The sequence below is a fragment of the Oncorhynchus clarkii genome, chromosome 2 (assembly GCF_045791955.1).
Source record: "Oncorhynchus clarkii lewisi isolate Uvic-CL-2024 chromosome 2, UVic_Ocla_1.0, whole genome shotgun sequence".
Taxonomy (NCBI): Eukaryota; Metazoa; Chordata; class Actinopteri; order Salmoniformes; family Salmonidae; genus Oncorhynchus; species Oncorhynchus clarkii.
This window is the reverse complement of record NC_092148.1, coordinates 31,671,143-31,743,231: the sequence shown is the minus strand read 5'-3', so window position 1 is coordinate 31,743,231 and position 72,089 is coordinate 31,671,143. Positions and strand designations below refer to the sequence as shown.

At 41.3% G+C, this 72,089-nt stretch overlaps 2 protein-coding genes across 5 annotated transcripts; one reads left to right on the top strand and one right to left on the bottom strand.

The window, feature by feature from the left end:
• Window positions 1-21,178: 21,178 nt before the first annotated feature.
• Window positions 21,179-27,880, top strand: LOC139377226 (tubulin-folding cofactor B-like). The gene is made up of 3 exons (XM_071120232.1): window positions 21,179-21,183; window positions 21,381-21,620; window positions 26,236-27,880. Exons 1-3 carry the CDS (start codon window positions 21,179-21,181, stop codon window positions 26,291-26,293), a joined length of 303 nt encoding a protein of 100 aa, XP_070976333.1. The 3' UTR covers window positions 26,294-27,880.
• Window positions 27,881-30,166: 2,286 nt separating this feature from the next.
• On the bottom strand, window positions 30,167-48,524 carry LOC139366550 (endoribonuclease ZC3H12A-like). 4 transcript variants are annotated; one of them, XM_071104172.1, is made up of 6 exons: window positions 48,402-48,524; window positions 44,243-44,698; window positions 40,885-41,024; window positions 37,751-37,985; window positions 34,902-35,008; window positions 30,167-34,608 (listed from the first exon to the last, which is right to left on the bottom strand). In XM_071104172.1, the coding sequence occupies exons 2-6, from the start codon at window positions 44,611-44,613 to the stop codon at window positions 33,488-33,490; spliced, it is 1,974 nt and encodes a 657-aa protein (XP_070960273.1). In that variant the 5' UTR covers window positions 44,614-44,698; window positions 48,402-48,524; the 3' UTR covers window positions 30,167-33,487. The 4 variants fall into 4 exon arrangements, with proteins under 4 accessions (XP_070960273.1, XP_070960292.1, XP_070960302.1 ...); XM_071104191.1 differs by lacking the exon at window positions 48,402-48,524 and adding an exon at window positions 44,818-45,639 and having other exon boundaries at window positions 32,516-34,608; XM_071104201.1 differs by lacking the exon at window positions 48,402-48,524 and adding an exon at window positions 44,900-45,639 and having other exon boundaries at window positions 32,516-34,608.
• Window positions 48,525-72,089: the final 23,565 nt, after the last annotated feature.

The window sequence follows — 72,089 nt, the reverse complement described above, 5'->3', positions numbered from 1 at the left end:
ACAGGTATCAAAGACCAACGGACATGGGAACAATAACTGACAAGACATTGATGAACAGAGGGCACATATATACAATTACTAATCAAGGGGAATTGGAATCATGTGTGCGTAATGAGATAGTTCAGTGACGACCTATAGGCTGGTGACGTAGACCTCTGGAACTGGTGCACGGAATGAGCAGCAGTACCGGGGGAATCTGTGACAAATAGCCCACTTTTAAAAAAAGTAGGTCCAGTTACAGGTGTTTGTGTAATGGAAAAATGTTATATTGCTTAAAGTTTATGAAATATAATATATTAAAATATAGTATGTACTGTATATATATACAGTGCATTTGGAAACTATTCAGACCCCTTAACTTTTTCCACATTTTATTATGTTACAGCCTTAATCTAAAATGTATGAAATAAAAAATACCTCATATTGACAAAGTGAAAACAGGATTTGTTAACAATCAATTAAATACAGAAATACCTTATTTACATAAGTATTCAGACTCTTTTCTATGAGACTCGAAATTGAGCTCAGGTGCATCCTGTTTCCATTGATCATCCTTAAGATGTTTCTACAACTTGATTGGAGTCCACCTGTGGTAAATTGTTTGGACATGATTTGGAAAGGCAGACACTTGTCTGTATAAGGTCCTACAGTTGACAGTGCATGTCAGAGCAAAAACCAAGTCATGAGGTTAAAGGAATTGTCAATAGAGCGCCGAGACAGGATTGTGTTGTGGCACAGATCTGGGGAAGGGTACCAAAACATTTCTGCAGTATTGAAGGTCCCCAAGAACACAGTGGCCTCCATCATTCTTAAATGGAAGAAGTTTGGAAACACCAAGACTCTTCCTAGAGCTGGCCGCCCGGCCAAACATGGAATTGGGGGAGAAGGGCCTTGGTCTGGGAGGTGACCAAGAACCTGATGGTCACTATGACTCTGTGAAGATGGGAGAATCTTTGAGAAAGACAACTATCTCTGCAGTACTCCACCTATCAGGCCTTTATTGTAGAGTGGCCAGACGGAAGCCACTCCTCGGTAAAAGGCACTTGACAGCCCGCTTGGAGTTTGCCAAAAGGCACCTAAAGACTCTCAGACCATGAGAAACAAGATTCTCTAGTCTGATGAAACCAAGATTGAACTCTTAGCCTGAATGCCAAGCGTCATGTCTGGAGGAAACCTGGCACCATCCCTATGGTGTAACGGGTCCTATGTGTAGCTAGTGTAGAGAGTCAGGCGCAGGACAGCAGATATGAGTAATCAACGTACTTTTACTCAAAATGTCAAAGATACAAAGTAACAAATAAACGCACAACATGACAGACCAAAAATACAATAAACAACCACTCACAAAAAACATGGGGAAACAGAGGATTAAATAATGAAACAATAATTGTGGGATTGAAATCAGGTGTGTAAAACAAAGACAAAACAAATGGAAAATGGTGGCTAGAAGGCCAGTGACATTGACCGCCGAACACCGCCCGAACAAGGAGAGGGACCAACTTCGGCGGAAGTCGTGACATACGGTGAAGCATGGTGGTGGCAGAATCATGCTGTGGGGCTGTTTCAGTGGTAGGGACTGGGAGGCTAGTCAGGATCGAGGGAAAGATGAATGGAGAAAAGTACAGAAAGATCCTTGATGAAAACCTGCTCCAGAACTTTCAGGACCTCAGACTAGGGTGAAGGTTCACCTTCCAACAGGACAACAACCCTAAGCACACAGCCAAGACAACGCAGGGGTGGCATCGGGACAAGTCTCTGAATTTCATTGAATGGCCTAGCCAGAGACGGACTTGATTGAAAATCTCTGGAGAGACCTGAAAATAGCTCTGCAGCAACGCTCCCCATCCATCCTGACAGAGCTGGAGAGGATCTACAGAAAATAATGGGATAAACTCCCCAAAGACTGCTGTGCCAAGCTTGTAGCTGGCAAAAGTGCTTCAACAAAATACAAAGTAAAGGGTGAATACTTATGTAAATGTATATTACTTTTTTTTCTTGTATATATTAACTTTTTTTTTTATAAACAGTTTTTGCTTTGTCATTATGGGGTATTGTGTGTAGATTGATGAGGGGGGGAAGTATTTAATCCGTTTTAGAATAAGGTTGTAACCTAACAAAATGTGGAAAAAGTCAAGGGGTCTGAATACTTTCCAAAGGCACTGAATTGTGTATTCGAGGTTGTGTAGTCAGGTGCCACATCCTTGTGCAGTAACTCATACGGCTAACTATCGCATTGAGTCAGCATTAGCTGCTGACTTGGAGGATGCCATGTAAGTTACTACACAGTACTGTAACTGTAGGAACCTGTCAAGAGTTATATTAAATCACGGCATATTTGAATGCCACTGGTTTCTAGATACTGTATGTCTGTACAAAGGCTTATATTTAAAAAAAATATGTTGTGATTTTAACCTACACACAGTCCAATTAAAATAATAAATAATGTAGTGAGGGTTTTAGATAAAACCACTGTCAAATGTTATATTAATTGTGACACAAGCATACTATAGATGCACAGTGCCTTCAGAAAGTATTCACAGTGCTTCACTTTTTAAAAAACAATTTGTTGTTTTACAAAGTAGGAATTAAATGGATTTAATTGTAATTTTTTGTCGATGATCTGTACTCTGTAATGTCAAAGTGAAAGACAAATTATAAAATTGGTTAAATATTATTATTTTTTTAAACACACTAATATACAGTATCTTGATTAGATAAGTATTCAACCCCATGAGTCAAAACATGTTAGAATCACCTTTGGCACATTTCAAGCTCTGTCAAGTTTGTTGTTGATCATTGCTAAACAGCCGTGTTTCATCTCTTGCTATAGATTTTCAATCCAATTGAAGACAAAACTGTAACTAGGCCACTAGAACTAGAACTTTCTGCTGAAAGGTACATTTGTTTCCCAGTATCTGTTGGAAAATCCTCTAGGATTTTGCCTGTGCTTAGCTCTATTCCGTTTCTTTTTATCGTAAAAAACTCCCTTTTCCTTGCCGATGGCAAGCATACCCATAACATGATGGGGCACCACCATGCTTGAAAATATGAAGAGTGGTACTCAGCAGAGGTGGGACCAAGTCACTATTTTTTGAGTCACAAGCAAGTCTCAAGTCACAAGGTCCGAGTCGCAAGTGGAGTCCCAAGTAGAACGGCTCGAGTCTCGAGTCAAGTCCAACTTGTGCATTCTAAGAGCAAGTCAAGTCGAGTAGTCACAAGTTTTTTCAAGTCAAGTCTCAAGTCAAGTAAAACAAATCTATACATGCAATGACTTGTTCAACTACAAATATTTGCCTATTTATTGAGTCTACCAGGCAGCCCTTTTCATTATTTTGAATTTTGTAATTGTAAAATAGGCACCTTGTAGCAGTCTTAAGGGTATGAAATCAGCAGAAGGCAAGGCAGGTTGACGTGCTCAAAGTGTAGATTTATTTACAGGTCCTAGTAATCCAATAGTGAAAGTGCCTTATCATACAAAATATACAATCGGATTGACCAAATACACAACGGCAATAGCCCAAAAGACCATAGGACCATACAATTAACCAATTTGCAATTACAACCCATAAACTGGGTTCTACGATGTAAATGACAATTTCCACATCCATTGTTACATAGGTACATTCGTGTTAATGAGACTTAATGATTATTGATGACATATTCATCTAAACGTGTGAAAGCAACAGCAAACATTTCAACAAGAGAACAAAGTGCTCTCCACTGGGGGAGTTTGGAGAGCACAAGTGGAAAGATGCGCCTATGGTGCATATTCTCTGCAGTAGACTAATAATACACTTTAACAACACATTTCAAATACAAGCTTCATAAGTAAATGATCAATTTCATGCAATTTTGACTTCATGAAAGACCAGTAGGAGAAAACTGAGGATGGACAAACAATATTGTAGTTACTCCACAATACTAACCTAATTGACAGAGTGAAAAGAAGGAAACTTGTACAGAATAAAAAATATTCCAAAACATGAATACTGTTTGCAATAAGGCACTGAAGTAAAACTTAATGCCCAATTACTGGTGAGCTTGCAAAGTAAACTGTTAATATTCTTGATCACCAAACAATTTTGGACCTGCATATTTATTTATTATGGCAATCCTCTCTCCCTTCAATATGACGTTTGCGCTGTACCTGATCATATGGCTGTACAGCAAATCAGCAATCTGTTCGCTAGCTCACCCGACTTGTGTCAATTGACAGTTCGCTGGTCCAATCAGAAGGCAGAGTGTACATTTCACTAGCCAATCTGTTGCATGTTTTTTTTGCAAGGGAGATGCTGCGGCTACTGTCTCTGGCTGTGTGGACATGACAAAACCTGGCCAGATCATTTCAAGTCATCATTCTCAAGTCAAAGTCGAATATAGAGTCTTAAAGCTCCAAGTCCAAGTCAAGCCTCAAGTTATTTAATTTTCTGTCAAGTCAAGTCTCAAGTGATCAAATGTGTGACTCAAGTCAGACTCCAGTCCAAGTCATGTGACTCGAGTCCACAACTCTGCTACTTGGTGATGTGTTGGACTTGCCCCAATCACAAGGCTTTGTATTCAATACATAAAGTTAATTTCTTTACCACATTTGTTGCAGTTTTACTTTAGTGCCTTATTGCAAACAGGATGCATATTTTGGAATATTTGTATTCTGTACAAGCATCCTTCTTTTCACTCTGTCAATTAGGTTAGTATTGTGGAGCAACTACAATGTTGTTTCTCCTATCATAGCCATTAAACTCTGTAACTGTTTTAAAGTCAAAATGTTGAAATCCATGAAGATTTTTCTTCCTCTCCCCGGCAACTGAGTTAGAAAGGACGCCTATAGTGACTGGTTGTATTGATTCATCATCCAAAGTGTAATTAAAAACTTCACCATGCTCAAAGGGATATTCCATGTCTGCTTTTTTTTACCCATTTTCCAATAGGTCCCCTTCTTTGCGAGGCATTGGGAATCCTTCCTGGACTTTGTGGTTGAATCTGTGTTCGAAATTCGAAGCTCGACAGAGTCCATCCAATTTACTTTGTGACTTGTTAAGCACATTTTTACTCCTGAACTTATTTAGGTTTGTCATAACAAAAGGGTTGAATACTTATTGACTAAAGACATTTTTGCTTTTCATTTTTTATGAACTTGTAAAATTGTCAAAAAACATAATTCCACTTTGACATCATGGGGTATTGCGTGTAGGCCAGGGACAAAAACATCTCAGTTGAATACTTTCAGAAGGCACTGTACTATGTGAAAATATGGAAGCATTCACTGCCAGTAACATAACCTTATATTTATTGTTGTGAAGTTAACCTAAGCAACATTATTCTCTATAATCTTTAAGCAACCATGGCAACCCTCCTTGCTGAACTTAATCAGTCTGAGATAAGCAGGTAATGGAAACAATGTAACGAAAACAAATGTTTAACTAAATGTTTTCAGAAAAAAAGAACAACAAGCGCTTACCCGTGTGTAGTGTTGAGCAAAAGTCTGAGGATGAAACTGTCTGTATCAGCTGCAGATGATGTGTAGAGCCTCTCTCTCTCCGTCTCGCCGCTCTCCTTTTCTCCCAGTGTCACTACCCTCTGTTCTTCCTAGTGACAGCACAGGAGAGGCAACCTATTAAGTGGAAACTCTCACCTGCACACCCACTCAATTACTAGTCACAACTAGCAGAGAGGAGGAGACTACATGCAGAGAGCTGGCTGGGAGGGTTAAAACTACCATACAAGCGCCCAGAGATCAAATTAGGGTAAACTTCCAGCTCGCTAACTCAATCCACACCTATAATCTCAGGAACCAGGACCAAATCTTGAGTGCGCTGGTCAGTTGACAGATGGTCATGTGAGACTAATTAATAGAATTATGTTATCAGACACATTTATGATAAAACGTCATTAGAGCAAAGTGATACAACAGGTCATAGTCACATCTTTAACATCTGCAACCCAAAACAATCGGATAAATATTATACATCTCCTCTCTTTATTTACCTATCACCTAATTTTCCTTTTCTTTTCCAAACAAAATGGTCCTACAGTCTCCTACAACTTTGCTGCCTCATGGGTTTATTGTGAGATAATTCCTATGCCGGGGAGGTGATTTTGGGGAACATTATGGTTTCTGTTCAACACAATGTGAATCACTCCCCCTCCCCTCTGTCAGGAATAAACCCCCTTGACAACAATTACCTCTTTGTGGCATTGTGGCTCTTGGAATGTGGAATACCTAACCTGGGAACCACACAAAGGCACCTGGGCCACTCAGGTGACAAAAAAATCCCTCCTTCTAATAAACCTGACCGTTTTATGAGAAGAAGAACCCCTAAAAGAAAAGACACACAAAGGCTGGTTTATCTTTTAGTTCTCTTATGGAATTGTACACACTACATCCAAAGATAATTCTTTGCATACACACTACATCCAAAGATAATTCTTTGCATACACACTACATCCAAAGATAATTCTTTGCATACACACTACAACCAAATATATACTTCTTTGCGTACACACTACAACCAAATATAATTCTTTACACAAATCCATTCCATGTTAGTTTTCATGGTCAAAGCTATAGTTGGCACAAAGCTATTACTCATGAAAGTGTCTATCGTAGTGAAATTGTACGAATTTAAAATATTAAGTGACCTACTGTATTTGTATTTCAAATGCATTATTTCACATTAGTTTAAACTTATTTTATAATTGAACCCTACAGACGAAGAACCATATATGTGACAATTTTTCCATTTTAAGATAATCAGTTATTTTTATATTATTAATTGTGTGTACCACATTAGGTGTTTTATGGTTGAGAAATAATTCACCATACCCATATCTTCCAACAACAATTTATATTTATGTTATTTCAAATAATACTTTTTTTATTGCCGTTTTAATTTTTAGAATGTGGAAGAACAGTATATCTCCAGTGATGATTTCAGTTTGTGGAAGAAACAGTATATGTGACATTTTGCATGACTCTTGTAAGATGTCCTTTTTTAACACCTGATATGATGTTTTAAGTACTTTCAAGTACAGATGCCCTTCATGTAAATAACTTAAATGCAATATGCAGTTCATTCATTTGTATGGAGGTTCATTTAAAGGTGGTCTATCAACTTTAGCAATGATGACTTTTCTTAAAAGTTGAGTCATGAAATCTTAGTCTCATTTAAAATGAAGCCCTCAATGTGAACATACCATAGAACTACCAAAATAGAATACAATTAAATTAATTAAATCAAAACAAGCACAACTTGTAAATATCAAATATGGATCAATGTGATGTACCAATATGCATGTCCATTATGCAGGTCCCTAAGGTCAATATTACAAAACGTTCAGAAAACCATTCTCTTTGTGTTTAACACTATGATCAGCAATTAAGTTGTGAATTGCGTTAAACCCATGCTAAAGGCAAGAAATGTCCTTCTGCACTGAGGTGACAGCAGTAAATAAGTATTAACTGCTTAGAGTTAATGCTAAATGTGGTGACAGAGAGACAGTGTATATTGTAATGAATAAAAAAAGGGAATCAAGATCAAATGAATACTCACATACTGTATGTGATGACTTATTTGTTTTTCATTCATTCAGATTAAAAAAGGTTCAAATGATCACACACAAAATAATTATCAACAGAACACATTGTACATAACATTTTCTACACTAGGAACAACATCTTAAAATTAAATTAATTCAATATGTTGTGCTGGTTCAAATCATACACAAATTGATTCACATAGAAAACACCTACGATACATTTAATTTCCTACAATAGGGGTGACATGTCTTCTGAAATGTATACAGATTCAACATACTACAGTATACAGGTTCAGGGGATCATAAACTCACAGAAAAAAACGTTTAATTATGTAGCTTGGTTTAACAACAAATTATTCACTCTGCAGTGATTCATAAAAAGAGCGTGCAGCAGCTGGCAAGTAGTTGAGCATGGTCATCAGATCTTGGTACTTGTTTTTTTTGATGGGCAGAGGACTCTCATACGCTCTAGGGTAGTGGCTTGCAAAACAGGGAGGTTGAGGTGTAGCTCCTTGTTTTGGTTTGGAGATCAGCCACGACTTCCATCCCTCAAATAGACTGTGGCTCTGTTTGGCGTACAGATTCCAAGGATCCTCAACTGAAATTAGAACAGAAACATTTTAAGTTCCTGACATCAATAAACAACTTTCACAGTCAAGCATTAGGATATTTTATTGTTAGAACAACATGTTGCATGTTGATGGGATGTTAGTAAACTATTCTCTGTGCAATACCTGTGACTTTTAACCACCTCACTGAGGTGATCTGTAGTCCAGCTGGTCACTTGAGGACAGAATCTGGGAGGTGCCTGAAGTCTTCACATTGCATCCTCATCACATTGAATGGTTTTGCTGGTTGTGCTTCAAGTATCATCTTTGAAACATCATCAGGTGTATGAAGGACTGACACCTTGCGCCTCTTCTCGATGGTGGCAAAAGATCGATCACAAGGAAGAAAAGAATGACCAGAGACCATGAACTTCTGCTCAACTTGGGTAAAGTAACCCATAGAGACGAGCATCGACATCAGATTGAGCATCCGCCAGTTGTTATTCTGCCCACAGCATCTGTCACTGAATATGATCAACTTGCGCACCTCTGGTTTGGTGAGTGGCGTGAATTTTGTCTTCACCCACTTCATTATGCAGCTTGCCACCTCAATGGACCCTCGGTGTGCAATCCCCTCATGCCAAACACACATGTATGCAGGATCTTCTTTTCCAAGTTCCTGGATGCAAAAGTTAAAATTTGACAGCTGCCGCTGGTAGTAGACATTGGAGTGGGTCAGATTAGGGGTGTACATCACCCCCTGTAGATCCACAGAAATGACATGGCAGTCAGCATTGGCTTTAGCCCACTCAGTGTCACTTTGAAGCTGTGTGTAGGCCTTTTCGGCTTTTCGATGGTGTAACTCACTTTCAACTGCAATCTTCCTCTTCATATGTTGCTGCTGACATCTTAGTGAAGAATGCGTCACATTTGCCACAGGTGTCACTCCTGGGTTGGCCGAAATTGAGACTCTGCTGTTTGAAAATGTCCCTATAAACCCAGAATTTTGCAGATGATGTGGTATTATTCTCTTTGTAGAGTCGGTACATTCGCAACAAATTCAGATCATGGCTGAGGTATTCTCTGTGTACATCCCCCTTCATCCGTGAGTAGTGGTTCTGGGTTCTTGGGAAAGATAGAATGTGCTCCTTGATGCCCTCTTTCACTGTAGCATGTATCCGATGTGGCCTGTAAGGAGACAACAAGGTGTTGTTAAACTTGTATTCTCTCAATGGTCTAGGGACCTGCCTTAGAGTGCAACTGTGTCGCTATAACCGGGGTACAAATCCCGGTCACGCCATTGCCGTTTGTGGCCAGGGGGTCCTGTAGGGCGGCGAGAATTAGGCCAGTGCTGTCCGGTGGGAGGGGGAAGGTAATCGGCACTCAGTCCTCAATGCTCAGGTGGTAGTTGGACAGCTTAGTTACCATCATTTTGTTTAAAAGTAATAAACATTTTTATATTTTTGTTTCAGAATTAGCTATTCATCCATTCGATACTCTTTGTTAATGTTTAGAAGATTGTTTAGAGCACTGCTATAGTGAAATAATCCAGGCTGGAATCCATAGCGCATTACCTATTGCTATGCTTCCCTCTTCCATCTTCTAAAGGAGACCTAGCCTCAGTAGCCTGATCTGGATACCCTGCAACCTCACTTGCCTCAGCTAACTTTTCCTGAATAACCTGACCAAAACAATTACATTTCAATTAGCAGGTTATTAAAAACTAGTACAGAGAATACAATATGTTTGTAATTGATATTCATATAGACATTAATTCATATTTTCACTTGCCTGAAGACGGCTGTTGGTTAGCTGGAACACAGACATGAAAGTAACCTTGCACGCATTCAATCTCTGGCCTGCTTGCTGTACATGGTATTTGAAGGTTTGTCTCCGTCGTTTGTTCTCCTTTGTATCCTCAGGTTTACGTCTCCGTTAAACCTCATGCTGCAATAAAAATTGACAATGATGAATTCAGAATTTAATATACTGTAGCACATTCAGGATATTGCTTGATCAGGACCTCCATCTTTCACACACTCCCAATCTATACACATAATGAGTTTGTATTGCACCATTGTGTAACACAGCACTTTTAGAGTTAACGTTAATGTACGTATCATTACTGTCAAAGTTAAACTATGCAAGTGTTCAATATAGCTATTATAATAATAGGCGTTTTGTCTTATTTCTAACCTGTTCTAAGCCGGAGAGAATCAACGCTTGTTGTTTCTCGTATGGGACAGTATAGAACCTGTTGAACAGATGCAGCTTGCGTTCATCAGTCAACTTTCCACAATCCTTTCTGCACGTCGTGGAACACGCTCTTTCCCTGCAGGATACAGTGTAACTAGCTACTGTAGCCATGTCGAATCATTCGGTGGACGGATAAAAAGTAGCTAGCTATGTTTCTTCTATAATCTAGCAATAACTTTTGTAACGATAATGTATGAGTTAGTAGCCAACGAACTTTAGCTAATATGTTTTCTCTATAGTTACAAATTAGACAACCCAGAACATACATGTTAGTTACTGTACTCTATAGCTAGCTAGCTTGATTGTTTGATATACGGTTCTTCCACATACCTCTTTTGGACAGCTTTTCCCAGTTTTTTCTTGACCCTTACGATTTGTATAGGGTTTTCCCGCATCCCGTAAGATCTTCCTTTGCCTGTCTTTCCATTCTTTTAGTTTTGTTTTAAGTTTCTTTCCCACATTTCTGCGATTTTCATCAGCAACAGAAAGGTTGTGTGCTTGTCCGTCCATTCTGAGTGGTGCACATAAACGGTTATTCCACGAGAGCCTATCTTTAAATTTAAAATTATTGTTAATTAGCGCGTGGAAAGCTTGTGAAACCGGTTCACTATAGAAAAATGGTGTCCAATAATGATTTTTCATGTATATCTCTTTTTTTTTTTTAAATGTCACATATATGGTTCTTCGTCTGTAGGATTCAATTGAAAAACGTCAAGTAAAATCCCCCCACCAACCTACCGAAACTACAAGGATATGTGACATAAACATACTTTACAATTGATTCCATCACACTCGATGTGTTGTTTTCTTTACTTTTGTTATACGTTTGTTATATATGTTTCCTTTACATTTGTTTTATGTTTGTTATATATGTTTATGTCACGCCCTGGTTTTAGTATTCTGTGTTTTCTTTATTAAGTTGGTTAGGCCAGGGTGTGACATGGGTGATTTATGTGTCTTGTTTTGTCTAGGGGTTTTGTAGTCTATGGGGTTGTGTTCAGTTGAGTGTTCTAGGTAAGTCTATGGTTGCCTGGAGTGGTTCTCAATCAGAGGCAGGTGTTTATCGTTGTCTCTGATTGGGAACCATATTTAGGCAGCCATATTCTTTAGGTATCTTGTGGGTGATTGTTCCTGTCTCTGTGTTTTGCACCAGTTAGGACTGTTTTGGTTTTTCCACGGTTTCTTATTTTGTATAGTGTTCACGTTTTCGTCTTTCATTAAAGATGTTTATAAATAACCACGCTGCATTTTGGTACTCCTCTCCTTCACAGGAAGAAAACCGTTAGTTTACTTTACATTTGTTATATATATTTCCTTTATATTTGTAATATGTTTGTTATATATGTTTCCTTTTACATTTGTTATGTTTGTTTTATATGTTTCCTGTACATTTATCACCAAGTATCATCATGCAAAATGTTTCCTTGGTGTAAAAGACAACAATAATAAGAGTTTACCAACAAGCGAACAGCCAGATGAGGTCGGCATACTGTGCTTCAGCACATCCTCCCATTTGTCCAGCTATTGACAGAAAAGGACATGCCTTGGAAAATAGTTGAGTGTACCTTTTAATTTTTATTTCACAGTTATTTATTTAATATCTTTTTTATTTATTTTACCCCCTTATTCTCCCCAATTTCGTGGTATCCAATTGTTAGTAGCTACTATCTTGTCTCATCGCTACATCTCCCGTACGGGCTCGGGAGAGACGAAGGTTGAAAGTCATGCGTCCTCCGATACACAACCCAACCAAGCCGCACTGCTTCTTAACACAGCGCGCATCCAACCCAGAAGCCAGCCGTACCAATGTGTCGGAGGAAACACTGTGCACCTGGCAACCTTGGTTAGCGTGCACTGCGCTCGGCCCGCCACAGGAGTCGCTGGTGCGTGACGAGACAAGGATATCCCTAATAATTTTGCACCCCCAATTTTTCAGTTTTTGATTTGTTAAAAAAGTTTGAAATATCCAATAAATGTCGTTCCACTTCATGATTGTGTCCCACTTGTTGTTGATTCTTCACAAAAAAATACAGTTTTATATCTTTATGTTTGAAGCCTGAAATGTGGCAAAAGGTCGCAAAGTTCAAGGGGATAATACCTACAGGCTCACATTTCATTTGAATGCTGTTTTACTATGAAACCAGACAATTCTTCTCCACAATGGAGAGAAGAACAGGAAACCAGGAGATAATAATGCTGTCATGCTCAATGCCCCAAAAGTATGACGAGTGATGAAAGTTGACATGGGCTGAATTTACAGGCCACTTGTAAATAAATCTCTTGTTCCAAGTAATGAAAGCATGATTTACTTATTTCAGTGGGGATTTATTGTAAATAATGTTCAGGTAATGAATGCGTATGAAACAGGTAAAACCAGTCACATCCGTCACTAAATAATATTTCTCCACAACAGCAACCCAGCAATAATTTGGCTACACCGTTAGTAACGGTAATGACCTGTGACCTATCACTTTTTCCAGGCGAGACCTGTTCAATGCAAAACCAGTTTGAGCTATTCAAGGGAGACAAGTTTACATGTTTGTGTTTACTGGTTTTCCTAGCAGTCATTGACAACGGAAGCAAAGTGAAAAAATAAAGTATGATGGTCAGTGTCATAACAGTATGATGGTCAGTGTATGTTTGTTGGACAAAATGTGCATAATTTCTAATGCAGATGGGTGAAATTAGTATACAGTATATGTTATTATCTAATGCTTTTCTAATGTTACACAGTAGCCATTCAAATCAGCAGTGTATACAGTATCCGGTGCCTATGAAATGTACTGTATTGTAAATACTGTATGTGTAAGTGGTGTTGTACATACAGAGAAAGTGTAAAAACATACAAAAGATCACACATGTAGATAGCAGGGATGAAGAGCATTATATCAGAATTCCTATCACTTTAATTTCTCCTTGACGGATAGAAAATGTGACCATCGAACTGAGATTCAATCATATTGCAAAGTCAAGTGAAAATGTGAATGTTGCCAAAACTATAAAGTGTGTATTGTAATAGTTTTGATTATGATTGGGTATTATCGCTCATGTAAAAGTGCCACAATATGACATTCACTCTTCAGAAGCAAACAAATTAGGATGGAAAACAGATATATCCTGCACAAGGTAAGCAAAATGCCAATATGTTGAATCAAAGAAAACAGCTCGTTTTGCATGGCCTTTCAGAGCCATGACCATTCATTTATTTATTGCATAAACAAAGACCATCAATGCAAAATGATATGCAAACAAAGGGCTGTGTTTGAAACACATGCCGTTGTCCTTTGGGTCATTATTTTGTACGGTGTCCATATTAGGACAACCTAAGCATGTCTTGGCTGTCTGAATATTGATACCATAAATATGATATAACCCTATATAATACAGTGTGTTGTGCATGACTATCAAATATTACAGAAAATATCAGCCAGTAGATACAATTCAGGACTGTCTACTCGAATATGCCATTGAAAGGAAGACACTTAATTTTCCTCCGGCTCATCAAGATAGGCCTACAGTAGTTTGTAAAATTATTGGAATTGACAGTGGCCAGCATTAAACTGCATCAATAACACCACCCACCTTACTGTGTTTTTATGAGGAGGCTCGGGAGGCAAAATTAAGCTGCTGTCTGGAAGAACATGGCCCGGGACACAGCATGACTAAGAAGATTAGATTAGATTTACTCGTGAGCAACACTGCTCTCACAGCACTGGACACAGCAACAGGTCAGTGGGTACTACATGGTGTTCTAGCATTCACCATGGAGTGTGACGGCATTGACCTGAAAAGAGCAGAGCTATTTTCATTCTGACATTCTGACTTTCATTCTCTTCACCTTCTGGCTGTTGGGAAAGGTCTGTATTTAGCCTCCTATCTGTCTGTATAGAAGGTAGCGCTATTACATGTTTGCTTGTGCTATTACATGTTTGTTTGTAATGGTTTGTTGAAGCTCTCAGTGAACGAATCTCCAGAATTAGCTGTATTACAGAGACATCATCCGAATGGAGGTGGTAGAATTGTGGATGCAGTGTCGATTGCATATAGCCTGGTCCCAGATCTGTTTGTGCTGTCTCGTCAATTTACAGTGCCTTGCGAAAGTATTCGGCCCCCTTGAACTTTGCGACCTTTTGCCACATTTCAGGCTTCAAACATAAAGATATAAAACTGTATTGTTTTGTGAAGAATCAACAACAAGTGGGACACAATCATGAAGTGGAACGACATTTATTGGATATTTCAAACTTTAACAAATCAAAAACTGAAAAATTGGGCGTGCAAAATTATTCAGCCCCCTTAAGTTAATACTTTGTAGCGCCACCTTTTGCTGCGATTACAGCTGTAAGTCGCTTGGGGTATGTCTCTATCAGTTTTGCACATCGAGAGACTGACATTTTTTCCCATTCCTCCTTGCAAAACAGCTCGAGCTCAGTGAGGTTGGATGGAGAGCATTTGTGAACAGCAGTTTTCAGTTCTTTCCACAGATTCTCGATTGGATTCAGGTCTGGACTTTGACTTGGCCATTCTAACACTTGGATATGTTTATTTTTGAACCATTCCATTGTAGATTTTGCTTTATGTTTTGGATCATTGTCTTGTTGGAAGACAAATCTCTGTCCCAGTTTCAGGTCTTTTGCAGACTCCATCAGGTTCTTCCAGAATGGTCCTGTATTTGGCTCCATCAATCCTCCCATCAATTTTAACCATCTTCCCTGTCCCTGCTGAAGAAAAGCAGGCCCAAACCATGATGCTGCCACCACCATGTTTGACAGTGGGCATGGTGTGTTCAGGGTGATGAGCTGTGTTGCTTTTACGCCAAACATAACGTTTTGCATTGTTGCCAAAAAGTTCAATTTTGGTTTCATCTGACCAGAGCACCTTCTTCCACATGTTTGGTGTGTCTCCCAGGTGGCTTGTGGCAAACTTTAAACAACACTTTTTATGGATATCTTTAAGAAATGGCTTTCTTCTTGCCACTCTTCCATAAAGGCCAGATTTGTGCAATATACGACTGATTGTTGTCCTATGGACAGAGTCTCCCACCTCAGCTGTAGATCTCTGCAGTTCATCCAGAGTGATCATGGGCCTCTTGGCTGCATCTCTGATCAGTCTTCTCCTTGTATGAGCTGAAAGTTTAGAGGGACGGCCAGGTCTTGGTAGATTTGCAGTGGTCTGATACTCCTTCCATTTCAATATTATCGCTTGCACAGTGCTCCTTGGGATGTTTAAAGCTTGGGAAATCTTTTTGTATCCAAATCCGGCTTTAAACTTCTTTACAACAGTATCTCGGACCTGCCTGGTGTGTTCCTTGTTCTTCATGATGCTCTCTGAGCATTTAAAGGACCTCTGAGACTATCACAGTGCAGGTGCATTTATACGGAGACTTGATTACACACAGGTGGATTGTATTTATCATCATTAGTCATTTAGGTCAACATTGGATCATTCAGAGATCCTCACTGAACTTCTGGAGAGAGCTTGCTGCACTGAAAGTAAAGGGGCTGAATAATTTTGCACGCCCAATTTTTCAGTTTTTGATTTGTTAAAAAAGTTTGAAATATCCAATAAATGTCGTTCCACTTCATGATTGTGTCCCACTTGTTGTTGATTCTTCACAAAAAAATACAGTTTTATATCTTTATGTTTGAACCCTGAAATGTGGCAAAAGGTCGCAAAGTTCAAGGGGGCCGAATACTTTCGCAAGGCACTGTATATAGTCATTACACCAAAAAAAAAGCAGTAGGAGTTGGTAAGACAGCCCAAACAGATCAGGGACCAGGCTTGATTTTATATTTCATGGAATTATGAACACGCCGTACACACACGTCACCAACAACTTAATAGAGAACTTCTATTATTAAATAGTACTGCTGTATCATAAGTCTCGGAGCCTCACATTCTAAATGCTGGGTTGAAATCTCAAACACGAACCATTAAATAATCAAACTGGTGTCACTGGGGACAACACTGTCCACTCTATAGCATAAACCAGTCAGTATATTAACATTTATGTACTTATGTAACCCACAATAGAGATAGAGACACACAAAACGGTTTGAGTGACACAGTAAAAGAATGTCCTATGGGCACACCTCAACAACAGCTTTCTTTTCTCAGGCAGGATAGGAGAATGTGAGGTGATACTACAACAGCATGTCCTGTGGCGTGCGTTTGCATGGACATTCAAGGGTCTGCTATGTACCTGCAGGTTCTTCTGGGTGAGTGTGTGTCCTATAGCCTGGTCACAGATCTGTTTGTGCAACTCTTAGCCAAGAATGACAATGACCATAGGAGTTAACTATACAGCACAAACTGATCTAGGACCATGGGCTATGTGTCCTATCTGACAATTATATCTTTGACAACCCTCGTGCTCTTGAAATACTGTTTGATTGTCATTGATTTTTGATGCAGGTGAGCCCATACTACTCAATCAAATACATGCCCAATGAACCTCACAGAACAGGAAAGGATCACAACCATCAAGTAAAACAAAAAACAGGTAACAATGAGGGTTGTCCTCAGTAAATAATGAAAACAGAACAAAATGTAGACTACTGTGATACAGACTGGCATAGGATTGGTGTTCTAAAGGATTACTCTAATTATCTCATCTATGTGTGTTGTAGAATACAATAGAATAGCATGCTCTAATTCTGGTCTCTGTATGTGTTGGATGATGGATTTTCAGCCTCTGCAGAAATACCAGGAAGTCATTGTAGCAGTGCCATGCAGAGGAGACTGTCCAAAGCTGAGAGGGAGATCCAGGCCCTCAAGACCCAGATTACCTTTGAGAGGGCTACATGGGAGAGGAAGTTTGTGGAAACGCAGAGGAAACAACAGGACCTCCGTTATCAGGTGTGTGTGTACCAAGCTTGAGAAAGCTACAGTAAGGGAAGAGTTCTGTCGCTCTATCGCTGAAAGGCTGAGGGAGACTGAGCCTCTTCTGAGCGCAGAGGACCCAGGGACCAGAAGTGGGCATCTATTAGCTCAGTGTTCTATCAGGCAGCAGCCCACGCCATTGGCTACAGAGGTAGGAAACATCAGGACTGGTTCGGTGAGAAATCTGAGACCACATCAACCTTACTGGACATTATGCACAAAGCACACAGGGCTACTCTCAACAGCCCCACATGTGCTACCCTCTGCAAGCAATGGCGTGCATCACTCAAGGAAGTACAAACGACCTTGAGTGCTCTGCAGAATGAATGATAGACGATTAAGGCACAGGAAATCCAAATTTATGCCGACAAAAACGACATTCACCATTTCTCACCTAAATCTATCTATGTCCCTAGAAGTCGCTCCATCACCCCCCTGAAACAGCTGATGGTCTGACTCTCTTGAAGGACCAAAACCAGATCCTGATGATCTCCTATAGACCACTCCATCCTGGGAGAACTGCCTGTCCGTCCACTCATTCAATACGTCAACCAATCACCAACCATCCAAAAGGTGTTATTAGCTCTCCGTTCCCTCAAGAACAACAAGGCTCCTGTCACTGACAGCATCCCAGCAGAGCTATTTAAGAAGGGAGATTACTCTGCACCAGAACGCTCCACCAGTACATCACTGAGGTTGGGACCGGGAGATTGTCCCCCAACAGTGGTGGGATGCAAACATTGTCACCATCTATAAGAACAAGGGTGACAAGTTAATCTGCAGCAACAGCCGAGGGATATCCCTTCTGGCTGTTACCGGCATGGTCCTGGCCAAGGTGATGCTGCACAGGCTGATGAACAACATCGCAGAGGAACTGTTGCCAGAGTCACAATGCGGCTTCAGAAAGAACAGGAGTACGGTCGACATGATTTTCACGGCACGGCAACTCCAGGAGAAGTGCCGTGAAAAACATCAGGACCTTTTCATGGCCCTTGTCGACCTCTTCAAGGCCTTCGACACTGTGAGCAAGGAACTACTATGGGGCATTCAACTCAAGTTTGGCTGTCCAGACAAATTTGTCAACATCCTTTGCCAGTTCCATGATAGGATGATGTCTTGGGTTGCCATAGGAGGGCAGGAGTAAGTGCCCTTTTGAGTAAGCATCGGTGTGAGGCAGGGGTGTGTGCTGGCACCTGTACTCTTTAACATCTTCCTCCTATGTGTCACCCAGCTTCTCCACAAGGAGCTTGAGGACAGCAGCGCGGTTGCTGTGGACTTCAGGCTGGATGGAAACCTATTCAACATCAAATCAAATCAAATCAAAAGTATTTATAAAGCCTTTCTTACATCAGCTGATATCTCAAAGTGCTGTACAGAAACCCAGCCTAAAACCCAAACAGCAAGCAATGCAGGTGTAGAAGCATAGTGGCTAGGAAAAACTCCCTAGAAAGGCCAGAACCTAGGAAGAAACCTAGAGAGGAACCAGACTATGAGGGGCGGTCAGTCCTCTTCTGGCTGTGCCAGGTGGAGATTATAACAGAACATGGCCAAGATGTTCAAATGTTCATAGATGACCAGGAGGGTCAAATAATAATAATCACAGTGGTTGTCGAGGGTGCAACAGGTCAGCACCTTAGGAGTAAATGTCAGTTGGCTTTTCATGGCCGATCATTCAGAGTATCTATACTGCTCCTGCTGTCTCTAGAGCGTTGCAAACAGCAGGTCTGGGACTGGTAGCATGTCCGGTGAAAAGGTCAGTTTTCCATAGCCGCAGGCAGAACAGTTGAAATTGGAGCAGCAGCACGGCCAGGTGGACTGGGGACAGCAAGGAGTCATCAGGCCAGGTAGTCCTGAGGCATGGTCCTAGGGCTCAGGTCCTCCAAAACAGGGGTCTCCACCTCCACATCAAAGTTGCCGTCTGTCAAGCCTTCTGCATCACCACACTTCTTTACAGCTGTGAAGCCTGGGGTCACTTACAGTCGTCACCACAAGCAGCTCGAGCGATTCCACATAAGATGCCTGCAGCGCATCATGAGAATCACCTGGTGCGACGTGTTTCCCCCGTACAGAAATACTTGCTAAGACCAACTGCAAGAGTATGGAGGCCATGGTCACCCAACACCAACTGCGCTGGCTTGGGCATGTCAATAGAATGTCTCGGGAGCACTTGCAGCGGAAGATCCTGTACGGCCAGCTACACCTTGGCCGGCGGTCTGCAAGGGGGACAGATGAAGCCCTATCAGGACCAGCTGAAAATGTTGCTGAAGAAGTGCAACATCAAACCCACGACCTGGAGGATGCTGCTGCTGACCGTTCCACCTGGCGGCAGCTCTGCCAGAGCGGTGTACAGAGGTGGGAAGAGAAGAGCACAAAGAGACAGCAAAAACAGTTCAGGAGACATACTACCATGTCTGCATATGCCAAACAGACTGCATATTCCCCACCTGCAATAAAGTTTGTGGATCTCGGATTGGACTCTATAGTCACCAAAGAATTCACCGTTAACTCAGAAGTGGAAGTCGTCATCGGATACGATGGACTAACGTAACGTAACGTGTGTCTGTGTGTGTGCGTTTTTGCGCGCCTGTATGTTTATGTGTGTGTGTTTCATCATTTAGTCATAATAATAACTTGATGACAACTTTGTTTTATTTTCATCAGCTGATATCTGAGACTGTAGCCAGGCCTGGAAGTCTACTTCAGGTGGGCAGCTTCGAGGACCTTGGCGATTCAGAGGTGAAGAACAGACATCCTTACGATGAAAAGGACCAGGACACCTCAAGTAAATCACATGATCAACAGTACTTGATTTGCTGTAATCATCATATCGGATTTAAAGGGACATTGCACTCCAGCATAAAAGTTAGTCAGATGTTTCCATACCTCAAAAGTAGACTAATGTTCAGATAGGTCCACGCCACAGGCCATTTGTTGCGTAGATCAAGCTATATGCTTTAATCCCAAATTAATGGAAAAGATAAGCGTTTTCCTCTTTCCAGATTTTATTTGGTGCTTATCTTTTCCATTCATTTGTGGTTAAGGCATATACCTAGATCTACTCACTCAAAGTCTTGGAACATGTATTCATCTTACCATTGGACTAGTTTTGAGGTCTGAAAACATCGGACAAATGTTTATTCTGAAGTGTAATCTCCCTTTAATATCTGTGTTTTGAATAGGAAATAATAATCTTATCCATGACTTAAAATAACAGGCAGCTTGAGCCATTCCAACCAAAGCAGAGGGTCTGAGACGATGTCATCAACAGGCGACACATGCCAAAGCAGCTTGTCTGGCAGCCAGGTCTCATTGAACTCAGCATTTGGCTCCAGACCCATTTCTGCTCTACAGCCACCAGGTAGAGCCATTTCTCTTCACCTGCACCCAGCTGTGTCAAAAGGCCATTACACTTAAAAATGTTTGGCACTTGTTTTCAGACCTAAAATGGGTCCATGGAATGCAGCATGTACTTTCCAGATTTGCAGTGCTTACCTTTTCCATTAATTTGGAGTTGAGGCATGTAGCTGTATCTACACAAACAATGACTACTTTTGAGGTCTGTAAGGCTGTGTCTACACAGGCAGCCCAATTCTGATATGTTTTCCACTAATTGGTGTTTTGACCAATCACATGAGATCTTTTTCAGAACTGATCTGATAGATAAAAAGACCAATTGGTGAAACAAAGATCAGAATTGGGCTGCCTGTGTAAACATAGCCAAACAGACCTGGGTTAAAATACATGCGTGGTTAACTATTTGTAATTTAATTTTTATTTTTATTTATTTGAGTATTTTAAAATAATGTGTCTAAAATCAACCACTTTGAAGTATTTGAAAGTATTATTTTTGAAATAATCCTATAAATAGCCTACGATTTCAAACAATTTTCTAATATTTGTTTCCAAATACATAACTTCAAACACCCCTAGGACCAAACAGACCTGGGTTCAAATGCATGGAGTATTTAAATATGTCTATTTGAAAATACACTGCTGTATATTATTCAAAAGAAAAATGTCTTTGAAAGTAATTGAAAAAACCCTAAATAGTATTTGAACCCAGGTCTGATCTGAAAACTTTGTTTTTAGAGTGTAATGTCCCTTGAAATCCTATTCATTTTAAGCCATCTAAAAAGAGCAAACCTTCCATCCCCCCAGTGGGAGCTCCTGGAGGAGCTACATCGGTCCACACCGGGTCTTTGTGCCTCACTCCCCCCTAGACCTGCAGACGGGACACCGGGTTCGAGTCCTGCTGCCCTCGGGACAGATCAGCACAGGCACGATTCGTTACCTGGGCTACCTGGACGGGGAGCCAGACTTCCATATGGGAGTGGAGCTGGAATCACTTGAACACGGGCAGCAAGATGGCACACACAGGGGACAGTGCTACATTGAATGGTAAGTGCTCTCTTTATTTACCATGAATTTGTAGTCTTAAATCAGTTATTCTGTGAGTAAGGGATGTTTCATCCTTGCATTTTTACATTGGTAGAATTGCTAGAGTTATACTGTGGAGTATAAATATATCTCTATTTTTAGAGGTGACAGGAAAAGGTTCAACAGTGCTTTTAGTTATAACTGAAGGGTTTATTTACTTTAAATAAGTTATCCACTGAATCCTGTTGTTTACAGTAGTAGGGCCTCCAGGCCCCTCACACACACAAGTAACAATTATGAACTTGAAACAATTGTTTACTGAAAAATATATTTATTTTATAAATTACATTGTGGACGTGGAAAGATGGAAAGTTGTTTGATTTTGGAACGGTGTTTAGAGCCTATGGGGATGTTTGTACAAATCATATGTATGCACAATTGCTGTCTCCTATATCCCCCTAAAGCTAAGATGAAGAAAGTAAGGCATCATTTAACTGTACGCAATCCTACTATAAAAAAACAAAAAATGGACACAAAAATCTAAAATCAACTCACTTTGAATTTCCATCACCTATCTGCAATTCCAAACAAATGTCAAATGTATTGGGAAGATGTCTTTGAAAACCCAATACCATGGAAGCAAGTCCTTACACATACATACATACAAAACACCAATAGGTACTCAAGAGCCTTTCAGTTAGGGATTCTCTGGGACTTTTGGGTTATTTTTAGCCAGTAGTTCTGAAAGTAGTGCCCACAAGCAAAAAGTGGTCCCCGAAAATTGTGTACAACATCACATATGTGCAGATATTTTCTCTCTCGCTCTGCTGTGTGTGATTCTTTTTAGCTGTCAACAAAGAAAATGCTGTCCATTTGGTGTATTGAGCAAGACTCTAAATGAAGGTTCTGTAATGAAGAGGAGGAGGACATAATGCATCTGTTTTGGTACTGTCAGACAGTGAGCTTGTTTTGGCTACAGGTTCAAGGCTGGCTTTCCCATCACTCCATCAAACTACTTATTAACCCCCAACTCATCATCTTGGGTGACCTCAATGTCCATATCCCCTCAATTAATGACACAATACTTCTGCTAGGTAAAATATTAATATTCAAAACACAAAGTTCTACATCTTTAACACCTAACCTGTTTAAACAATTAATTAGCAATTCCCGGGGCCACCCACACATAAAATGAATGCACACAGGTCTGTAATGTGTTGTATCATGTGTGTTTATTGGTTTGAGTATCGTCATGTATTGTACATCGTCCTTCGTTTTTATCATTGTCTTGTCACTGTCATTATCGACTTGTTTGTATTTTGTTTAAAAAAAAAAGAATATAGCAAATATGGTTCCGTGCTCAAGACACACTTCAACTTGTGCTGCTGACATTGTCATTGGTTGACTTAACATGCAAATATCAACCTGAAATCAAACGTGAGTAGCACGTGTTTGTCAAAAGAGGAGAACAAAATGATATGAAATGCTATTTACAGTAGTATATACACTGTACATGCATACAATGGTATATGTGGGATGAGCACTAACACTGTTTTCTTTGTGTTCTGAAATACAATTATTACCAGCCTGTTCAACCTCTCTTTCATATCGTCTGAGATCCCCAAGGATTGGAAAGCTGCCGCAGTCATCCCCCTCTTCAAAGGGGGCGACACCCTGGACCCAAACTGTTACAGACCAATATCCATCCTGCCCTGCCTATCTAAGGTCTTCGAAAGCCAAGTCAACAAACAGATCACTGACCATCTTGAATCCCACCGTACCTTCTCCGCTGTGCAATCTGGTTTCCGAGCTGGTCACGGGTGTACCTCAGCCACGCTCAAGGTGCTAAACGATATCATAACCGCCATCGATAAAAGACAGTACTGTGCAGCCGTCTTCATAGACCTTGCCAAGGCTTTCGACTCTGTCAATCACCGTATTCTTATTGGCAGACTCAGTAGCCTCGGTTTTTCGGATGACTGCCTTGCCTGGTTCACCAATTACTTTGCAGACAGAGTTCAGTGTGTCAAATCGGAGGGCATGCTGTCCGGTCCTCTGGCAGTCTCTATGGGGGTGCCACAGGGTTCAATTCTCGGGCCGACTCTTTTCTCTGTATATATCAATGATGTTTCTCATGCTGCGGGCGATTCCCTGATCCACCTCTACGCAGACGACACCATTCTATATACTTCCGGCCCGTCCTTGGACACTGTGCTATCTAACCTCCAAACGAGCTTCAATGCCATACAGCACTCCTTCCGTGGCCTCCAACTGCTCTTAAACGCTAGTAAAACCAAATGCATGCTTTTCAACCGTTCGCTGCCTGCACCCGCACGCCTGACCAGCATCACCACCCTGGATGGTTCCGACCTTGAATATGTGGACATCTATAAGTACCTAGGTGTCTGGCTAGACTCTAAACTCTCCTTCCAGACCCATATCAAACATCTCCAATCGAAAATCAAATCAAGAGTCGGCTTTCTATTCCGCAACAAAGCCTCCTTCACTCACGCCGCCAAACTTACCCTAGTAAAACTGACTATCCTACCGATCCTCGACTTCGGCGATGTCATCTACAAAATTGCTTCCAACACTCTACTCAGCAAACTGGATGCAGTTTATCACAGTGCCATCCGTTTTGTCACTAAAGCACCTTATACCACCCACCACTGCGACTTGTATGCTCTAATCGGCTGGCCCTCGCTACATATTCGTCGCCAGACCCACTGGCTCCAGCTCATCTACAAGTCCATGCTAGGTAAAGCTCCGCCTTATCTCAGTTCACTGGTTACGATGGCAACACCCATCCGTAGCACGCGCTCCAGCAGGTGTATCTCACTGATCATCCCTAAAGCCAACACCTCATTTGGCCGCCTTTCGTTCCAGTTCTCTGCTGCCTGTGATTGGAACGAATTGCAAAAATCATTGAAGTTGGAGACTTTTATCTCCCTCACCAACTTCAAACATCTGCTATCTGAGCAGCTAACCGATCGCTGCAGCTGTACATAGTCTATTGGTAAATAGCCCACCCATTTTCACCTACCTCATCCCCATACTGTTTTTATTTATTTATTTTTCTGCTCTTTTGCACACCAATATCTCTACCTTTACATCTGCATAATTGTAATTATTTGCCTACCTTCTCATGCCTTTTGCACACAATGTATATATAGACTCCCCTTTTTTCTACTGTGTTATTGACTTGTTAATTGTTTACTCCATGTGTAACTCTGTGTTGTCTGTTCACACTGCTATGCCTTATCTTGGCCAGGTCGCAGTTGCAAATGAGAACTTGTTCTCAACTAGCCTACCTGGTTAAATAAAGGTGAAATAAAAAAAAAAAAAAAAAAAAACAATAACAGTCTTGTAGCATCAAATAGTAATGGCTCATTATGCATTTCGATAAAAGTACACTATATATACAAACGTATGTGGACAGCCCTTCAAATGAGTGGATTCAGCAATTTCAACCACTGAGAGGAAAATAAAATTGAGCACACAGCAATGCAATCTCCATAGACAAACATTGGCACTGGAGTGGCCTTACTGAAGAGTTTAGTGACTTTCAACGTGGCAATGTCATAGGATGCCACCTTCCAACAAGACAGTTCATCAAATTTCTGCCCTGCCCTTCCCTGGTGGAAACGTCTAGGGAGCAACAACGGCTCGGCCGCCAAGTGGTAACCCACACAAGCTCACAGAACGGGACCGCCGAGTGCTGAAGCACGTAGCGTCTAAGAATCGTCTGTCCTCGGATGCAATACTCACTACCGAGTTCCAAACTGCCATTGGAAGCAACTGTTCATCGGGAACTGTGCAATGCCAAGCGTCGGCTGGAGTGGTGTGAAGCTCACTGCCATTGGACTCTGGAGCAGTGGAAATGCATTCTCTGGAGTAATTGAAAACACTGGGTTTGGTGGATTCCAGGAGAACTCTACCTGCCGCAATGCATAGTGCCAAATGTAAAGATTGGTGGAGGAGGAATAATGGTCTGGGGCTGTTTTTCATGGCTCGGTCTAGGCCCTTTAGTTCCAGTGAATGGAAAACATAACGCTACATCATACAATGACATTCTAAACGATTCTGTAGTTTGTGGCAACAGTTTGGGGAAGGCCCTTTCTTGTTTCAGCATGACAATGCCCCTGTGCAAAAATTGAGATCCATACATAAATGGTTTGTTGAGATCTGTGTGGAAGAACTTGACTGGCCTGCACAGAGCCCTGACCTCAACCCCATCGAACACCTTTGAGATGAATTGGAATGCCGACTGCGAGCCAGGCCTAATCACCCAACATCAGTGCCCAACCTCACTAATGCTCTTGTGGCTGAAAGGAAGCAAGTCCCTATAGCAATGTTCCAACATGAAAAGCCTTCCCAGAAGAGTGGAGGCTGTTATAGCAGCACATGGGGAGACCACTCCATACTAATGCCCATGATTTAGGAATGAGATTTTCAACGAGCAGGTGTCCACATACTTTTGGTCATGTAGTGTATTTATTTTCTTTATCTGGAAAGTGATATTTTGTAGGGATATTTTTATAACACTGTGTTGTATTACCCAATGGTCTGCCTAGTTTTTACAAGGTACTGAAATCTAACTGCCATGTGGTGACTGTCTGTTTCCCTTCACTTGCAGCGAGGCTGGCCATGGTGCCTTTGTGCCATTCACCAAGCTGTTGATGGCCTGGGAGTGATGACACCACAGTCTCTATGGTGGAGGGTCACATCTGGATGAATCATTTGAACTCTTTGGCATCAATCACGAATGGTCTCTGAAAGCAAACTTACACTACCGGTTAAAAGTTTTAGGACACCTACTCATTCAAGGGTTTTTATTTATGTTTTACTATTTTCTACATTGTAGAATGATAGTGAAGACAACGTGCTTCGAAGATCATAGAATTGTCAATATCGGCCCTGTATTAAAGACCAACATTGGCTAAAGAAAAAGAGAACAAAATGATAAGAAATACTATATACAGTAGTATATACTGTACATGTATACAATGGTGTATGTGGGATGAGCACTAACACTGTTTTCTTTGTGTTCAGAAATAAAATAACACTCTTGTAGCCTCGAATAGTAATAGCTTATTATGCATTTCGATTAAAGTACACTAGACAGTATATCTTGTTCATGACATGGCCGGTAGAAACATTTGGTATTATGGATATGCAATGCACATTTAGAGTCTCTCAATGACTACTAGAACATACAGTGCTGTGAAAAAGTCTTTGCCCCCTTTCTGATTTGATCTGTTTTTGCATATTATCAGATCTTCAACCAAAAGCTAATGTTAAAGGGAACCTGAGTTTACAAATAACAGAACAAATGTATTCTTATTTGAGTAATTATGGAACACCCAATTCCAATGTGCGAAAAAGTAATTTCACTCAATAACTGGTTGTGCCACCTTTAGCTGCAATGACTGCAACCAAATGCTTCCTGTAGTTGTTGATCAGTCTCTCACATCGCCAAAATGTCAAATGTGTTGCTTTTTAGCCATTTTCATGTTGACTTGATTGTGTGTTTTGGATCATTGTCTTGCTGCATAACCCAGCTGCACTTCAGCTTCAGCTCACAGACTGATGGCCTGACATTTACCTGTAGAATTCTTTGATACAGAGCAGCATTCATGGTTCCTTCTAATAAGGCAAGTCGTCCAGGTCCTGAGGCAGCAAACCATCCCCAAACCATCACACTACCACCCCCATGCTTGACCGTTAGTATAAGGTTCTTACTGTGGAATGCATTGTTTGGTTTTTGCCAGACATAATGGGTATCAGTTGACCTGTGAATGCTGTACAATGAGAGAATTATACTCTTATATTAAAAATCATGATTTATGATACTGTCAAAACTGCTGTATCATGTGATTTGCATTTCTAATTCAGGACTCCAAAATAAAAGCTCACACTCATGAGGTGTCATAACATACATAGATTCTGGAGAAATCCAAGCACTCTCCTTAAAGGGATAATTTACTTTTTTGTTGAAGTTTTCGTTTATTTTCGTGAACTATCCCTTTATCTATCACTTTAATGCTGATGACAATGTGAGGACTTATTGAATGACCAAGATGAGTTTCATCAAGCTGTTGTTATTACTGGATTATTGGTTATTGTACGGTGCATTGTGCAAATGTTTGATAATAGGGATCTCCAAACAGAGTTCCCATGAAGTGTTTACACATGGAACTATAATGAAGTGTCTCAGAACTAAGTTATGTGGTATACTATGCATAATGCTCCATCTATTCATACCCAGCTTCCAATTAACTCATTCAACCCTTCTTCCCTGCAACTCTTCCCCAGGTTGTTGCTGCAAACGAGAACCTGGTAAAATAAGGGTAAAATATATATATTTTTCAAAATGTGGTTGTATTTGGATGAATGATTGATCATTGCGAAATAAATCCTACCCATTTCCTCAAGCAGAGCATCGTTATGAAAAATAGCTATCCCAATTTCCTGCAACTTGGTTGTGCAACTATTTATGAACTATCTTTATGAGTCACACCGTACCTTATCAGTACTTATCTGTTCATCTTTAGAACCTCCATAGGAGCATCGTTAAAGCTGTTTCCCAAAACCATCATTTCCAAACCTGCTCTTAAAAACAATTGTTATTTAATATTTGCCTCAGACCACACTTAGCTGTTCTAAGTGCATCTCCAGAGGCTTTTTTTGCCCTTCTGCGTCACTGTATTCACAGATCTACACTAAAAAACAAAATCCAGATGTTAATCCGTCTTTCTGTGACCGCCGATAACTTCAAAACGAATGTGATTCCTACCATTAAAAGTTTCGAATTTCTTTGTAATCGTTACTAACAAGCGAAGATTATGACGATGCTTCAAATGAGATGACTGTATTAAAAGATAAATACAGTAAAGGCTTTTAAGTTAATTTAATGTTAATTTAATCAAGTTTTATTTGACTATTTGTATGCTACTGCCTGTTATTTTTGCCACAATATATTTCATGATATGTAACCCTAACCCTAGACCCCAACTCTAACACTAATTCTAACCTTAACCCTTAACCTCCTACAAATAGCCTGTTGGTCACATTTTTGTTTGTTTACTATTCTTGTGGGGACCTCTGCTCCCCACAAGTAAAGTTAAACACGACCCCCCCCTCTAATGTTTGTAAATTAAGTCAATGTAAACAAACACTATATAGCCTAAAAACATGGTTGAAGCTATCATTTTGATATCATGGATGGTCAGTCCTTGCATCCATAGCTCTTTCTCTGAATTTGAGTGGGGTTATATTTCTCCAGCCCCATTGCTCAGCTTTTTATCGAAACAGGGGCTGGGAGGATGCTTTGTTATTGTTTCAACTGCTGATTGCCCCTTCAAATGACCCTTAAGGCTCTATTCAATCAGATCTGCTTTAGCCGACATCTGCATAGCGGTTGTTTTGGCGGTGTCAAAGGTGGAACTGTGTTAGAGCTGTAAAGTCCACAAGCGGCTTCTGGCATTATACCTAAAGCGGACATTGCCATTGGTTGCACTGAGTCGCATTAAGAGAAATCCCATGCAGCCTTGTTTACAAGTTCGAACACTGGAATGTGATATGTAATCTGCGCCTCGATTAGGCTGATAGAAAATCATTAAACTAAATAATGAGGATTTCTATTTAGCCTACACTTTCTCATTCTGAACTTCTAACGTGAGTGGAACATGTGTGGCTTCCTGACAATGACCAAGAGCAGCTGCTCACTGATTTGACAGCTCTGATACCTCCAAAATGTCAGCTATGCAGGCGGATGTCGGCTGTTGCCGGTTAATGCTTGATCTGATTGAATCTAGGTCTCACACCACATTTTAACCTCCTGTTCAGCACCATAATGAACATGGCTAATAATTTTTTTTGTGGAATTACACTTTAAGTTAACTGTATGACATTCAATTAAATGAAGATTCTTTGTTACACTGTGGGCCCATTTACAGAATGACAGGGACAGAATGTTCTTCTAATATGCCATCACAACATGTCTAAAATATCTACATGGCATATTTAAATGTTATTTAGCTAACCTATCGTAGCAGGTGTAAAATAAACGCCTGAGTGGGACACCCCACATTCGGGTCATGACGAGAGAAAAAAAAAACTGTTGGGAGACGTTCTATTCTGCACTGTTCAACCAATCCAGTAAATGTGGGGGAGGAGTTAAGATAGTCTCGCCTTGTTAATATTTTGGATGGAAACAACTTCCAAGAGCATCTAGCTAACAAACGTGCCGTGGCTAGCTCCTAGACAGGTATTAGCTAGTGTTGTCTAGCGATAATGGAATAATCTGGGGAAGTTGTCACTGACAAAATTGGTATGTGGTTTCTGTCGACTTTGTCGCAAGAATTTCATCTCGCTGAAACCTACATGAGGGTGGCTCTCCAGGAACAGGGTTGGAGAGCCCTGAGCTATGGTCATCATCAGATCATCATGGAGCATATGACTGTCTACGCTCTGAGGCACTAAAACAATGAAAGTGCCATATCATAGTACAGTAGCTTGAGACAAAATACAGAGATATGACATTAGAAAATACAGACACAGGTATATTTCAAACCTTTCATTTTAGTGTAATATGATTCCCCAACATTCAAAAGTCAGTGTTTAAGTGGTATATAAATTAATATAAAATTAGTGAGTAACCCTTTATTACAGTCGGGTAAGTACTAGGTACTGGTAAATACTTGGCAACAAATTGTACTATTTGGTATAGTAGCTATTTGTAGTCAGAAGAAACAAAGTAGTCTACTCTAAAAACACATAAAAATGGCTGAGAAATAAAATGCCTAGTGTTCCCTGCCAATTATTTCAAGTACCATGAGGTTATGACTGCATTAACCTGATATGAAGCTGGTAATACTATATGATAGCATAATAATAACAACATTATAACTTTAAATATCTAGCTAGTACTTACCGTGCTGTTAAATAAAGTTACCAAAATGGGTTTAAAATAAAAGAGTTTAACAATTTGTTTAGACCAAGAACTCTACTCTGAATGTCCATGATATTTGAATTATACATTTTCCATGTTTAGGCACTTAAAAAAGAAGCTACAAAGTGTTGTCTATCAGCATACAGCAAAGACAGACAACTATCATAGAAACATTGAAGTAATTGTCCAGTGAAAATCTCATTTAAAAAAAGTTTATATTCTGTTAATGAATAGGGCTGAGATCCCGCTAACAGGATCGATATGACAACAGCCAGTGTCATTTCAACAGAAATCCCCAAATTAAAATTCCTCAAACATAGAAGTATTTCACACCATTTTAAAGATACACTTCTTGTTAATCCCACCACAGTGTCCGATTTCAAATAGGCTTCACCACAAACGATTATGTTAGGTCAGAGCCAAGTCACAGAAAAACACAGCCATTTTTCCAGCCAAAGAGAGGAGTCACAAAAATCAGAAATAGAGAGAGAATTAATCACTAACCTTTGATGATCTTCATCAGATGACACTCATAGGAATTCAAGTTACACAATACATGTATGTTTTGTTCGATAAAGTTCATATTTAGATAAAACATTCTCAGTATACATTGGCACATTCTGTTCAGTAGCTCCAAAAAGATCTGGTGATTTTGCAGAGAGCCACATCAATTTACAGAAATTCTCATAATAAATGTTGATGAAATTACAGAAATTCTCATAATAAATGTTGATGAAAATACAAGTGTTATGCATGGAACTTTAGATACACTTCTCCTTAATGCAACCGCTGTATCAGATTTCAAAAAAGCTTTACGGAAAAAGCAAACCATGCACTAATCTGAGTACGGCGCTCAGTGACCAAACAAGCCAAAAAGATATCCGCCATATTGTGCAGTCAACAGAAGTCAGAAATAACATTATAAATATTCACTTACCTTTGATGATCTTCATCAGAATGCACTCCCAGGAATCCCAGTTCCACAATAAATGTTTGTTTTGTTCGATTATGTCCATCATTCATGTCCAAATAGCTACTTTTGTTAGCGCGTTTTGTAAACAAATCCAAAGTCACGAAGCGCGTTCACTCGGAGCAGACAAAATGTCAAAAAGTTCAGTTACAGTCCGTAGAAACATGTCAAACGATGTATAGAATCAATCTTTAGGACGTTTTTAACATAAATCTTCAATAATGTTCCAACCAGAGAATTCCTTTGTCTGTAGAAAAGCAATGGAACGCGAGCTAACTCTCACGTGAACGAGCGTCACGAGCTTGTGGCACTCTGCCAGACCGCTGACTCAAAGAGCCCTTATGAGCCCCTCCTTTACAGTAGAAGCATCAAACAAGGTTCTGAAGACTGTTGACATCTAGTGGAAGCCTTAGGAAGTGCAACATGCTATCCCACTGTATCTTCAATAGGGAATAAGTTGAAAAACGACCAACATCAGAATTCCCATTTCCTGGTTGGATTTTTTTCTCAGGTTTTTGCCTGCCATATGAGTTCTGTTACATACATCATTCAAACAGTTTTAGAAACTTACTAATAATAAGCATATATTAGCAACTGGGACTGAGGTGCCCAGAGTAAACTGCCTGCTACAGGCAGTTTACTCTGGGCACCTTATTCATCCAAGCTACTCAATACTGCCCCCAGCCATAAGAAGTAAACTCACAGGCAAATAAATGTTGTTGACTCATATGTGGTCAAAGCATAAACTGGAGAAAACACCAAAAAAACAACAACCTTAAACTCAAACAGACAGTTTAAAAAATGCTTGCTATTTCCACATAGAGGATGAGGTCATCATAATTGAGCTTGAGCTGGCCAATCAGCAGTCTATTCGCATGAATATGTTTTTATACCGGTATACGCCCACACCATTCTGTTGTTGGGGTACACCCACACCATTCCAACACAGAAAAGCAGTTTTTTAACATAATTAAAACCATTTTGGAAGGAAAACTAAAATCAGTCAAACTGTATTGTAATTCATTATAGGTCATATTTCATAGAAATCTGGAAACACTGGACAGTTACTTTAAAAGATCTATTGGATTTACCCAGTATTTGGTGATATAAGAGACCTTCACAGGACATACTGTACATATTACATAACACATTTTTATACATTATCTTGCTGAGAACATCACATTCTGGTCTATGGGAGAATTACAATATTTGGGTCATTGACAAGGTGCTTTTCCAACATTAATTCAGTTTCTTTGGCAGCTTCTCCAACTTATTATCTTGGTTAGAAGGATACTGTATAGTATTTGGGGTTCTTTGGGCGTAGCTTTATACACGGGAAAAATGTATACCATTGTATTCCACACTGCATAAAGAGATCGAATAAGGAATATATTGGTCTATGAGACAGGAAATAAATTATGGCCATCAGAACCACAATATAAAAAAACATAATAGTAAAAGGTGTAATTTCAGACAATGACATTATTTGAGACAATTATTTCTTATTACATGAGAGCTGAATTTCAGACGAACGAGAGATCACATACGGTATATCCCAAATGATGATACAATATGCATCAACAGTCAAACACTCTAGATTCACTTTTGCCGTAGTATTGAGTCTAGAGGCAAGATTTGACTACACTGTTATAAATGTATACAACTTTCAATAAATTAAAAATAATCCAGTTAAACACGACAGGGGATTCATCCCAATTCTCTACACTTCTCCCAAACTGTGCACACACAACCTGTCATGGATTTAACATAAGCTATGCAAGCACATGACTGCTAAGGAAGGACAACATCAACAATAAAACGTTGCCCTTTCAATCAGTTACAGTAAATTACAAAGGAAAAGAACAAGAGTATCCCATTGAAATCAATTAATGATTTATGTGGAAGTTAGAGTTGTGCAAGCTTCTCAACCCTGAATTAACCCCGTAGACAAGATGCTTAGAGGCATCAGAAGGCCCCCCCATCAGATTTGAAATTGAGGATCTCTGCAGCCAGCTTCTGGGCATCCATCAGGTGAGGGAACATCCCCATGACCGTATCTACTTGGTGGGGGTTGAAGATGGCCTGCAGTTTCTTACGGAGCTCCTCTCTGTCTGTGTCAAAGGCAGAAGGTGGAGGTGGCTGGGCCCAGGAGTTGAGTTCTTGCTGATTCCTGTAAGAGGAGCATGAGTGGGGGGCCCCATGCGGGGTTGGGGGGTGATGGTGGGGGCTCGGGGTGAGGCTACACGATGCCCTAGCCTGGGGGACCCCGCCATGGAAGGGGTCTGACCAGTACTTCTGGGGGTGCTGATGGGGGTGGAAATTATGTGCCCCCACCCTGCCTTGCTGGAAGTTGCAGGGGAGGCTGTAGTGGTGCATGTTGGGTGGGAACAGAGGAGGCGAGTAGGTGTCATACCTTGGCTGGGATTGGGACTCAAGGTGTGGGTTGCTGTGGTGCTGCTGCTGGGGACCTGTGAAGGGAGCCAAAAGGAAACAACACCTGCAGGGCTGGAGGCTATCCTGGGCCAGCCTCTCTGGATGCATGCCTGGATGTCTGGAACCCTGTTGTTTCTGCTGCTGCCTGGGACTGAAGGCCTTGCTGTGGCCTTGGGACACATCCGAGTACTGGCTCTCATAGGTGCCAAAACCAGAGTCCATGCACTCATGGGAGATGCTGGCATAGGGGAGGTCAGTAGTAGCGTAGGGGGAGAACATACTGGGCATATTGGGCCAGTCCATTTGTCCTTGGCCTACTGCTGTGGGGCTGCGGGCCTGCTGGTTCCTACTGGAGTGTGGCCCATCCCAGGACAGAAACATGTTCTCAGTTACCTGGCTATTGGGACCCTCCCTCAGGGAACCGCGATGCTCCAACGTCAGCCTGTGCTCCAGGTCATTCTCCAGAGAATAGGAGGGATAGGGGCTCGGGCCGGCCTGGGGGCCCCTCAGGTGTGACATCATGTGATTCCGGTCCTCTTTTACTGAGGAGAGCCTTGCCTTCTCCCTGAGCTCATCAGCCAATGAGCAGTGAGATTGGTGAGTGCGCTCAGGGTGGTAGAACTTACACTTTACGCCATACGTACACTTTTTACCTGAAATAGAAAACATAAATGAGTTACTAAACATGACAGTTACAGTATTTCTACCTAAATCTAAAATAATGCAATTCTACAGGAGAAAGTATCTTGACTCTTCACAAAGAGTCTCAGATTAGAAGTGCTGATATAAAATCATTTATGCCTAATGGAGACCTGATCCTAGATTAGTACTTTGTGTTTGTCTTCTGCTTCAACAAGACAGGTTTTAAACTAAGCATCAGTGTTCAGACAATATAATTAGAACCCTATGGTATCTCACACATATATCTCTACGGTTGAGATCCTACCATAAGGACAGAGTTGGGGTTTCTGTTCTGTTAGTAGAGGCTTCTTCCTCAGGAAGTTCTCCAGACTGGGACCATGACGACCAAGCGGGTCATCTGGGGGCATGAATCTGGGCCGGAAATGGGTAATATTGATCAGAAAACAATACAGGCAGAGAAGTGATAGAGGATCGAATCTAATCGATTAGAACAATAAGACACGGTGCAGGCAGAGGGAATGTTTGCTTTTCATATCTGAAATAAATACATTAACACAGGTCTCATGAATCATCCTCTAACCATACAGGAGTGGTCACCAACCTTTTCTGAGTCAAGATCACTTTGAGTCAAAATGCAAGCGGAGATCTACCACAGATTTGTTTTAAAAGATTACATAAAAAAATGTAAGCCTATGCAACATTAACCTATTAAAAACAGTACTGTAACAATTAGGTTTATGCATTAGGCTATAGGCCCAATACCTTATCACCGCATATTGGCTTTGCTTGAAATTGTCCTGCAAATGTAATGTTGTTCGCACCATTTTTATACATTTTAGGTAGGCTATACGATCACACTGGTAATAGACCAGATGTTGTATTACCTGTGAGGCACAGCTGAGTGAGCTACATTTATATAACAATTTATTTTACTGGGCTGATGGTGCCTGCATCTGATGGTCAGTCTCAGTGGAGGGAGCGAGCAGTAGACTGAAGGTTCGCCTCTTAACGCCCTTTTCCATTTTCTACGCTGACCAAAAAGGAACACGTCTTCCAGCTGATGGCAAAACTCGAGTCGCACCACATTATTTCTGCCTCTGGACAAATACATGTTGTTAATCCTTTTATGGTGATTTTTCAGTAGCATATTTATTGTGAAATATTAATGTAATAAAACAGAATCACTAAAAGCTTCAAAGGAACCTGTAACCACACCTGTATAGCATAAGAAAAGCCAATATACAAAATAAATAGACACACATTGTAATCTAGAAGCATGCCTGGATAAGAAGTGTCAGAATCAATATAGTGAATGTACTTATGACTATAGCCTGGAGGGTGCTGATATAATCTACTTGTGACTGCAGCCTGGCATGGCCCCTATTACCTTTTAACCAAACTGTCATAGTTGTTCCACGAATATAATCGGTTCAGTGATTTGTAGAGTGTTAAATGATTTGTAGAGGCGGGATAAAGTCTGCTTCAAAGAAAGAACTTAGGGTTGGAAACAATTGTGGCGCAAAGCCAAAACAAGTTCATAATTTACAGTCACTCTTCTCTATGTATGTAATGTAAGGATGAAACTGTATAAAAGGAGTGTGCTAAGGCTGGGAAAAACAGTTGATCCATGAACCAGCACGGCTTTTTACTTTGTAATAAAGTCTACTTTGAATTCACAAGCTTTGGTATCTGAGAAATATTATTGGACCAATATTTCTACGACACTTTCAACGGAGAAAGTGAAATATTCCTCTATATTAAAAAATACCCAAGCTGCTAATAATAACCATGCAAGCCTATCGATACACCTTTCTACTCATTCATTACAGCTGCAGTGCTGGTTTTAGCGCAAGTGGAAGTAGTATGAATGTGCATTTTATGGCTTATAAAAGTGTTGAATAATTTTTTTTTTTTAAGTGTTGACAGTGCTGAGTAAGAACTTAAACATGAACACGCTCATAAAAAAACCAGCTCTTCAATGTATTTGTTGAGTCATGGTTTTAAAAGTTCTTAAATATCTAAATATAAACTTTGCTGTAGCTTTCTTCTATGCTTGCTACATTACTACAGACATGGTAATCTGAGCCATCCGATTGGTAGGCCTATAGTGCACTTGATTTACTCTCTAGGCCCGCCGGGAAGGCAGAATTTGTACCTTCAGACACATGAAATGGTTTAAAAATGGAACAATTCACCTACCTGGCATGCAGGGCAGCTGAATCGGGTGCACCTGCCGCCAACAGCGCAAGACTAATAATATAAAAATAGGAACGCAAGGCTTTGTCATTGAGTTTTTTTTACAGAAATGTTTGGCAATCGTCTAGGAATGCCTTGGAGATCAACCAGTTGGTGACCATGGCATTACAGTATATTACACTACTACAGTATCTGCTCTAAAAAGGTGAAATCTGCTTTTCGGAACCACGTTGCTCGCTATTTCTGGGCTGAATCCTGACTAGAGATGTAACAAACTTCTTCTTTGTCTGATGATGAGTAGGAAGGATCGGACCAATATGCAGCATTGTAAGTGTCCATGATAATTTATTATATCAGAACACGAGAAAATACAAAATAACAAAATGCAGGAAAGAAAGTAAAATCTAAACAGTTCTGTATGGTGAAAACACAGACACAGAAAACAACTACCCACAAACACCAGGTGGGAATAGGCTACCTAAGTATGGTTCTCAATCAGAGACAACGATTGACAGCTGCCTCTGATTGGGAACCATACCAGGCCAAACACATAGAACTATAACACACAGAACAAACATACAATGCCCACCCCAACTCACGCCCTGACCAAACTAAAATAGAGACATGACAAGAGAACTATGTACATGACTCAAATTGTTCTACATATCTACCCTTGACATCAATACATGATTAATACATGTTTTTTCAGAGAGTTAAAAACCTGTTTTTATACATCTCTCCATTTCTCATGTTTCTGTCCAAAAATCAGTATTTATGACAGATGTTACCTGCTGAAACCCCCCCATACAACATGTATGATTCCCCTGCCTGCGTGGGATTGAATTCTGGCCCCACTGGCCTCTTCACCATTGTATCTTCTCTCTATCAATCTCCCCTTAATGCATGCCTGTCACTGTCATCCCCCCCATTTAAAAAACAAATACATCCAGCACTCACTTGTCATTGACGAAAGAGTACATAAGCAGCTTCTCCTCGATACAGCGCTTCCACTCCGGACGCTCTCCCTGGAGGTCCCTATAGGTGTCGTTAGACACGATCACGCCGTCCGACTCGTAGGCCAGCTTCACAATAAAACGGTCGTCGTAGCAGACCACCCGTTTACCACCGACACGTCTCGAGGGCGTGAAGACAACTATCTTCTTCTTCTCTAGCTCCATTAGAATGTGTTGGTCTGGAAATAAACGTGCAAATGTTTCACCAAGTGTTTTATTATGTCCCAGTCATGTGCCTTTATTCATAAAGCTTCTCAGAGTAGGAGTGCTGATTTCGGATCAGTTTTGCCGTATAGATAATAATGAATAAGATTACATGGACAGCTGTTGCTGGCGATGTAAGAAGAAGAGATGGTTCGCTTCATGTTTGGTCTTTCATCATATTGGAATTCTGTTTGACACAAATTATTCCACTGCCTTACCTTGTCTTCTTAGTACACATTAACATTACTAATATTTCAAAACAACGTCTTCTATACCTTTGCATGATGAACAAGCCAGGTGACACTATGATAAGAAAGGGTCGCATAACATTGCTTCAATCAAATATGGCATAGTGTGCCAAATCAAACAGGGGACACGCAAAACACAAATCCATCAGCTGTGGATCCCTGAGACAAAACACAGAGCACAAAACCATCAATCGTTTAAAACAAATATTACATGACAGTTTCATTATTACATAAGCTGTTCAAATTTCACAACCCAAATATCACATAACATGGAAACCTCCCAGCAGACTAAATTAAAGCATTGACAAATACATCCAAAATGAATGTTAAATAAATGCACCTGTGTGCACAGTGTGAAAACGGACAATGGAAATTGTTTAAATAAACAAAATGGACAAGCTAAAGGCAACAATGTTCAGTAAGCCAACTTTGGAAAGATCTGGGGCCATATTCATATGGTGTCTCAAAGTAGGAGTAGTGATCGTGGATCTGGTCCCTCCTGTCCATGTAATCTTGTTCAATATGACCTAAAAGTAATGTATTTTTTCCTAGACCAGCGCTCCTAATGATACACTTGAATATGGACGCTGACTTAAATAAGTGTGAGACAGAGCTCCATATTGACCAATTTCCTTGAGGTTTTTAGAGACTACTATTGACTAAAGCCTGAAATGCACTCACAAATGTCAACTGTCTGTGTCAAAAATGCTTTGATTGTTCAGGTAACAACAATCACTTGACATGTAAACCATAACGCTCTGCTTGATTAGAAACAGTTAAAGACTCAGTTTCAGACAGTAACCTGAGTGTGTGAGAAAAACAGTTGCATTTCCTGGTGGGGATTTCCCAATTCCCTGGTAGGATTTACTGTTGTGGTTATTTTTACTTCCTGGTTACTGGGACTGAAAATTTAACTTTTGGCTTGCTTGCTCCACCTCAGACAACGCCACTGAACCATGCAAGCAGTGGGCACCAGGTGATGATGTGTCAGCTACAAATAGTGGTCCGACAAACACCTCCTAACAGATAGCCTTCAGGTACATGGACAAGAGTCACTGCTGTGTTCGACAACATGATGTGGGTTGAAGCAATGACAATTGGGAACATTTATTTAGAATTTTTTCAGAAAGCCATCTATGAGGTCAGACAATATTTCTTGATTTCAGCATTTGTCCAATACTACCCTCTGGTGGAGTTTCGCAATGCCTTTTGCCTCAGTCTCATATTACAGACACATCATATGACTGGAAACATACTGTAGGTGCAGTGAGTGTACTTACCAAAACCCCTGCATATAAACGAGATAAGGTAATGTATTGCATTATTTTAAAGAAATAGTCACAATGAATACTGTATTGTATTTTATTCTATTGTGTTGATTTTCTGTGTCTAGTATTTTTATGTATTGCTGACCTCCCAAAATGAATTTCCATAGACAAACCTAATCCTGGACTAAAAAGAGAGAGATCAATCCCGGAAATGTCCGTAAAAGCATTGTTTCTTGTTGTACATGAACATAGTTTGTATTTTCAAAATCCCCTGGTATTAAAGTATTCATATTCAGAAACAGAGACTAGTCTCATTCGAACTATAGTGCATATTCAAGCCCCTTGACTTTTTCCACGTTACAGCCTTTTCTAAAGTGCATTAAATTGTTTTTTCTCTCCTCATCAATCTACACACAATACAACATAATGAAAAAGAAAAAACAAGTTGAGAAATTTTGGCAAATGTATAATTTCTGAAATAAGTATTCAGACCCTTTACTCAGTACTTTATTGAAGTTGTCACGCCCTGACCTTAGAGCTTTTTATGTCTCTATTTTGGTTTGGTCAGGGTGTGATTTGGGTGGGCTTTCTATGTTCTTTTTCTATGTTTTTTTGTATTTCTTTGTTTTGGCTGGGTATGGTTCTCAATCAGGGACAGCTATCTATTGTTGTCTCTGATTGGGCAGCATACTTAGGTAGCTTTTTACCACATGGTTTTTGTGGGTAGTTATTTCTGTTTAGTGTTTTGCACCTTACAGGACTGTTTCGGTTATTCTCGTTGTTATTTTTGTTATAGTGTTCAGTTCCAATAAAAAGCATGAACACTTACCACGCTGCGCTTTGGTCCGATGATTCCTCTTCCTCGTCTTCAGACGACGAATACCGTTACAGAAGTACCTTTGTCAGCGATTACAGTCTCGAGTCTTCTTGGGTATGACGCTACAAGCTTGGCACACCTGTATTTGGGGAGTTTCTCCTATTCTTCTCTGCAGATCCTCTCAAGCTCTGTCAAGTTGGACGGGAAGCGTCGCTGCACAGCTATTTTCAGGTCTCTCCAGAGATGTTTGATCGGGTTCAAGTCTGGGCTATACCACAACTTGACTCCAATCAAGTTGTAGAAACATCTCAAGGTTGATCAATGGAACCAGGATGTACCTGAGCTCAATTCCGTGTCTCATAGTAAAGGGCCTGAATACTTATGTAAATGTTTTTTTTTTTAATACATTAGCCAAAAAAATGGGGTATTGTGTCTAAATTGAGGATTTTAATTTATTTAATACATTTTAGAATAAGGCTGTAATGTGGAAAAGTCAAGGGGTCTTAATACTTTCTGAATGCACTGTATTTGTGAATCTCACCTGTGATGGGGACATCAGGCCTGGGCTGCTCCTTGCGCCAGGAGGGCACAAACACAATGACGGTTGAGTGACCTCTATCCAGGAAATAGATCACTGCCAACTCAATTCCCTTACAGGAGAACACTTCCTTGTTACCATGACTGGAAGGGAGACAAGAGAGCAGGAAATGGGATAAGTAAATATGTCACTACTTTCTATGAATCAACAAACATTTCTAGTGAAGAGGGCAGATTTAAAAGGAAGGAGAGAGGTGAAGGTGCAGTTTTATGTCGATCTCTGATTGTTTCATTGTTAAAAAGGTAGAGCAAATTTAATCTGACCAAATAATTTCTCCTCTGTCTACAATGCATTCGCTTCAGTGGCAATGCAAGCGAATGACAAGATTTGCATAGTTATTAAAAAAATACAGGAACTCAGGTATGCAGCTCAAACAGTACTCTTTCTGAGTAGTAAAGTAGCATGACATCATTAAAGTAAAGTAGCTGTTATAAGATAATAACATATGACAGAATGACAGCTATACTGTGCATCAAGGTCCTATTTTACGTACATTACCGTTCAAAAGTTTGGGGTCACATAGAAATATCCTTGTTTTTGAAAGAAAAGCAATTTTTTTTACCATTAAAATAACATCAAATTGATCAGAAATACAGTGTAGACATTGTTAATGCTGTAAATGACTATTGTAGCTGGACACAGTTGATTTTTAATGGTATCTACATAGGCATATAGAGGCCCTTTATCAGCAACCATCACTCCTGTGTTCCAATGGCACATTGTGTTAGCTAATCCAAGTTCATAATTTTAAAAAGACAATTGATCATTAGAAAACAATTTTGCGATTGTTAGCACAGCTGAAAACTGCTGTCCTGATTAAAGAAGCAATAAAACTGGCCTTCTTTAGACTAGTTGAGTATCTGGAGCATCAGCATTTGTTGACCTATTATTTCTTCTGAAACTTGTCAGTCTTTTCTTGTTCTGAGAAATGAAGGCTATTCCATGCACGAATGCCAAGAAACTGAAGATCTCGTACAATGTTGTTCTACTCCCTTCACAGAACAGCGCAAACTGGCCCTAAAAAGAATAGAAAGAGGAGTGGGAGGCCTCGGTGCACAACTGAGCAAGAGGACAAGTACATTAGAGTGTGTAGTTTGAGAAACAGACGCCTCTCAAGTCCCCAACTGGCAGCTTCATTAAATAGTACCCGCAAAACACCAGTTTCAACGTCAACAGTGAAGAGGCGACTCCGGGATGCTGGCGATCCATTGGAACGTGCCATTCGAACACAGGAGTGATGGTTTCTGATAATGGGCCTCTGTACGACTATGTAGATAATCCATTAAAAAATAAATAGCCGTTCCCAGCTACAATAGTCATTTACAACATTAACAATGTATACACTATATTTCTGATCAATTTTATGTTATTTTAATGGACAAAATGGGCTTTTCTTTCAAGAAAAAGGTCATTTCTATGTGACTCCGGTAGTGTATATCAGTGCTAAATAACACTTGCAAAGAGACCTTTGAACAATACATATAAAATATAGATAAAACAAAAAAACACTTTGGCAAAACATAAAAACATTACATGGTAGGGTGAGTGGGTGAAAACGAGCTTTGGTGATGAAATTTCACTACCTTATATTATAAAATTAATTTTACCAAGACAAATATGATTCTTCATGTTCTAAATCATTCAGTTGGGTCTTTCTCTCACATCATTAACATTATATCCAAAAAGTCCAATTTCGTATCCTAATATATCCAATAATAAGCACTGAGCTCTTTTGACAGAGCGTTGACGCTCCTTGCTGCAACTGTTTTGGATTTTACATGTAGTGTTCTTCTGCAAAGTTGTTTCTGTGGGTCGCAAAAAGCTAAATTAGCATGACACGAGCGGAATTCAAATGTAAAAGGCTTTGAAAATAAAAAAGCTTGCGGTAGGCCTACACTCGGTGCTGTTGACATTTCATAAAACTTTTTGTTGTTGTGAAATCTTCGAAAAGTAACAGGAATTTCGCATTAATATGAAAAGTGTAAACTAAAATACAACATGACATGTCTCAAAATTGATATCTATCTTACCTCTACTGTTTTATGTCCTCCGGATTTGAGAAGACGAGTTCAAAGTTGAGCCGGTCAGTTTGCCTCAATTTTCGCACATCATCCAGCCTAACTGACGCAATGCTATTTTCCAGATTTTTGAATCCTTTTTCAAAACAAAATATTTAAAAAAAAATGTTATCTGACTTACATTGATTTAGAAACCCTAATCTTGGCCATCCTACAAGGGAAATAAACTGAACGGATTATTATAGATACATGGGGTTTTGACCATTGGTTTTCTTATAGGAGTGTCTAAACAATTAACGTATTATTTCACCCATTGGTAAAAAATATATTTTTGATTGGACACCCTACATTTTTTTTTGTCATTTAGCAGACACTCTTATCCAGATAAATTAGGGTCAAGTGCCTTGCTCAAGGGTACATCAACAGATTTTTCACCCAGTCGGCTTGGGGATTTGAACCAGCAATCTTTTGTTTACTGGCCCAATGGCTTTAACTGTTAGGCTACCTGCTGCCACTTTTGAATCTGACATTCCTTTGAACATACACGTGGATTGTGTTTCCTTATTGGTTTATGAATTGAATCGAGTCCAAACATACACTGTATACTCAAATAGCTAGGTAATAAAACTGTAATAATGGAAGTTCTAAAATGTTGGCTTGGCTCCATCCATGTAATAAGGAGACGACAGTTAAAAATGGTTGTAATTGCAAACACTTGAACTAAGAAGACATAATAAAACTGAGTGACAATGTTGTCTGGCCTGTTCAATATGAACTCTATCCTGACAATATAAACACCGCCTTGACACATAGCTATCACTGGGAGCCAGTGCAAGGCAGAGACTTGCGTAGGAGATTTGCATATAGCGCAGCATTAACCTTAGCAAAGGCATGCACAGGCATGGATACTACCTCTTCAAACCTAGCTGACAAAATTATTAAGGTGTATGAGAAGAGCTCGTGGTTCTTGTGTTGCAGGGTCATAGTTCAACAGCTGATAATGAGTAGTTGTACACCTGTAGTTTACAGGTATTTTTGCATAGCTGGCTGTCATTTTCATTGTGATGTACAACAAACCACATGAGGAGAACATAATACAGTACATCCGCTTCATCTAATTTCTCAACCACAATAACACCTTAACCCTTACAGGGCAGGACTGTCAGGAACATGACATACAGGCGCGCATGCACACAGCTGAACTCATTGAAACACTTCAATTGAATGCTAGCTCTTACAAACATAACAAGAATAATCCCTTCCTCTCTTCTCGACTCGCTCACCTCATGGCCACATTGCTGCCGTCAATGACGATAGGTTTCAGTCCACTGTCTGTGTCCATCCTGTCTTCCAGTAATGAGACTGGTCTGTCTCCTGGGGAGCCATGGGTCCTAGAGAAGGCCATGCTGGAGCCTGTGTGGCTTTTGGGGCCAGTAGTATCTTCAACACTCTCAGGAATGGTGGAGTTAGAAGTACCAGTGCTGGCTCCACTACGGACCAACTCCCCCAGTACAGAGTTGGTGTCTGTACTCAGGCCTAGCTTCAGCAGGGCGGCCCGAACCTCCATGGGGGAGTAGCCCAACTTTCTGAAGAAGTCCACCCTGAGTTGGAGCTCAGTGGCTGAGATCTGGAGACTGGGAAAGGCCTGGTCCATCTTCTACTACTGTCAGTCTGGGCTTTCCTGTGCAGCTGTTCAGCTTGGGAGGGTTACGGCCTATTTTTCATGTTGATACGGTTGCCTGGATTGAACAGAGAGAGACTTTAGTTAAATTCAAAGACAATGTTATGCAAATATACTGAACAAAAATAGTCCAAAGAACATTCTTTTTGATGATCATCCAGGTGCTTTTCGGCAAACCTGAGTCAACTTTATAGATAGCAGTTCTCCCATTATGCCTGGCGAAAACCAAACACTGCCTTCCACAGTAAGAACCTCATACCAACGGTCAAGCATGGTGGTGGTAGTGTGATGGTTTGGGGATGCTTTGCTGCCCGAAGACCTGGAAGACTTGCCTTAATAGAAGGAAAAAATTAATTCTGCTCGGTATCAGAGAATGTCAGGTCATACGTCTGTGAGCTGAAGCTGAAGCGCAGCCGGGTCATGCAGCAAGACAATGATCCAAAATCCACAATCAGGTCTACATGAAAATGGCTAAAAAGCAACGAATTTCAAGTTTTGAAACGGCCTAGTCAAAATCCAGACCTAATCCCAATTGAGATTGGACTTGATTGGACTTGAAACGAGCAGTTTATGCTTGAAAACCCAGAAGTGTCGCTGAGTTAAAGCAGTTCTGCAGGCAAGAGTGGGACAAAATTCCTCCACAGCGACGTGAGAGACTGATCAACAACTACAGGAAGCATTTGGTTGCAGTCATTGCAGCTAAAGGTGGCACAACCAGTTATTGAATGTAAGGGGGCAGTTACTTATTCACACAACGGAATTGGGTGTTACATAACTTTGTTATTTAAAAAAAAACTAAGTATCCATATTTGTAAACTCAGGTTCCCTTTATCTAATATTAGGTTTTGCATCAACATCAAAAATAGAGAAAATCAGAAATGGGGCAAATACTTTTTCACGGCACTGTATAAAATGCCACAATTTCTAATATCTTACTGAGTTACAGTTCACATAAGGAAATCAGTCAATTGAAATAAATTAATTAGGCCCTAATCTATGGATTTCACAAGACTGGGAATATAGATATGCATCTGCTGGCCACAAATACCCCCCCCCCCCCCTACCCCCAAAAAAAGGTAGGGGCGATAATCTGAAAACCAGTCAGTATCTGGTGTGACCAACAGATCTCCTTCGCATAGAGTTGATCAGGCAGTTGATTGTGGCCTGTGGAATGTTGTCCCACTCCTCTTCAATGGCTGTGCGAAGTTGCTGGATATTGGCGGGAACTGGAGCACACTGTTGTATGCGTCGATCCAGAGCATTCCAAACATGTTCAATGGGTGACATGTCTGGTGAGTGTGCAGGCCATGAAAGAACTGGGACAATTTCAGCTTCCGGGAATTGTGTACAGATCCTTGCAACATGGGGCTGTGCATTATCATGCTGCAACATGAGGTGATGGCGGCGGATGAATAGCACGACAATGGGCATCAAATCAAATTTATATATATAGCCCTTCGTACATCAGCTGATATCTCAAAGTGCTGTACAGAAACCCAGCCTAAAACCCCAAACAGCAAGCAATGCAGGTGTAGAAGCACGGTGGCTAGGAAAAACTCCCTAGAAAGGCCAAAACCTAGGAAGAAACCTAGAGAGGAACCAGGCTATGTGGGTCCAGTCCTATGTGGGTCCAGTCCTCTTCTGGCTGTGCCGGGTGGAGATTATAACAGAACATGGCCAAGATGTTCAAATGTTCATAAATGACCAGCATGGTCGAATAATAATAAGGCAGAACAGTTGAAACTGGAGCAGCAGCACGGCCAGGTGGACTGGGGACAGCAAGGAGTTATCATGTCAGGTAGTCCTGAGGCATGGTCCTAGGGCTCAGGTCCTCCGAGAGAGAGAAAGAGAGAATTAGAGAGAGCACACTTAAATTCACACAGGACACCGAATAGGACAGGAGAAGTACTCCAGATATAACAAACTGACCCTAGCCCCCCGACACATAAATTACTGCAGCATAAATACTGGAGGCTGAGACAGGAGGGGTCAGGAGACACTGTGGCCCCATCCGAGGACACCCCCGGACAGGGCCAAACAGGAAGGATATAACCCCACCCACTTTGCCAAAGCACAGTCCCCACACCACTAGAGGGATATCCTGTCTGGGCGCCAACCCAGACAGGATGACCACATCAGTGAATCAACCCACTCAGGTGACGCACCCCCTCCAGGGACGGTATGAGAGAGCCCAGTGGAATCACTGTATATCAGTGCATTCAAATTGCCATCGATAAAATGCAATTGTATTTGTTGTCTGTAGCTTATGCCTGCCCATATCATAACTCCACCGGCACAATGGGGCACTCTGTTCACAACGTTGACATCAGTAAATCGCCCACACGTCTGCAATCTACCGGTACAGTTGATACCGGGATCCATCCATGAAGAGCACACTTCTCCAGCGTGCCAGCGGCAATCGAAAGTGAGCATTTGCCCACTAAAGTCGGTTACGATGCCGAACTGCAGTCAGGTCAAAACCCTGTTGAGGACGACGAACATGCAGATGAGCTTCCCTGAGACGATTTCTGACAGTTTGTGCAGAAATTCTACGGTTGTGCAAACCCAGTTTCATCAGCTGGGTGGTCTCAGACGATCCCACAGGTGAAGAAACCAGATGTGGAGGTCATTGGCTGGTGTGGTTACACGTGGTTTGCGGTTGTGAGGCCGGTTGGAAGTACTGCCAAATTCTGTAAAGCGACATTGTAGTAGAGAAATTAACATTCAATTCAGCTCTGATGGACATTCCTGCTGTCAGCATGCCAGTTGCACACTGCCTCAAAACTTGAGACATCTGTGGCATTGTGTTGCACATTTTAGTGTCTTTTTATTGTTCCCAGCACAAGGTGCACCTGTGTCATGCTCGTGCTGCTTAATCAGCTTCTTGATATGCCACACTTGTCAGGTGGATGGATTATCTTGGCAAAGGAGAAATGTTCACTAACACTTTTACATACAATATTATCGTTAAGCGCCCTGCTCAAGTCGACAAATGTTTCACCTAGTTGGTTTAGGGATTTGAACCAGCAACTCTTAACCGCTAGGCTACCTGCCGCCCACTAACAGGGAAGTAAACAATGTGTCCACAAAATTTGAGCGAAATAAGCTTTTAGTGCATATAAAACATTTCTGGGATCTTTAATTTCAGCTCATGAAACCAACACTTTATATTTTTGTTTAGTGTAGTTTGGCCGACATACTGTATTATGTTAGAGTAATATGCAAATAATTCAGTTGACAACTTGACATATTGACTGTACTGCATTACATGTGTATAACTTTTTCAGGCCTAATATCTTTGTATTCACATTAGGCTAAAGTGTCATAGGTCTACAGCAATTGCAAACCGTTTTTAGTTTATTGCAATGTATCACAGAAACTACACAATTAAACTGGTTAACCTATTGTAAACTTCCCAAATGTTATTCAACATTACCATAGCCTGAAGCACCCTGTACGAATCATGAAAGCAAATAACTAGATGAATACCGAACCAATACAAAATTATTTACCCATGTAAATAATAAAATAGCATATACAAAAACTACGTGACATTACAAAGGCCGACAATGCAGAGGCAGACAACGGGTTAGTGTATTCGTTTGTACAGGAGAGCCTGGCGCCGTGTTTTTCTCATGACAGTGGAATACAAGTACAGGTGACACGTAAATCAGAGTCATATGACGTTTCAGTGAAACTAACATAGTAAATCATTAGCTTTGTACAAAGACACAACACTGACAATGGCGTTTAGAATTTACCTTAACTTTCAACTAGTTTCCCTCTTCGTGGTGCTCCATTTTCACCTTGACCATACATTTTGCATTTCTGATGTACGCTATGGTTATGACTTCGCAACCGTAGCACCTCCCTCTCTCGTGCTCAAAAATGTCCTTCCTTTATTCCTGTGTGGCCACGGCCCCAACTTGTTAAAGTCCTTCCAAATTACAGCCTACGTTACTGTAGAGCTACATTTTCTCAGTCCTAGCCGAGAAGTCAAATTCAATTCTTGAATTTCTGAAACTGAAACTAACCCTGCCCTTATGCTTTCACCGTAAAGTCTGATTTGTAAATAAATTCACCAAAATTATGGACATGTTATACCTATAGGTGCTGAGGGTGCAGAATAAAAATGTATAACAATTGAAAGAAATAAGGCTTCTAATTGGACCAGCTACAACCCCCTCCCCTCCTCCCCAGTGATGATATAGGCTTAACCTACAGTGTAAATGTTTTTATACAGTGATAAGTATCTGCCCTCGTGGAGTGTAGGCTCTAGTTAACTATAATTGATATACTCTATGGTACAGAAGAGTTTTTCCCACTAGATGTCACCCTTTACATTGTCTCATGCTGGGTTGATGCACTCCTTAGGCCTACCTTGCAAGGAAATATCAAGCCAAAGCTATCGTTTGTGTGTGTTTTTTGAGTATGTCAATAGGCTGCATGTGGGTTTCAAGTTTGGGGGAAGCTATTTTTTTCAGCTAGGGGAACATTCTTTAGCAGGACACGAGAAAAATGTAGTTTTATAAACACATTTCATGCAATTCTACAACACTTTACTTGCCATGACTGGAGACGTGAGCCTAATCTTTAATACCACAAAATGACAGGGTAGGCTGATTTGCTGAAAATGACAAACTGAGATCAATAAAAGCAATATTGTCTTGAATGCAACCATCTAATTGAGGCCTATGAAAAGGGGAAACATTGTAGGCTATGTAACTTGTAAAATAACTTGCCACTGACTCACCCAATGATAAAGACAGTGAATATGCGCACTCACCGGGGATATGTCAACAATCAGCTCTGATATTTGCTGCATGCTTGCCCAAACTGCACGCTTCCTATATTGCGAGCTTCCCGGCTGTATGTGCTGGTAATTTAAAACAATCCACCGCTATTTAAAAATAAAACAAGATAATAATCCTCTGTGGCTAAATCATGCTCTCTAGTGTAGTGTTTTGAATGATTTCATTTGTTTGTGTATAGACTGGACTATATCATTTTGGCAAGTTCCATTCAATTTACTTAAGGGAAGCTTAGCTTATTGGACATGCCGCCTATGAATATGTGTAAGGCTAAGGGAGTAGCATTAAGGCTGGCTTGAGTCAAAAACAAATGTGTATTGTATGTGTGTGATTTGTTACTTCAAGGGTAAGGAGAGGTTAGGCAAGTGTGTGGATGTGGCCAGTTTGTCTGTGCATTTCAGGTTAATCAATTTGTTTTGTAGGTACCAGGGTGGTAACAGGGTAACATCTGGAAAGTAATATGAAACAACAGCGAAATAAGACTGCAACGACCAGGTAAAAACGAGGTAATAACCTGTTAATAGTTACTATTTAGCTGCTAAATACTGATGTAAAGTTACAGTTGAAGTCGGAATTTTACATACACTTAGGTTGGAGTCATTAAAACACGTTTTTCACCCACTCCACAAATTTCTTGTTAACAAACTATAGTTTTGGCAAGTCGGTTAGGGCATCTACTTTGTGCATGACACAAGTAAGTTTTCCAACAATTGTTTACAGACAGAATATTTCACTTATAATTCACTGTATCACAATTCCAGTGGGTCAGAAGTTTACATACACTAAGTTGACTGTGCCTTTAAACAGCTTGGAAAATTCCAGAAAATGATGTCATGGATTCAGAAGCTTCATATAGGCTAAATGACATCATTTGAGTCAATTGGAGGTGTACCTGTGGATGTATTTCAAGGCCTACCTTTAAACTCAGTGCCTCTTTGCATGACATCATGGGAAAATCAAAAGAAATCAGCCAAGACCTCAGAAAAAAAATTGTAGACCTCCACAAGTCTGGTTCATCCTTGGGAGCGATTTCCAAACGCCTGAAGGTACCACGTTCATCTGTACAAACAATAGTAGGCAAGTATAAACACCATGGGACCACGCAGCTGTCATTACCGCTCAGAAAGGAGACGCGTTCTGTCTCCTAGAGATGAACGTACTTTGGTGCGAAAAGTGCAAATCAACCCGAGAAGAACAGCAAAGGACCTTGTGAAGATGCTGGAGGAAACAGGTACAGTAAAATGAGTCTTATATCGACATAACCTGAAAGGCCGCTCAGCAAGGAAGAAGCCACTGCTCCAAAACCGCCATAAAAAAGCCACACTACGGTTTGCAACTGCACATGGGTACAAAGATCGTACTTTTTGGAGAAATGTCCTCTGGTCTGATGAAAGAAAAATAGAAGTGTTTGGCCATAATGACCATCGTTATGTTTGGAGGAAAAAAGGGAAAGCTTGCAAGCCGAAGAACACCATCCCAACCGTGAAGCACGGGGGTGGTAGCATCATGTTGTGGGGGTGCTTTGCTGCAGGAGGGACTGGTGCACTTCACAAAATAGATGTCATCATGAGTGAGGAAAACTATGTGGATATATTGAAGCAACATCTCAAGACATCAGCTTGGTCGCAAATGGATCTTCCAAATGGACAATGACCCCAAGCATAATGGCAACAAAGTCAAGGTATTGGAGTGGCCATCACAAAGCCCTGACCTCAATCCTATAGAAAGTGTGGGCAGAACTGAAAAAGCGTGTGCGAGCTAGGAGGCCTACAAACCTGACTCAGTTACACCAGCTCTGTCAGGAGGAATGGCCAAAATTCACCCAACTTAATGTGGGAAGCTTGTGGAAAGCTTTCCAAAACGTTTGACCCAAGTTAAGCAATTTAAAGGCAATGATACCAAATTCTAATTGAGTGTATGTAAACTTCTGACCCACTTGGAATGTGATGAAAGAAATTAAAGCTGAAATAAATCCTTCTCTCTACTATTATTCTGACATTTCACATTCTTAAAATAAAGTGGAGATCCTAACTGACCTAAACAGGGAATTTTTTACTAGGATTAAAGGTCAGGAATTGTGAAAAATTGAGTTTAAATGTATTTGGCTAAGGTGTATGTAAACATCCGACTTCAACTGTATATACATTTCTCTGGTTGTTATGTAGAAACAATTATTCTTTACTGAAGAACTTAGCAAAAGTTATATAGTAAGTATTTAAGGCCATTTTCCCTCTTCTCAGCAGCACTGTTTATACTTATTAAGAATGTACTTGGAACATTTGTAGAAAGACTGTTTATGTAACAGAATCGTTTGAGAAACGACATCATACATGTACTGTATGTGGTCTAACCTCAAAACGTACCTTTTGTGTCTTTGGTTATAGTTGGGTAGTTACCTTGTTGTTGCTGTCTTGTTTCGCTGTTGTTTCCTATTACTTTCCGTGCATCACCAAGTTATTTCGGCACTGTACTTAAGTAACTATTATGTAACTTACTTGTCATTTCTTTATAGTTTCACCATAGTTTCAGTATACAGTGGGTTCAAAAAGTATTCAGACGCCTTCCCTTTTTCCACATTTTGTTACATTACAGACTTATTCTAAAATTGATTAAATTACTTTTTTTCTTCATCAATCTACACACAATACCCCATAATACCCCATATTTAAAAATACAAATCTGAAATACCTTATTTACAAGTATTAAGACCCTTTGCTATGAGACATGAAATGGAGGTCACTGCATCCTGTTTCCATTGATCATCCTTGAGATGTCTCTACAACTTGATTGGAGTTAATTTAACTTGTGGTAAATTAAATTGATTGGACATGATTTGGAAAGGCACACACTTGTCTATATAAGGTTCCACAGTTGACAGTGCATGTCAGAGCAAAAACCAAGCCATGATGTCAAAATAATTGTCCGTAGAGCTCCGAGACAGGATTGTGTTGAGGCACAGACCTGGAGAAGGGTACCAAAACATTTCTGCAGCGTTGAAGGTCCCTAAGAACACTGTGGCCTCCATCATTCTTAAACGTTTGGAAACACCAAGACTCTTCCTAGAGCTGGCCGCCCTGCCAAACTGAGACATCGGAGGAGAAGGGCCTTGGTCAGGGAGGTGACCAAGAACCCGATGGTCACTCTGACAGAACTCCAGAGTTCCTCTGTGGAGATGGGAGAACCTTCCAGAACAACAACCATCTCTGCAGCACTCCACCAATCAGGCCTTTATTGCAGAGTGGCCAGACGGAAGCCACTACTTAGTAAAAGGCTCATGACAGCCTGTTTGGAGTTTGCCAAAAGGCACCGAAAGGACCTCCAGACCACGAGAAGCAAGATTCTCTGCTCTAATGAATCCAAGATTGAACTCTTTGGCCTGAATGTCAAGCGTCACGTCTGGAGGAAACATGGCACCATCCCTACAGTGAGGCATATTGGTGGCAGCATCATGCTGTGGGGACGTTTTTCAGCGACAGGGACTGGGAGACTAGCCAGGATCGAGGGAAAGACGAACAGAGCAAAGTACAGAGAGATCCTTGAGGAAAACCTACTCCAGAACGCTCAGGACCTCAGACTGGGGTGAAGGTTTTTCACAATTCCAACAGGACACAGCCAAGACAATGCAGGAGTGGCTTCGGCACAAGTCTCTGAATGTCCTTGAGTTGCCCAGCCATAGCCCAGGCTTGAACCCGATCGAACATCTCTGGAGAGACCCGAAAATTGCTGTGCAGCGACGCTCCCCATCCAACCTGAAAGAGCTTGAGAGAATCTGCAGAGAAGATTGTGGGAAACTCCCCAAATACAGGTGTGCAAAGCTTGTAGCGTCATACCCAAGAAGACTCGAGGTTGTAATCGCTGCCAAAGGTGCTTCAACAAAGTACTGAGTAAAGGGTCTGAATGTTTACGTAAATGTTATATTTATTTTTAATTTTTTGCAAACATTTCAAAAACCTGTTTTTGCTTTGTCATTATAGGCTATTGTGTGTAGATTGATGAGGGAAAAAAACAATTGAATCAATTTTAGAATAAGGCAGTAACATAACAAAATGTGGAAAAAGTCAAGGGGTCTGAATACTTTCCGAATGCACCGTATCTACTGTACGTATAGGTAGGAGTAAAGTGACTAGCAGCAGCTTATTTGGTGTGTGTGTGTGTGGCATCAGTATGCATGTGTGTGCATGTTATGTGCGTGAGGGCGTTTGTAGTGTGTGTATGTGTGTGTTGGGTTGTCAGTGAAAGTATTTGTGAGTCTGTGCCTGTGCATAGTCAGTGCAAGAGAGTTAGTGCAAAAAAAGGGTAAACGCGAGTAGTCTAGGTAGCCATTTGATTAGCTATTTAGCAGTCTTGTTTAGAAGTCTTATGACTTGTGGGTAGAAGCTGTTCAGGGTCCTGTTGGTTCCAGACTTGGTGAATTGGTACCGGTTGCCGTGCAGTAGCAGAGAGAACAGTCTGTTGCTTGGATGGTTTTGGACCTTCCACTGACAGCGCTTGATATAGAGATCCTGGGTGGCAGGGAGCTTGGCTGTATGCACTATCCTCTATAGTGCCTTACGGTTGAATGCCAAGTAGTTGCCATACCAAGTGGTGAAGCAACAGTCAAGATGCTCACGGTGGTGCAGATGTAGAGCCTTTTGAGGATCTGAGGGCACAAGACACATATTTTTAGCCTCCTGAGGGTGAAGAGGCGTTGTCGTGCCCTCTTCACGACTCTGTTGGTGTGTTTGAATCATTATGGATCCTTTGTGATGTGGACATCGAGGAACTTGAAGCTCTCGACCCACTCCACTACAGTCCCTCGGCCCTTCGTTTCCTGTAGTCCACTATCAGCTCCTTTATCTTACTGACGTTGAAGGAGAGGTTGTTGTCCTGGCATCACACTGCCAGGTCTCCGATAATATATATGTAACAAAAAAAAAACGATAAAAAAAGAAAGTGTAAAAAAAGTTACTTTTGTCCTCCGAAGAGGGGGTGGATGGGCCAATAAAATAAATAAAGAGTATGCAAGAGGGGTTAGGGTGAGGAGTTTCCCCTTACACTGTGAAGAGAAGTGTCTAGAGAAGTACCATAATAATAATAATTAAATGTTTTATTATTTTATTATTAAATGTTTTGCCATCTTCCGTAGCTTGAAGACCATGCCTTTCTACAGAGATGGAAAATGGTACCAAATAGCAAAAAGGTGGATTGCAAGGCTGTGCAAAGTTAAATAAATAAATTACTATAGTAAGTGACTAGGTGCCAAATAAAGTAAAACGGTTGAAATTTTCATCTTATATTAAACAAAAATCTGCCAATTACAAAAAAAATTCTGTTTTGATTATTTCTGAGAAACTGTGTACATTTTACTTGTGGATTACTTAAAAAAATCTAAAATCAAGATGTGTCAATTTGTTTGTCTACATGCCATTTAAGAAACAACGACCCCAGCCACCCCAGTCATAGACTGTTCTCTCTACTAACGCATGGCAAGCGGTACCGGAGTGCTAAGTCTAGGACAAAAAGGCTTCTCAACAGTTTTTAACACCAAGCCATAAGACTCCTGAACAGGTATTCAAATGGCTACTTGCATTGTGTGGCCCCCCCACCCCTATTTTACGCTGCTGCTAGTCTCTGTTTATCATATATGCATAGTTACTTTAACTATACAGTCATGTACATACTACCTCAATTGGCACGACCAACCAGTGTTCCCGCACATTGGCTAACCGGGCTGTCTGCATTGTGTCCCGCCACCCACCAACCCCTCTTTTACGCTACTGCTACTCTATGTTCATCATATATGCATAGTCACTTTAACCATATCTACATGCACATACTACCTCAATCAGCCTGACTAACCAGTGTCTGTTAATAGCCTCGCTACTGTTATTTTCAACTGTCTTTTTACTGTTGTTTTATTTCTTTACTCTTTACTTACCTATTTGTTCACCTATACCTTTTTTTGCACTGTAAGTAAGCATTTCACTGTAAGGTGAAATACCTGTTGTATTCGGCGCACGTGACAAATAAACTTTGATTTGATTTGAGATATTGGGCTGCAGGCTGCAGTCTTTCTAGTGGTTAAGAGTGTAGGGCCAGTAACTGAAGGGGTGCTGGTTCCAAACCCTGAGCCGACTAGGTGAAACATCTGTGGATGTGCCCTGGAGCAAGGCAATTAAACCTAATTTATCGTGTAAATCGCTCTGGATAAGACTGTCTGCGAAATGTGTAAAAATCATGATAATCTAGCAAACTGTGTTTGAATAAGACATCGGATTACCACATTGAATTTAGAACGGTTGATTTTATATAGCTAATAAGTAATCAAAAAATGTATTAATCACTACATAAAATAAATGCATGTGTCTCGCCCACCGGTTGGCATTATGCTTCATATGAATGGTCGAGTAGGCAGGCCTTCTGATTTTGTGGCTGTGGTAACTAGTGATGACCCAGAGAGACGGTTAAACCATTCTTTGATTAGGTGATAAGCGGCAATCTTCTGTGTATAAAGAGACGCGGGAGGGCAAAAAAGCATCTAACAACATGCACAAGTGGCCTGTGGCAGGCCTGTGGCAGGCATTAGATTATGAGTGTTTTTAAGTGCAACGTTAACAACTATGGTTTTGGGAAACAGCTCAGAGATTTAACAATGCTCTTACGAAGGTTCTAAAGATGAATTGAACCTTGAGATGCTTTTGGGAAACGAATGGGTTGTACTACAACCCTGGTTTTATGAATGAAGAACGAGAGTTCTTACTATGCTATACTTAAGTGATAATGCAGAAGCCGGTGTTTGGAGAATATATTGGCATTTATATATGGACGCGACCCAGTCGTTTGTTCTACCTGTTCCATTGCTAAACTGGCCGGCAACGTTATTATCCCAAGCTTGCTAGCTATCCAACTGCTGGATGCTGGAAATTTACCCATTGGTTAAAATATGTGTTTTTAATTGGACACCCTAAAATATACCAGAGCACTTGTAAATACACACCTCCCTTCTGTACGCATCAAAGTAGTGCAGGAGAAAGAGTGCATGCTGGTTTGATATATATATTTTAATTTATTTAACCTTTTTTTTAACTAGGCAAGTCAGTTAAGAACAAATTCTTATTTATAATTGTGTATTATAGGACTCCTGATCACGGCAGGTTGTGACAGTCTGGGAACAAACCAGGGTCTGTAGCGACACCTCTAGCACTGCAATACAGTGCCCTAGACTCCTGTGCCACACGGGAGGCCAATATTACTCCAGACCAAAGCAATCCTTCAGAGAGTGATTCTCAATTGCAAAAGGCAGACATGAAATTCACAGCACTTGAATGCTGGAAATTCATAGCATTGATGAGAATCTGATAGATTGCATTGGTCTGGAGTAGTCAGACAAGCATGCACTCTGAACCCTAACTTTAACCACAATGCTAACCCTAACCTTAAATTTGACCAAAAAGCACATTTCTGTTTTCATAAATGTTTATAATATAGACCATTTTGACTTTATGACTGTGGTAACTAGTGGAAACTGTGCGCTCACTCTACTCCTTCTCTGCTTTGAGGCTTAAAGAGTATATGTATTTGTGAATGCTCCGGTGTATTAGCTAAAAGTCTATAACATGTTAATGTACAGTTCATAAAAAGTCCTAATGTTGTTGTGATACTAGCGAACTATTGGTGAGGAGCAACCATATAAGGAGAAACGCTTGTAACTCCATAACTACTAGAACTGCCATGACTTGATATTACAATTATTATTATAATTTCAAATATTCAAGAACAAAAAATACATTTTCAAATGAATGCATTTTTTTTACAAGTTAAGGTAGCTAATGTTAGCTAGCATTTACATTTACGAAAAAGTTAACGTTACACACATGGCTACCGGTAGGTAATGTTCAAAGACAGTTCACATTGAGTGATACATAAAAAAAAAAAAAAATGTAAAGTCCGATAACCCAAACGACGTCTTGAATGGAACCTTTTGAAACCCCCACCTTTCCTGAGAGACGTGTCACTGAGATGACAAATCAATAGGTGGCAGCACAGAGACGCTGAGGGATGACTGCTCCAAGAGATGATGTCGCAGCTGGACTCCTCTCGTTTGTGCAGCATACAAGCAAAGAGGCTCGCCAGTTGTCATTCATTGGTTCATGTCATTGCTTTGCATAAACTCACTGCTGCAAGTATTTATCTCATACAGGTAAAATGGCCAACAAGTGTCCCACTGGGACAAGACGTCAATTGAAGGTCTATTCCACATTGGTTCAATGTCATCTCATTGAAATAACGTGGAAACAACGTTGATTCAACGTTGTATTCTTTGCTATTTCACATTGTTCTATGCATTTGTATTAACCAGTGGTCTTTTGGAATGTAGAATGCGTGCCCCCTAAATTAATTTATGAATATATTTGGTATTTTTTATAAATGTAACTCTTTTATTCAGACTATGTCACTATTGAATAATAATGGCACTTAAAATTATGTGGACACCCCTATAAATTAGTGGATTCTGCTATTTCAGCCACCTGTTGCTGACAGATGTATAAAATAGAGTACACAGCCATGCAATCTCCATAGACAAATGGCCTTACTGAAGAGCTCAGTGACTTTCAACGTGGCACCATCATAGGATGCCACCTTTCCAACAAGTCAGTTCATCAAATTCCTGCCATGCTAGGGGTGCCCCGCTCAACTATAAGTTCTGTTGTTGTGAAGTGGAAGCGTCTAGGAGCAACAACGGCTCAGCCGTGTAGTGGTAGGCCACACAAGCTTACAGAATGGGACTGCCATGTGCTGAAGCACTTAGCGCATAAAAATCGTCAGTACTGTCGTAGCTGAATCAGAATTAGTTAGGTAACATAGGTAAATAAGATGTTTTATTTACTTTATACTTGTCATTAGAATGTCTTCTTTTGGACTATACTGTTGGCAGTTGCATTTTCCTCTCTCTTCTCTAGGGAAAAGTCACTTGGGACCCAGAGAGGGGAGAGGTCAGGCTTGTCTTTTACATGTCTGGTAATACGCAGAATATCAGAAAGGGAGAAGTCAGGTTTGAACATTGTCTTCATAATGAATATACTGTATCTGTGAAACCATGTGAAGGGCTCCACTATGTCTGTACTCCAGTCACTCCCTCCTTTTCCCATTGGGGGGAGGAGTATGGCAGTGTCTGGAACCATTGTATGTCCCCTCTGATGTTGAAACTTATCTTTCATAGTATATGACCTAGAGACTCACTCCTCTCAGGGAGCTTGTCCAGGGGTGGGTTGTATTTGAGATGGGAGTATCTAGAATTGACAATTGATATATGCCATTGGATGAGGTAATGTTTTGGTAATAGGAAGTACCAAGAACGAGAAGTAGAACCTCGTCTTAGAGAGCAAACTGAACGATCACTTATAGCTAATGCTATCTGGCTATCTCCTCTTTCAAGAAAATGCCCTTTGTGAAGTTTCTAAGATCTGTGGTTCGTCATTGTGAGTTGAGAGGGGTGTATCTTGGCTATAAAAGATGAAGTATTCATTTGTAAGCACTCTCAGAATTCATTTATAGACACTGAATTGATCTGAGAGTCAAAGGGCTATGGTGAAGCTCATATTATTAAAAGATTAAGTTTAAAGTATAACTCTGACTTGTGTGTGGTTTGTAAACTCTCCTTTCACTTAGTAATACAGGAAATTACCACGACAGTACTCGGTTGCAACACTCACTACCGAGTTCCAAACTGCTTCTGGAAGCAACGTCAGCACAATAACTGTTTGTGGGAGCTTCATGAAATTAGTTTCCATGGCTGAGCAGCCTCCCACAAGTCTAAGATCACCATGCGCAATGCCAAGCATCGGGTGGAGTGGTGTAAAACTCGCCCTCACTGGACTCTGGAGCAGTCGAAACACTTCACCATCTGGCGGTCCAACGGACAAATTTGGGTTTGACGGATGCCAGGAGAACGTTGCCTGCCCCAATGCATAGTGCCAACTGTAAAGTTTGGTGGAGGAGGAATAATGGTCTGGGGCTGTTTTTCATAGTTCGAGTTAGGCCCCTTAGTTCCAGTGAAGGGAATTCTTAACGCTATAGCATACAATGACATTCTAGACGATTCTGTGCTTCTAACTTTGTGACAATAGTTTGGGAATGGCCCTTCCCTGTTTAAGCATGACAATGCCCCCGTGCACAAAGCAAGGTCCATACAGAAATTGTCTGTCGAGATCTGTGTGGAAGAACTTGCCTGGCCTGCACAGAGCCCTGACCTCAACCTCACCGAACACCTTTGGGATGAATTGGAACGCCGACTGTGAGCCAGGCCTAATCGCCCAACATAGTTGTCTGACCTCACTAATGCTAATGGCTGAATAGAAGCAAGTCCCCGCATCAATGTTCCAACATCTAGTGGAAAGCCTTCCCAGAAGAGTGGAGGCTGTTATAGCAGCACAGGGGGGACCAACTCCATATCAATGCACATGATTTTGGAATGAGATGTTCAACGAGCAGGTGACCACATACTTTTGGTCATGTACTGTTGTTTATCAAGTCTGTACTATGAGCCTTGATGCTTGCTGAGGAGAGGTGTGTAGAGCATAGAGAGGCTCGCCATTGTATGTAATTGCTTTGCATTGCATGTATTCACTGCAGTTATTTAATCTCATCCAGTAATAAAATACCCTAAACGGCGGCAGTGTGCCCTGTCCAGAAAATCTACATGCACAATGTGGCTACACTAACAATAAATTAAGTTCCATTAATGAACATAACAGCTTAATTACTTGTGCTTGTGTTCATCTGTCTGTGGAGAAATTGCATGACATTAATTCTGATGTACCTAAAAGTAAAGTTATAAAGAAAGGAACAGTGAAGTACATGGTTTGCTTTAGAATAGTGGGTACACTGGAACTACAGTATAAAGAAATGACCAGTTCCTCAAACGTTTCTGTTAAATAAACAGAAAATCTAGAAAAATTCCAAGTACATTCTTAATAAGTACAGACGGTTGTCACGATCGTCGTATTGAGTAGACCAAAGTGTAGCGTGGTGTGAATGCATACTTTAACGATTGACGAAAAACACTAGGTACACTAAACAAACAAACAAACAAACAAACAAACAAACAAAATATCAAAACGACCGTGACCACTATAAATACGGCGTGAAAACATGCAACATCACATAGACAATAAGCCACGAACCACAATACAAAACAGGCTACCTAAATATGGTTCCCAATCAGAGACAACGATAAACAGCTGCCTCTAATTGAGAACCAATCTAGGCAACCATAGACATACATAAACACCTAGATGGTAAACAACCCCATAAACCTACAAAACCCCTAGACAGTACAAAAACACATACAGTGGGGCAAAAAAATATTTAGTCAGCCACCAATTGTGCAATTAAAAAGATGAGAGGCCTGTAATTTTCATCATAGGTACACTTCAACTATGACAGACAAAATGAGAAAAAGAAATCAAGAAAATCACATTGTAGGATTTTTAATGAATTTATTTGCAAATTATGGTGGAAAATAAGTATTTGGTCAATAACAAAAGTTTATCTCAATACTTTGTTATATACCCTTTGTTGGCAATGACAGAGGTGAAACGTTTTCTGTAAGTCTTCACAAGGTTTTCACACACTGTTGCTGGTATTTTGGCCCATTCCTCCATGCAGATCTCCTCTAGAGCAGTGATGTTTTGGGGCTGTTGCTGGGCAACACAGACTTTCAACTCCCTCCAAAGATTTTCTATGGGGTTGAGATCTGGAGAATGGCTAGGCCACTCCAGGATCTTGAAATGCTTCTTACGAAGCCACTCCTTCGTTGCACGGGCGGTGTGTTTGGGATCATTGTCATGCTGAAAGACCCAGCCACGTTTCATCTTCAATGCCCTTGCTGATGGAAGGAGGTTTTTATTCAAAATCTCACGATACATGGCCCCATTCATTCTTTCCTTTCCACGGATCAATCGTCCTGGTCCCTTTGCAGAAAAACAGCCCCAAAGCATGATGTTTCCAACCCCATGCTTCACAGTAGGTATGGTGTTCTTTGGATGCAACTCAGCATTCTTTGTCCTCCAAACACGACGAGTTGAGCTTTTCCCAAAAAGTTCTATTTTGGTTTCATTTGACCATATGACATTCTCCCAATCTTCTTCTGGATCATCCAAATGCTCTCTAGCAAACTTCCGACGGGCCTGGACATGTACTGGCTTAAGCAGGGAGACACGTCTGGCACTGGCGGCGTAGTGTGTTACTGATGGTAGGCTTTGTTACTTTGGTCCCAGCTCTCTGCAGGTCATTCACTAGGTCCCCCCGTGTGGTTCTGGGATTTTTGCTCATCATTCTTGTGATCATCTTGACCCCACGGGGTGAGATCTTGCGTGGAGCCCCAGATCGAGGGAGATTATCAGTGGTCTTGTATGTCTTCCATTTCCTAATAATTGCTCCCACAGTTGATTTCTTCAAACCAAGCTGCTTACCTATTGCAGATTCAGTCCTCCCAGCCTGGTGCAGGTCTACAATTTTGTTTCTGGTGTCCTTTGACAGCTCTTTGGTCTTGGCCATAGTGGAGTTTGGAGTGTGACTGTTTGAAGTTGTGGACAGGTGTCTTTTATACTGATAACAAGTTCAAACAGGTGCCATTAATACAGGTAACGAGTGGAGGACAGAGGAGCCTCTTAAAGAAGAAGTTACAGGTCTGTGAGAGACAGAAATCTTGCGTGTTTGTAGGTGACCAAATACTTATTTTCCACCATAATTTGCAAATAAATTCATTAAAAATCCTACAATGTGATTTTCTGGACATTATTTTCTTATTTTGTCTGTCATAGTTGAAGTGTACCTATGATGTAAATTACAGGCCTCTCTCATCTTTTTAAGTGGGAGAACTTACACAATTGGTGGCTGACTAAATACTTTTTTGCCCCACTGTACATCACCCATGTCACACCCTGACCTAACCAAAATATATAAAGAAAACAAAGAATACTCATGTCAGGGCATGACAGTACCCCCCCACAAAGGTGCGGACTCCGGACGCAAACACCTAATCTAAAGGGGAGGGTCCGGGTGGGCCTCTTTCACGGCAGCGGCTCGGGCGCGGGACGTGGACCCCGCTCTACCTCAGTCTTGGCCCACTTAAGTCGCGCCTCAGGAGCGGGGACCCTCGCAGCGGGCCCCGGACTGAAGATCATCGTAGAGAGCGCCACTGGACGGAAAGGCGCCTCTGGACTGAGGAGCGACTCTGGCAGCTCGGGACAGGAGGAAGCCTCTGGCGGCTCCGGACAGGAGGGTGACTCCGGCATCGCCGGCGTGACAGGCGGCTCTGGCAGCTCCTGGCTGGCTGATGACTCTGGCAGCTCCTGGCTGGCTGACGGCTCTGGCAGGTCCTGGCTGACAAATGGCTCTGGCAGCTCCTGGCTGGTTGCCGGCTCTGGCGGCCCCTGGCTGACTGGCGGCTCTGGCAACTCCTGGCTGACTGGCGGCTCTGGCAGCTCCTGGCGGCTCTGGCGGCTCCTGGCTGACTGCCGGCTCCTGGCTGACCGGTGGCTCTGGCAGCTCCTGGCTGACTGACGGCTCTGGCAGGTCCTGGCTGACTGACGGCTCTGGCAGGTCCTGGCTGACTGACGGCTCAGGACAGACGGGCGGCTCTGATGGCTCAGGACAGTCGGGCGGCTCTGACGGCTCAGGACAGACTGGCGGCTCTGACGGCTCAGGACAGACTGGCGGCTCTGATGGCTCAGGACAGACTAGCGGCTCTGACGGCTAAGGACAGACGGGAAACTCTAGCGGCTCAGGACAGACGGGAGACTCTAGCGGCTCAGGACAGACGGGAGACTCTAGCGGCCCAGGACAGACGGGAGACTCTAGCGGCTCAGGACAGACGGGAGACTCTGGCAGCGCTAGGCAGGAGGAATGCTCTGGGAGCGCTGGACAGGCGGGAGCACCTGTAGGGATGAGATGGAGAGACAGCCTGGTGCGGGGGGCTGCCACCGGAGGGCTGGTGCGTGGAGGTGGCACCGGATAGACCGGACCGTGAAGGCGTACTGGAGATCTTGAGAGCAGGGCTGGCACCATCCGCCCTGGCTGGATCCTCAACCTAGCCCGGCAGATGCGGGGAGCTGGGATGTAGCGCACCGGGCAAGCACGTGTACTGGGGACACCTTGTGCTCCACCGCATAACACGGTGCCTGACCAGTACAACGCCCGCCACGGTAAGCACGGCTCGGAGAACTGTAACGCCGAGCTGGCACAGGACGTGCAGGGCTAGGGAGGCGCACAGGAGGCCTGGTGCGTGGGGCTGGCACAGTCTTCCCCAGATGGCTAGCACGCACCTCAGGACGAGTATGGAGAGATGACCCAGGTGACATCAAATCCCCGACACGCTCCGTCGGGCGGATGTCGTGCCTCAGGCACCAACACAGCACCTCCCTCATAACTCTCTCCTCCAATCTCCCCATTAACTCCTTCACTGTCTCTGCTTCGCTCAGCTCCAATACCGCCCTGACCGGCTCTGGTTCCATCCTTGGCTCCTTACGGTAAGCAAGGGGAGTTGGCTCAGGTCTGACTCCTGACTCTGCCACACTCCCCCTGTGCCATCCCCCAAGACATTTTTGGGGCTGCCTCTCGGGCTTTCAGCCGTGCTGCCGTGCTGCCTCCTCATACTGGCACCTCTCTGCTTTCGCTGCCTCCAGCTCTGCTTTGGGGCGGCGATATTCCCCTGGCTGTGCCCAGGGTCATTCGCCGTCTAGAATCTCCTCCCAAGTCCATAAGTCCTGCGTTCTTTGCCGCTGCTGCTGCTGGCCGTTACCACACTGCTTGGTCCATTGTTGGTGGGTTATTCTGTCACGATCATCCTATTGAGTAGACCAAAGTGCAGCGTGGTGTGAATGCATACTTTAATGATTGACGAAAAACACAAAGTACACTAAACAAACAAACAAAATATCAAAACGAACGTGACCGCTATAAATACTGAGTGCAAACATGCAACATCACATAGACAATAACCCACGAACCGCAATACAAAACAGGCTACCTAAATATGGTTCCCAATCAGAGACAACGATAAACAGCTGCCTCTAATTGAGAACCAATCTAGGCAACCATAGACATACATAAACACCTAGATGGTAAACCACCCCATAAACCTACAAAACCCCTAAACAGTTCAAAAACACATACATCACCCATGTCACACCGTGAACTAACCAAAATATATAAAGAAAACAAAGAATACTCAGGTCAGGGCGTGACAACGGTGCTGCTGAGAAGAGGGGAAATGGCCTAAATCACTTACTACATAACTTTAGCTTATTAGCCTCTATTATTGATAGTTCTTCAGTAACACATTTTAGTGTCTTCATAACAATCAGGAACATTCATATAACTTTATGCCAGAATTTAGCAGCTACATACTAACTATTAACAGGTTATTACGGCGTTCGTTGCCGTCTTATTTCCCCGTTGTTTCCTATTACATTCTGGACGTTAGCCTGTTGTTTTAGCACTGTAAACTAGGTGTTACCGGTAGCGGTATAGTTGTTTACGTATGTGTGCATGTGTGTCTGCACACACATACATAGGGTTAACGGCACGGTATGGTTGGAGGTCCTTCTGTCGTGTCCTAGGTTAATGCCGTATACTGACAGGAGTTCCGGAGACTGGAGAAACTAATCAGGGCCAGTTGCCAGGCCAATGCCTTCATAGAGGTCCCACACCACTCGCCACACATATCTGCAGGGAGGGTTGATATTACTGCAGAGCAATGAGCTAAAACCCAGATAGGATGACTTCCTCCACCCTGCACCACTCTCTGACCCAGCCTCCAGCCCCTCTACTCAACTAAGCCCCTCTCTATCCCTCAACTAACCTGGCAACCACAGGGAGAGTGCAGGCCTTTTAGTATGTTTCATTAGCAGGAGAGAAAATATAATGATACAATGTTAGGCTTCCTACAAGTGTGTTACTCTCTATGTAATACTGTAAACATGTTTGTGAAGCATGTAGAGACTATACTTTTTGGAATATCTCCTGTATTGCATCCAATGATTCTAGATATTCAATGTATTGGCCTGTAAAAATATAGTAACCCTGTAAGGGCAGGATATTTATCAGCAGAAGTCAAGGCAGGTTGAAGTGCTCAAAGTGTAGATGTATTTACGTGATCCAAATGTGAAGATAATACAAAATATACAGCACATCTTCATATTAGATTTACAATATAATACCCTGGCAACAGCAAAAAGGAATAGCCTCTGAATCAGGGTTAACCTGTTCTAAACAGAATGGACACAGTGTATGGGTAATACTGCAGAGCCTCCCCATAAGAAACCAAATCAGATCTGCCTTACAGGTACACAAACAGGTAGGCCTAAAACCGACACATGCTCAACTACGGGGTAAAAACGCAAGGATTTGGCTTAGATTGTTGACAACATGTAAACTATATTTTGTCCCCCAATGTTTAATGAAAACATAAATACATTTGCACAATGAGCTCTTGTTGTCTCTCAAATACATTGTTACAGTTGTTGGTTAGCTAGCTAGTGATTTTTTTTGCCATATTAGCATGACATGAGGCAAACCACTTCAAAACAAGACATGGTATCAATAACAAGATACAACGAGCTGAAACGATCCCCCACATGACAGCTTTGTTGATAGCTATCTGACCATTCAGAATAACACCACAAGGCCTTCAAGCATAATTTTTGTGACGTTATCAGACTACCCATCTACTATATGCCCGACCCAGGACCATACCATTACCAAATTGGCATCAACCAATAAGCTGGTGTTGAAGGACATTCCCAATTCTTCATTACATTTGTAAAATAGTGTAGCCCTTTCCTGCAGTCAATTGACCAAGTGGCCTCATGGGTGGAATGTTATTTATGTTTTCAGAATTTCACATTTAATAAACATTAAATGCAGAAAATCCGGTGTTTCTATGTCAAACAGTTTTGTTATATTTCAGTCTTCTGTGATGTATATAAAGTGCAATATTGGGATGCATACTCAAAATGTTAAACATTACAACTCTATATCTGACATAGTACCCGTGTCTTCTTTTTTAAGCACATAACCATGTGTGTGAGCTGTGTACTTTTGTTTCAAATTAGATTTGTTTAAGACTACCAATGAACACTCTGTGACCCTGATTTAGCCCACTGCAGTAAAAGGTTCAATCATAATATTTCATCAGGGTTCACAAAATCTTGCTTCATTTTATGCATCAACTCATAAACTCTGTACCAAGGAATTGGTACATCAAAAATCTCTTCCTAACTATTTTGCAATCTGTATGGCACAGTGGTCACCACACTGGTCCTCAAATTAAACTGGTATACTTTCCTATAAATGCTATTTTTATTCCTCCGCCAATTTTGACCCTTTATATTGGGCAGATAGACCAGTTCCCTACCTACCTTCTGCTGCCATCTGCCCCCTCCATTTTTGGGGTAATCAATTGGTTGTACTCTTGGATTGAGCAGACCTTCCCGTACAATTCTGATAACTCAATGAAAGACATAAATCTACCATTCCAATTTACAATATAATTTAAGAACAAAATACCCTTTTCAAACATCTTTCACACAAATACAGGTATTTTATCAACCAGCACATTTGAGTTCAGCCATATTATTTGTTGTAATGTTTGTTCTGTATTTTCAGGGGGATGAGATTGATATTGTAGCCAGCTCTGCAATGCTTGTTTGAAAAAGAGAGCTACTTTGAAAAATGTATCATTTTCCATTAATTAAAAATGAGACAAAGGCAAAAAGGCAATTTTTAAACAATGGAAGAGCTTTTGTTAGGGTTCAAGTAAATCTTTTGAATAAGTGAAGCTTTTAGAGAGAGGTTTAGTGCTTTTATATGTAATCATCTCAACCCACCCAATTCATATTCATTATATAGATAGGTACGCTTTATTTTGTCTGGTTTGAAGCCAAAGATAAAGCAAAATATTTTTTGCTCATATGATTTGAAAAACGAATCATCAGGATTAGGCAGTGCCATAAGTAAGTGAGTAAAGTGAGATATGACTAAGAAGTTAATCAGAGCAATTTTTCCGTAAATAGACAGGTATTTATCTCTCCATGGTTGCAGGATCGTGTCTATTTTTACAAGTTCTATTGAAATTCATTGTGGAGAGCTTATTAATATATATTTTGTGATATGAATACCAAGTATGTCTACTTCACTGCCAGCCCATTTTATAGGTAAACTGCAGGGTAATGTAAAAGTTGTATTTTTTAAAGAACCAATATGTAATATTGTACACTTCATAATTAGGTTTTAGTCCAGAGAGTCCAGGAAAGTGATCTAGATCTTCAGTTAGACATGGCAGGGATCTAGCTTGCGGACTTAATATAAAACTTGAGTCATTGGCTTGAGTCATCAACTTGAGCCTTTGTTTTTACGCCTTGGATTTCTAATCCTTTAATGTTGTTATTGGATCTGATTTTAATAGCTAGCATTTCGATGGCCATGACGAATAGATATGGTGACAGCGAACACCCTTGTTTAACTCCTCTTGACAATTCAAAACTCTCTGAGAAGTAGCCGTTATTTACTATTTTACACCTGGGGTTGCTATACATTACTTTTACCCATTTTATAAGAGAATAATCAAAATTGAAAAAATCCAGGCTTTCATAAATCAAATCCAGTCTTACTTTATCAAATGCCTTTTCAAAATCCGCTATAAATACCAGGCCTGGCATCTTAGATGTTTTATTATTTATAGTAGTTGTCGTATATTATCTTCAATGTACCATCCATGAAAAAAAACCTGTCTGATCAGGATGAACAATAGCTGGTAAAACCCTTTTAATTCTGAGTGCTATGCATTTCACTTGTATTTTTGCATTACAACATTGAAGTGTAAGGGGCCTCCAGTTTTTTTTTAGATAGACTGGATATTTATATTTGCCATCTGGATCTTCTTTTAATAATAGTGATAGTACTGAGTACCTGACATACTACCATTTCAATAGGAGTAGTTAAAACAATCTAACAATGGAGCTTTTAGTATATAAAAAAATACTTGATATACCTCTACCGGTACGTCATCAAGCCCTGTGTTTTTTCCACTGAAAAGATTTAATAGCCCCCCAAAAGTTATTCCTCTGTAATTTGGCCTTTGCACTGATATTTTTGTACATTTGTTAATTATATTTTTTTGTATTATTTGGAAATAATTCCTTACAGTAATCTTCATTCAGTGGGAGAGGATGAGACGGAAAAGAGAACATCTGCTTAAAATATTTAGCTTCATCTTTTAAAATATAATTTGGAGAATCATAAATGACTCTGTCAACAAAAATGATTTTTGTTAGCATTCCTGTGTCGGAGATTCAAGAAGAATTTTGTGCATTTTTTGGTGCATTTTGTGCATATTCCATCCAGTTTGCTTTATATTTGTAATATATTACATTAGATCATTCTTGAATAAGTTCCTCAAGTTCTTTATGTTTTTCTTGTAACTTATTTTGTATCTCAGTAGTATTGTTCTTATTGCTATCCTCCTGTACTATTAGTTCAAGTATTTCCTTTATTTGTCTTGTCTCTTTAGCCAGATTTTTTAAACATTTTTTATTATTGATGAATATTGAATTGAACGACCTCTGTAGGTACATTTTTTATTTTTTTATTTTTATTTCACCTTTATTTAACCAGGTAGGCTAGTTGAGAACAAGTTCTCATTTACAACTGCGACCTGGCCAAGATAAGGCATAGCAGTGTGAACAGACAACACAGAGTTACACATGGAGTAAACAATAAACAAGTCAATAACACAGTAGAAAAAAGGGGAGTCTATATATACATTGTGTGCAAAAGGCATGAGAAGGTAGGCAAATAATTACAATTATGCAGATTAACACTGGAGTGATAAATGATCAGATGGTTATGTACAAAAGAGCAGAAAAATAAATAAACAAAAACAGTATGGGGATGAGGTAGGTGAAAATGGGTGGGCTATTTACCAATAGACTATGTACAGCTGCAGCGATCGGTTAGCTGCTCAGATAGCAGATGTTTGAAGTTGGTGAGGGAGATAAAAGTCTCCAACTTCAGCGATTTTTGCAATTCGTTCCAGTCACAGGCAGCAGAGAACTGGAACGAAAGGCGGCCAAATGAGGTGTTGGCTTTAGGGATGATCAGTGAGATACACCTGCTGGAGCGCGTGCTACGGATGGGGGTTGCCATCGTAACCAGTGAACTGAGATAAGGCGGAGCTTTACCTAGCATGGACTTGTAGATGACCTGGAGCCAGTGGGTCTGGCAACGAATATGTAGCGAGGGCCAGCCGACTAGAGCATACAAGTCGCAGTGGTGGGTGGTATAAGGCGCTTTGGTAACAATACTGTGATAGACTGCATCCAATTTGCTGAGTAGAGTATTGGAAGCTCTTTTGTAGATGACATCGCCGAAGTCGAGGATCGGTAGGATAGTCAGTTTTACTAGGGTAAGTTTGGCGGCGTGAGTGAAGGAGGCTTTGTTGCGGAATAGAAAGCCGACTCTTGATTTGATTTTCGATTGGAGATGTTTGATATGGGTCTGGAAGGAGAGTTTAGAGTCTAGCCAGACACCTAGGTACTTATAGATGTCCACATATTCAAGGTCGGAACCATCCAGGGTGGTGATGCTGGTCAGGCGTGCGGGTGCAGGCAGCGAACGGTTGAACAGCATGCATTTGGTTTTACTAGCGTTTAAGAGCAGTTGGAGGCCACGGAAGGAGTGCTGTATGGCATTGAAGCTCGTTTGGAGGTTAGATAGCACAGTGTCCAAGGACGGGCCGGAAGTATATAGAATGGTGTCGTCTGCGTAGAGGTGGATCAGGGAATCGCCCGCAGCATGAGAAACATCATTGATATATACAGAGAAAAGAGTCGGCCCGAGAATTGAACCCTGTGGCACCCCCATAGAGACTGCCAGAGGACCGGACAGCATGCCCTCCGATTTGACACACTGAACTCTGTCTGCAAAGTAATTGGTGAACCAGGCAAGGCAGTCATCCGAAAAACCGAGGCTACTGAGTCTGCCGATAAGAATACGGTGATTGACAGAGTCGAAAGCCTTGGCAAGGTCTATGAAGACGGCTGCACAGTACTGTCTTTTATCGATGGCGGTTATGATATCGTTTAGTACCTTGAGCGTGGCTGAGGTACACCCGTGACCGGCTCGGAAACCAGATTGCACAGCGGAGAAGGTACGGTGGGATTCAAGATGGTCAGTGACCTGTTTGTTGACTTGGCTTTCGAAGACCTTAGATAGGCAGGGCAGGATGGATATAGGTCTGTAACAGTTTGGGTCCAGGGTGTCGCCCCCTTTGAAGAGGGGGATGACTGCGGCAGCTTTCCAATCCTTGGGGATCTCAGACGATATGAAAGAGAGGTTGAACAGGCTGGTAATAGGGGTTGCGACAATGGCGGCGGATAGTTTCAGGAATAGAGGGTCCAGATTGTCAAGCCCAGCTGATTTGTACGGGTCCAGGTTTTGCAGCTCTTTCAGAACATCTGCTATCTGGATTTGGGTAAAGGAGAACCTGGAGAGGCTTGGGCGAGTAGCTGCGGGGGGGGGGGGGGGGGAGCTGTTGGCCGAGGTTGGAGTAGCCAGGCGGAAGGCATGGCCAGCCGTTGAGAAATGCTTGTTGAAGTTTTCGATAATCATGGATTTATCGGTGGTGACCGTGTTACCTAGCCTCAGTGCAGTGGGCAGCTGGGAGGAGGTGCTCTTGTTCTCCATGGACTTCACAGTGTCCCAGAACTTTTTGGAGTTGGAGCTACAGGATGCAAACTTCTGCCTGAAGAAGTTGGCTTTAGCTTTCCTGACTGACTGTGTGTATTGGTTCCTGACTTCCCTGAACAGTTGCATATCGCGGGGACTATTCGATGTTAGTGCAGTCCGCCACAGGATGTTTTTGTGCTGGTCGAGGGCAGTCAGGTCTGGAGTGAACCAGGGGCTATATCTGTTCTTAGTTCTGCATTTTTTGAACGGAGCATGCTTATCTAAAATGGTGAGGAAGTTACTTTTAAAGAAAGACCAGGCATCCTCAACTGACGGGATGAGGTCAATGTCCTTCCAGGATACCCGGGCCAGGTCGATTAGAAAGGCCTGCTCACAGAAGTGTTTTAGGGAGCGTTTGACAGTGATGAGTGGTGGTCGTTTGACTGCGGCTCCATAGCGGATACAGGCAATGAGGCAGTGATCGCTGAGATCCTGGTTGAAGACAGCGGAGGTGTATTTGGAGGGCCAGTTGGTCAGGATGACGTCTATGAGGGTGCCCTTGTTTACAGAGTTAGGGTTGTACCTGGTGGGTTCCTTGATGATTTGAGTGAGATTGAGGGCATCTAGCTTAGATTGTAGGACTGCCGGGGTGTTAAGCATATCCCAGTTTAGGTCACCTAACAGAACAAACTCTGAAGCTAGATGGGGGGCGATCAATTCACAAATGGTGTCCAGGGCACAGCTGGGAGCTGAGGGGGGTCGGTAGCAGGCGGCAACAGTGAGAGACTTATTTCTGGAGAGAGTAATTTTCAAAATTAGTAGTTCGAACTGTTTGGGTATGGACCTGGAAAGTATGACATTACTTTGCAGGCTAACTCCTCCCCCTTTGGCAGTTCTATCTTGACGGAAGATGTTATAATTGGGTATGGA

Coding starts and splice junctions, on each gene's coding strand:
- LOC139377226 (XM_071120232.1), top strand. Junction 21,621..26,235: donor GGACAGTGCTACATTGAATG/GTAAGTGCTCTC, acceptor CTTCACTTGCAG/CGAGGCTGGCCATGGTGCCT.
- LOC139366550 (XM_071104172.1), bottom strand. CDS start 44,613: ATGGACCAGGCCTTTCCCAGTCTCCAGATCTCAGCCACTGAGCTCCAA. Junction 37,986..40,884: donor GCCTGATGTCCCCATCACAG/GTGAGATTCACA, acceptor GTTTATTTCCAG/ACCAACACATTCTAATGGAG. Junction 34,609..34,901: donor ACCCCAACTCTGTCCTTATG/GTAGGATCTCAA, acceptor TTTCTATTTCAG/GTAAAAAGTGTACGTATGGC.